At 39.3% G+C, this 72,089-nt stretch overlaps 3 protein-coding genes across 13 annotated transcripts in view; 2 read left to right on the top strand and 1 right to left on the bottom strand.

The window, feature by feature from the left end:
- LOC131256041 (transcription initiation factor TFIID subunit 4b-like) overlaps positions 1-8,480 on the top strand; it is a 16,324-nt gene extending 7,844 nt beyond the window's left edge. For 5 of the 8 annotated variants that reach the window (XM_058257041.1, XM_058257039.1, XM_058257040.1 and 2 more), the window contains 10 exons: positions 186-1,190; positions 2,649-2,779; positions 3,417-3,504; positions 3,686-3,821; positions 4,193-4,248; positions 4,324-4,380; positions 4,468-4,611; positions 5,516-5,581; positions 5,680-5,944; positions 7,386-8,480. In XM_058257041.1, the coding sequence (XP_058113024.1) occupies positions 186-1,190; positions 2,649-2,779; positions 3,417-3,504; positions 3,686-3,821; positions 4,193-4,248; positions 4,324-4,380; positions 4,468-4,611; positions 5,516-5,581; positions 5,680-5,944; positions 7,386-7,558 (2,121 nt within the window). In that variant the 3' untranslated portion in view covers positions 7,559-8,480. Of the gene's footprint in view, positions 1-185; positions 1,191-2,648; positions 2,780-3,416; positions 3,505-3,685; positions 3,822-4,192; positions 4,249-4,323; positions 4,381-4,467; positions 4,612-5,029; positions 5,446-5,515; positions 5,582-5,679; positions 6,159-7,385 lie in introns of those variants that run through there. The other 3 variants (XM_058257044.1, XM_058257042.1, XM_058257046.1) reach the window with 3 other exon arrangements.
- Positions 8,481-27,419: 18,939 nt separating this feature from the next.
- On the top strand, positions 27,420-40,186 carry LOC131256040 (KH domain-containing protein At5g56140-like). 4 transcript variants are annotated; one of them, XM_058257034.1, is made up of 7 exons: positions 27,420-27,646; positions 28,904-29,004; positions 33,584-33,735; positions 35,155-35,274; positions 35,368-35,484; positions 39,000-39,143; positions 39,567-40,186. In XM_058257034.1, the coding sequence occupies exons 1-7, from the start codon at positions 27,537-27,539 to the stop codon at positions 39,714-39,716; spliced, it is 894 nt and encodes a 297-aa protein (XP_058113017.1). In that variant the 5' UTR covers positions 27,420-27,536; the 3' UTR covers positions 39,717-40,186. The 4 variants fall into 4 exon arrangements, with proteins under 4 accessions (XP_058113017.1, XP_058113020.1, XP_058113019.1 ...); XM_058257037.1 differs by having other exon boundaries at positions 27,421-27,646; positions 28,919-29,004; XM_058257036.1 differs by having other exon boundaries at positions 27,421-27,646; positions 33,587-33,735.
- A 15,067-nt stretch (positions 40,187-55,253) lies between these two features.
- On the bottom strand, positions 55,254-65,198 carry LOC131256039 (shikimate O-hydroxycinnamoyltransferase-like). The gene is made up of 3 exons (XM_058257033.1): positions 65,104-65,198; positions 58,205-58,629; positions 55,254-56,307 (listed from the first exon to the last, which is right to left on the bottom strand). The coding sequence occupies exons 2-3, from the start codon at positions 58,619-58,621 to the stop codon at positions 55,531-55,533; spliced, it is 1,194 nt and encodes a 397-aa protein (XP_058113016.1). The 5' UTR covers positions 58,622-58,629; positions 65,104-65,198; the 3' UTR covers positions 55,254-55,530.
- Positions 65,199-72,089: the final 6,891 nt, after the last annotated feature.

Genomic DNA, 72,089 nt, shown 5'->3' with positions numbered 1-72,089 from the left:
TATGTTCTGTCCACATTGGGACGGTTTGGTTTAGAGAGTCTGGATTGTCTTGCATGTGTGATACTTGTACAGTGGAGTCTCCACTACTTAGAATATGACTGTGAATGCAGACTGTAGTCTAGATCGTGTAAGTATTTCAGTGAACTCAATACCCTTCTGAAGTCAGCAGTTTCCTTGCTCGGCAGGAGCATCAGGTTCGAGCTCAAGTTCAGGCTGCACGAAACTCGCAGACAAGTCCTGGTCAATATCCGCTACAGTCTCAAGCTTCATCCCAGCAGCTTACCATGCCATCTAATCCTGCTCAACAGTTAACTGAAGACAAAACAGTTTCACAACTTCATCCATCGATCCAACATCAGAAAGGATCCGGATCTCCTGCACATCTGTCTTATATTCCATCTTCGACAGTTGAAATGCAGAAGGATGCATGCATGCCAACCTCACAAAACAGTGCTCAGAAGCCCAGGGAGACGGAACATCAGTCTGATGTGCAGGTTAGCCACACTCCATCCTCTGCAAACACTATTGCAGGTAATCAAGAAACGGAACCTTCTATGGTCTCAGTTCAGACAGTTACCAAGCAACAACAGCTTCCTCGTCCAATGATTTCTTGGTATCGGGATCCAGCTAGTAATTATAGTACACATCCATATCCTGGGCCTTCCGTTAGTGTTGCTGCAGCTTCTACTAAATCCCAAACTCAAGGTCCACAAATAAGGCAAGTTCTGCATCCCCAAGGCATGGCTTCAATTCAACGCGCTGCATCTCAGCCCAAGAACCAAACCAATGTGCGCCGGTATGAGCTAAGAAGTGCAATGAATGAAGCCAAGAAGGTGCATGGTGGATCTCCTCCTAACCTGACAAGTAATTCATCACTAGATCCTAATGCATGTCAATCATCATCAAATAAAGACCAGACAAGTAGCAGTTCATCACCGACGACTTTTCCGAAACAGGAACTGGTTGATCAGATGGCTAAACAACAGCTCATGCCTCCATTATCAGCTCCACAGAGCTCCTCTTCTTTTGGGGCAATACACATTGGCCGAGGAAACCCAGCTCTTGGTCCTTTGAGGGATGATTCCATTGAGAAGCAATCAGCTAGAATGGGCTTTCCTACCCCTATGAACATGATGACCAGACATCAAAATTCAGGTCCTGTTTCAACACAACCAGAACATATGATGCAGGTCTGTTCTTAGTATCTATATTTGTTTGCTTTAATCAGATGAACTAAGTTAGCTACTTTAGGCTAGATATCTTGTTGAAGCATTTGTTGGTTGATGTTTTTTCTTTTGACAATCAGGGACCTGACTAATTCAAGATGTAAACAAATAGTGGGTTCAGTAGAATTGAAGTTTTGTTGATTCTACATGATGCAGTTTTTTTTAATTTTATTATTATTATTATTATTATTATTACGATGATGATCATCATCATCATAGTAAAGCCAGGATAGTTGCCTTATTCAATTAATAGAGATGTAAGTTGTGCTACACAGTACTTTCTTGTTCTGATAAATTGAATACATGACAACAGTCACAACATGATTCTTTACACGCGCGCACACACACACACACACAAGAGCTGGGTGCTTTACAAGATTAGATCTCCTGGGTGCACAATACTCTGCATTTGGACTTACTCTAATAGATTAAGCTTTTTCATATAGCCATTAGACAAAAGAAGTTTTGGAGTTTTAACTTAATATTAACTTAATATGATTTGCACTGCAATTCCTAGTTGGAGGTGGAAGCATGGGTTGAAGACTTGGCAACTTGGACTGACCTGTTTGGCCCTGAGTTGAGTCAGACTCAACCAAGTCTGGGGGTTGGCCCTGAGTTGAGTCGGACTCAACCAAGTCGGGGGGTTACTCATCTGACTTGACCTGAGCGAGGCATATTTTCCATGCTGACTTGTGTAACTGAACCAGATCAGACTTGTCCTAGTCTGAGTCGACTCAGATGAGTCCTGTCCAACTCAGGCTAGTTGGCAACCCATAGGTGGAATGGACTGCATTAAAAAGGAATGGCCATGAAGTGGGAAGAACCACCAATTGGCTCCCTCAAGCACATTTATTTAGAAGCTTGATTGGTAATATGAGAGAGGACTAGTATAGACTGACGTGGTGAAGTTACACTAGTTTTTTTTTTTTTTTTTTGAGACCTGTTGGAGTGAGATTAGAATGAAGCCATGACTAGAGCACAGTTTTGGAAGGGTTGAAGATTGCAGGGCATATTTATTTGGAGAACTGTTTTTCAATATGCTTGTTCTTGGTGAGGCTCGGATATGTCGAGTGGTTTAGAAATTGTCTTCTGCATATTTGTGAGACATTCTTACAAGAAGTTTCTAAAACATTCTTACATATCAGGCTAGCTCTTTCACTTTCTTACATCATTAATAAAATTTCCATCTATAAATGAAGTTGGCTGGTCCTCTTCAGAATCATTCATGTTTCAGGCTTATATGCAATCGTGGTTTTTTTTATTTTTTAATTATTTTTTAATTTTATAAAATCTTTGGTGCTGCTGGTTTCTTCTTTAAGTACATGTTAATGTATTTTCATTGCCATTGCTTTAGTTGATGGCACCCTTACATTTGTTGACTGCTATCAACTAATGTTATTTGTTCGATGCTGTGTAAATTAGATGAGGTCTCAAAACCCATCTGCAACCACACCAGTTGGGACTGGAACTAATGTGAGGACACCGTCTAAGAAACCATCTGTTGGTCAGAAGAAACCACTTGAAACACTTGGCACTCCCTCACCACAGTCCAGGTGAACTTCACTCTCCTTGCATTGCTCAGTTCGATGATATCTGTACCATGCGTTCTGCTAAGCCCACAAACACCTCTGACCACACATGCCCACCTTACACGTGCAAGAAGTGGTCCGTAAATCAGTTAGGCTTATAGTTCAGATGACATGACCCAAAATAGCCGGTCCACTCATCTGTCAATGTAGACCTGAACTTCAAATGTGGACATTGGCATTTTAAGCTGTCCAGCCTTTTTTTCCTGTGGTTCACCTAATTTGTTGATTGTCTTATTCTAAGCCAGGTCATATAAACAGTGGACCTGTGTGATGTACTGATGTTATGTCCATCACGTGCTTGGTCAATACATTTGTGGACATTGGCATTTTAAGCCATCCAGCTTTTTTTTCCTGTAGTTCACTTAATTTGTTGATTGTCTCATTCTGAGCCAGGTCATATAAACAGTGGACCTGTGTGATGTACTGATGTTATGTCCATCACGTGCTTGGTCAATACATTCAGTTGCATGTAGAGGTGTGTGGGATTAGTGAAGCTCTCCGTACTATTACTTTCAATATTAACTTTCCTCTTGTTTTGTCCTTAACACAATTTCTATTAATCTTTCGACGAATACTCAAAATATTTTATGCAATGCCACAGTAAAAAGCAAAAGGTATCAGGGGCGCCTGTAGATGAAAGCATTGAACATCTCAATGATGTTACTTCTGTCAGTGGAGTTAATATAAGAGTGAGTGATTTTGTTTTGATCTCCTTTTACGAGGTGTCTGTTTGTTGTAAACATCCACTATTATTAGGTCAAAGAAAAAAGAAGAAGAAGAAGAAGCAAGAGAAGCTCCCTATCATAATGGATGGATCAAGTATTTACTTCAAAGAGCTCACAGTGTGATGGTTCTTCTGTTTTGGAACAGGAAGAGGAAGAGCAGCTACTTTCTGCACTGAAGGAGGAAAGCCATGCTTCAGAAGCAAATCGAAGGGTTGTACAAGAGGAAGAAGAAAGGCTGATTCTGCAGAAGGTCCCTCTTCAGAAGAAAATATCAGAAATCAGTTAGAAACTCTTGTCCATGAGCACATTCATCTTTTTTATGTTGCATGAGAGACTATATATTAAACATTATGGTCCTTTTTAGACGTACCCCAAATTGAGAATGAAAAGGGAAGCGTGGCTCGGTCCATATGCATTTCGTAGATATCGAGCCATCCACCTGCAAAATGCCGATGGTGGAATCTGAAATCTCCCATCCAAAAAACCCATTGGAAATGAGAATGTGGTGATAATGGGTTAGCCTTGTTATCATCCTATTCTCAGTGAGGTGGTGGATACCCACTTCCATCCACATTTGGTGGGCTTTCAAACAGGGCTTAAAGGAGAAATCTCTGTTGTGCTTGAGTAGGCTGATTTCTGTTGTCTGTGACAGTGTCTAAATGTGGGATAAAGAATATGAGGAATGACGTGGAGCGTTGCCTCTCAATGGTGAGACATTAGCATCACATTTCCCCCTTTTATGGACATTCTGTCATATGCTTTCTTACACAACTGAATTTTCAGTGTGTTGAGGAACGAATGCGTGGGTTGATAAATAACCTTATAAGACTATCGAAACAGGTATTCTTCTTTTTTAATTCTAACTGCTTGATACTGTTTATCAATTATCATATATTATTTTCTGATTTTTATTGAAATTGTTTGTAGAGGGTTGACATTGAAAAGCCAAGGCACTCGATTTTTATAACTTCAGATGTTCGAAGCCAAATTTTAATGATGAACAGGAAGGCCAAGGAGGAGTGGGACAAAAAGCAAGCTGAGGAGGCTGAAAAGCTCCGGAAAAACAATGAAGTTAGTATCTTGAGGATTATGTTGTTCTTTAATTAGTGGTAAAAGTGGGATGGGCTAGATAAGACCCATGCTCTATGCCTGCCATGTGTTTTAAGGCTGGGTAACTAATGAAGCTGGGCGAGGGCCTGGGTATTTATCTAAATGGCCTGGCTTGGACAAGCCTCAACCTGGCCTGGCCCAGCCCACTTACACTCTTATCTTTAACAGTGTGCACTATTCTGTTGGATTGATGTTCAAATTGCTGTATTTAGTCTTATTTACAGGATGCATGCTTTGTGTTGTTTATTTCATTCACATGCATGAATGCTTCAGATCGGTTAAAGCTTTATCGATATGTTGTCTGGGTTACCGTGTTCTGCTAAAGCCAGTTGCTGGCGCAACTTTTTTTAATCCTTTTCTTGTTCATGTTGTGTTGAAGAGTCCTAATATCATAAGATACATTGCCACTTATTGGATTCTCATGACTGCTTATTGATGTTGAAGACTGTAAATTGTGAATCAAGGTAATTGATATCTACACCTACCCAGAATCATATGCATACCAATTTTCTGTTTGGGAATTATATAACACACTTTGCTATGTTAGTTCAATTCTGAATATGGAAATTGGGAATATGCAAATCAATCTGGGTTGGTGTAAATACTGGCTACCAACATTAAGAATACAGATGATGAATGCACTGTTCCTCCATCCCATGGGTGTAAATTTCACCATTAAACATCATCCAACTTTAGGACATTTAGCTAACTTTTTCCCCCTCCCAAAACTGCTTTTAGTTGAATTGAACCAAATGGAACCAATGTTCCAGCGAAGTGTCTTTGATTCTAAAAGCAATGATCATAGAGAAATTTGTATAAGAGTTCAACTTAAGATAGCTCTGGTTTCAAATATGGGTGTATGCAGACTGAGGGAAACACAGGAGCTGATGTGGACAAGGACAAGGATGAAGGTCGTGTAAAGGCTCCCAAGGTATTCCTTAATGAAGCTGATTTGATTTTAGTTGGACAAAGAAGAGTGTTTTTTAATTTTTCCCTCTCACCCACTTAAGCTTTATACTTCACATGAAGGCAAACAAGGAAGAAGATGATAAAATGCGAACAACGGCTGCAAACGTTGCTGCACGAGCTGCTGTTGGAGGGGATGACATGCTATCAAAATGGCAACTCATGGCTGAGCAAGCTCGGAAGAAGCGCGAAGGGGGGCAGGATGGGGCATCTGGTGCACCAGGGAAAGATACAAACCCCCGCAGGCCTTTGCAGATATATGGAAAAACCAGCAGGGACAACCAAGAAGCTGAACACAGAGTTCCCTCTTTGGCTGCTACTGCATGTGGCAAGTCTGATGCAACTCTTCTTTTAGCGATTGTTCTGGTATAAAAAACAGGAAAATGTTGAGAGGAATTTTATGATCCTTAACTAGAGGAGACATATTCCCAGTCTCCAATTGTACAGCATCAATTGGTTTGGTAGTCTTCTGATCTAATGCACCCTACTGTTGATGGACCATGCCCTCAAAATCTCCCTACGGGACAGTCATAACCTTTCAATGGGTTCCCTACAAATAGATGATTAAGAGAAAAATACTTTAATAGTTCCCCATTCAACTTAAAAGAGGCCAAAGATTGGATGGTCAGTATCTACCAATCTAGGATTTGGATATTTTTGAGGCATGGTTGGTCCAACAAAGGGTAGCGCACCCTGATAAACTCTGGATCACTGAGCCATGAGCTCCACATGTGGAAACTGGAGGACCTAGGATATATCGTACATATCTTCGAGCTAAGGATCATATTACTCCTTTAATTATAATGATTGGGTCTGTTATTCATCTATGCCAACAGTTGGGCTGTCAATGGATCAGGCTAGCCCAATAGGCTATTGGGCTTGTCCCACTTTGTGCAGGGCTTGGGCTCCCCTATCAAACCCGAGGGACGGGCCCAAACTTGAAAATTAAGCTGTTTTCTAATTGAGCCAGGCTTGGCCTATGTCTGGTGGCCTGGCTCGAATCTGGTCCGGCCTGAACCCATGGATATTCTCGTTGATCAATACTATAATGCGAATAGTGGGGAACATTTTTGCCCTGGCAATTAGTTTCCAATGGCGGATATCTTTGTGTATTTAACGGACATGAAACGGCAAATAATTCGAAAATGTGTGTGCTTAACAACGGGAATTAAGATTTCACCCGCAAATGCTCATTGTGCGGCAACTTTAACTTGTAGCTAGGTACCTAAGGGGGTTTCTTTCGGAAACCAAAAGCCATGTCAGTGGAACTTTGATGAGATCCACCCCGTCCATCAAGTACATTGCCCCATCTCAACCATCAAACATAAAAATCATGATCATCCAAAACTTAGGTAAGCCACACCACAGGAAGTGGTTTGGATGGAATGCCTACCATTAATTTTGTGTAGAGCCTACTGTATTGTTTGTATGCCATCCAATCCATTCATTTGAAATATCTCAACATGATGAAAAATTACACGAAATTCATGGCATTTTAAAACTTAGGCGGGGCATACCACTTAAGTTTAGATGTTTTGGGTATAATTGTATAGGGTGGCTCACCTGATAGTTGAATCAGCTTAGTTGGACTGCCTGTAATTGGTTGTAAAATTTTGGTAAATGGGAAAATGAATACACACATGGAAGTATGGAGTTTTCTTAGTAAGGCATTATGTAATTTGCATACATTGGGTTGAGGATTCTATAGTTCTCTCTTCCCTTTTAGTGTCGGTTTTATTTATTTTTATTTCTATGGAGTGGTGGTGCAGGGGCTACAAAAAAATTCGGGTGGAACCAACCAATCATGTCTCAGGCAAAAATCATGCGTACCATTTCAGTTAAGGACGTGATCGCAGTCTTAGAAAGGGAGCCACAGATGGCAAAGTCGACTTTAATCTATCGCTTGTATGAGAGAATGCATGCTGATGCTGCAGCAGAATAGTCAGGTAAATTGGCAGCGGTGCATGAGGTATGCAATTTTTCAGCCCATGGTCACCAATCTTACAACACTCATGGTCAGGCCGTTTCTTTCCTTTATTATAACTGGAGTGTCTGTAGGGCTGTGTCAATATCTATCCTTGTTAAATTCTCTGATCGCCATCTCTTACTACAATAATCAATTGTGTTCTCGCCATTCCGACAACAACGAACATCTCTTCCGGAAGGTGCTTGTTTGAATTCTTGAGCTTTGAGTGGCTATTCATTCACCTGAATACACATGCGTAGTATGCTTTGGAGATCACGTTTTATCTACGAGGCCCGTGGTTCGGTAATCCACTGACACCAAGGTGGATGGGCCATGTCCAAAATACCTCCTTGATGTGATCCTCATAGGCCTTTAATTACAGCAACAGCGCACATTTTCAACTATGGCATTTTTATTTTTTTTTGCTGGCATGGCCCATCCACACTGGATATTATTTCCTGGCATGTGTTTTATGCATCCAACTGGAAATAAATATACTGGGGTTTTCCGGGCTAAGATTTTCTGATGTAGCGGGTGAGGGGGGATTTTGGGACCCAAGACTGTCGATGATGGGGTGGGGCCAATTTGTCAAAAGATGCAAAGAGAGAGAACTTGATATTACTACCCAATAAAATTGCTACTTCCAAGTTCCAATCTCAAAGCCAGCATTGCTTCCACAAGATTCTGAGAAGCGCATTTTCTCCCTTGTTTCGTAATATCTCAACTTGTTGCCTGAGGCAAAGCCTTTCTTTGGCTTGTATGTTATGAGTCAGAATCCTTTTCTTCACTATTACTGAAAAAGATGATTGAAATTCATGGGCCTGTGATTAGCCAGACTCCTTGTTTGATGTGTTCTAATTTATCAGTGATAACCTGGATTGCAGTTGGTTTGTCTTAATTTCTATAGATGATTGCATGTTTAAATAAAAATAAAGATTTTTGGACGATCCTGACTATCCAATTGGTGGCCATCAAATGGACGGTTAATAATATTGAAAAGGCGATACAGTGGTGAAGATTGTATGATACGTATGCTCTCGATGATGAAGCCGAAGGGTGGGACATGGATTGCAGTACCTGCAGGAATGCCATGCAGCAAAGCTGTGGGACCCACAATGATGTATATATGTTATATCCAGGCCATTATAGGGCATGAGCCCAAACATGAAGCAGATCCAAATCTCAAGTGGACCACACAAAAATGTTGGTGTCCACCATTGAAACCTTCTAGGACCCATTGTGATATTTATTTGCCATACATCCTGTTTATAAGGTTACTCCCAACCTGGAAGAAGAGAAAAATATCAGCTTGATACTGTGGTGTGGTCCATTTGAGATTTGAATCTAAAATAGCCCAGTGAGATGGTTGGACGGTGACGTAGATTGCCTATTGCCTACTCTGGAAGGTGCTCTAAGCACCCCTCCATGATGTATATGTTTTATCAACACCATACATCTATTTTTCCAAATCATTTTAGGTCTTGAGCCCAAAAATGAGGCAGATCCAAATCACAAGTGGACCAGAGGAAAATAGTGGTGATTACCCATTGTAATGTTTATTTGCCATCCAACATAGTCACGAAAGGAAAATGCAAATATCAGCTTCATCCAAAACCCAAGAAGTTTCTAATTGTGGGCGATAATGATATGAAAAATGGAGGGACGGTGGATAAAATACACATCATGGTGGGCCCGTAGAACACTGTCCAATCTGCCGATTTTGCATGGTGACCAGCCACCACGAACCTCAGTGGTGGCAGGATTGTGATACCCTTTTGTCCATACTGGAGTTTTTGCCAGCTCATTTTAGCGCATGAGCCTGAAATTGAAGCATATCCAAAGCTTAAGTGGACCCCACCACAGGAAAAAAGGGGGATAGCGACGGAAACGGATTGGCTACTGGGCTGGTGGTCGGTGCTCTGTGGGCCCCACCATGATGTATGTGTTTCATCCATTCCGTTCATCCATTTTTTAAGATCATTTTAGGGCTTCACCTTGAAAATAAGAGGGATATAAATCTTAGGTGGACGACACCACAGGAAAATAATAGTGATTGGATATCCATCATTTAAATCCTCATAAGGCCCACTGTACTGTTTATCTGACATCCAATCTGTTGATTAGGTCGTAAAGACCCAGATGAAGGGAAAAAACAAAGATCAGCTTGATCCAATACTTTTATGGCCCCTAAAAAGTTTTTAATGGTCGACGTTCATTCAACACTGTTTTTTGTAATGTGGTCCACTTGAGATTGGGATATAGCTCTTTCTTTTGTGTAATATCATAAAATGATCTATAAAAATAGATGGACAGCATGAATGAAACACATACATCATGGTGGGGGCCACAGCACGGAACACCAGCCATTGGAGCCATTGGCTGGGGGGGAGAGTAGCCAATCCGTTTCCGATAGCGACATCCACCGACAAAATCTTCCTAGGTGTCCAACCTGTTCAATATCAGCTTGATAAAAAAAAGCTTTTGTGGCCATGAAGAAAGTTTCAACAATTTAAGTCATTATTCTGACCATCTTCTGTGGTGTGGTCCACTTGATTTTTAGATATGCTTCAATTTTAGATACATGCCTTAAAATGAGCTGGCAAAACAGATGAAGGGCATAGATAAAACACATACATCATGGTGGGCCCCACAGTCCGGCGGCAATGTCACGAGGCAACCCACGCCCTGTATGAGATCCACCCCAATCTTCAGACGTTGAATGCTTGATGAGATTTTTTTACAGCTCGCACGCACGCACCGACCCCGGAAACGGAAGGGCTACTCCCCCTGCCACCAGCCCCGCGGCTGGTGGTCGGTGATCTGTGGGCCCCACCATGATGTATGTGTTTCATCCATGCCGTTCATCCATTTTTACAGATCATTTTATGACTTTATTCCAAAAAATATAGGGATATAAATCTCAGGTGGACCACGCCACAGGAATACAATAGTGATAGGATATCTACCATTAAAATCCTCCTAAAGCACACTGTACTGTTTATTTGACATCCAATCCGTTGATTAGGTCACACAGACCTGGATGAAAGGAAAAAACAAAGATCAGCTTAATCCAAAACTTTTATGGCCCACAAAAAGTTTTAATGGTCAACGCTCATTCAACACTGTTTCCTGTAATGTGGTCCACTTGAGATTGAGATATACCTTATTTTTGGTCTCATAGCCTAAAATTATCTAGAAAAATAAATGGATGGCATGAATGAAATACATACATCATGGTAAGGCCCACATAACACCCACCACCAGCCATTGGCGGGTGGCAGGGGTAGTAGCCATTCCGTTTCCACCCACCCCATCCTTACCTGCAGCATTTGGCACGAGCGTGAAATATTAGAGCAGTGAATAAGGTGGGGGCCATCATAATGGCCGTCCATTTGTATCATTAAATGTGCCACAATTAAAGTGGGCTGTGTTAGGGGAAGGACATGTAGGCAATTGGTGGTTGATCTTCACCCCACGTGTCATATGATCTTATCACCCACATACTCCATGTACAGGGTGCCTCCTATGGACATGAATGCTACTTGCTTTCAAGTATCCAACTGTATCAATTTCATAGCATTTGTTAAAACAAGTATCATATAACATGTTTTTCAAAACCCAAATACAGATATAAGAGAAGAAGTAAAAGACCTTATAATCATGAGATCAGAGGAGACTTGCAAAGGGGAGGTTGGGCTGACTTGACATGAAAGTGATATGCCAGCCTAGGCTGTGCCGGCCTAGGTCATAGGGACTTGGATCACGCTGACCTTACCGGCTTGTTTCTTTAGCCGAGAAGAAGGACGAGATGTTCCTGATTAACTGTATAGATCTTGGAATCACCAAAGAACGTGCTTTCCTGATTAACTGTATATGCTCGGCCAAACAAGGTTTCTCATCTTCGCTCCGAGCGAACAGTTCAAAGGAGATCCAAGTTACATGGGTCTCACAGTGATATATTTATTATATCTACACTGTTTTATCTATTTTTTGAGATCATTTCAGAGCATTATCCAAAAAAATGAATCATGTCTAAAGATCATATGGACCACACCACAATAGCACAGGGGAGATAATGATTTTCATTGTTGAAAAAAACTTAGGGCCACCATAACGTTTATTTTCCATTTAATCTGTTCATAATGTCACAAAGACCTGAATGAAGAGGGAAATTTTTTTTTATATTGATCCAAAACTTCGCTGACACCAAAAAAAGGTTTCAATGATAGACGTTCAATCTCCCACTGCTTTTTTCTAAGTGTGATTTACTTGATATTTAGATCTGTCTTATTTTTCGTCTCAAGCCTTAAGACGAGCTCGAAAAATGGATGGACGGTTTGGATATAACACATACCTCATCATAGGACCCAGCAGTTATTATATATCTGGTGTTAAGTACACCAGCCAATCCGCTTCCGACGTGAGGTACCCTTGTGGAATCACGACTCGCAATCCTTTTAGCACGTGCAACACGTGAGCTCTTTGATGTTTACTGCATCTTCAACTACCTCATTGTTACCCTACATAAAAAGTAAAAAGGATTAGCTCAATTCAAAACTCGTGTACGGCCGGACCACACGGACATGAACTCCCTGTGCCCTTGCGGGAACTATTTAGGACCCATCAAGATGCCCGTGTGAAATCCATTCCGTTCATCAGTTACTCAAGCTCACAATAATACATGATTTTAAAATTGAGGAAAATCAAAAACTCAAGTGGGCCACATGAAAGGAAACGGTGAGAATGAAAACACCAACCTTTGAAACTTTTCAAAAGCCCACTGTCATTTTTTATATGCCATCATCCAAAGCTTCCAGTGGCGGAAACGGATTGGCTACTCCCCCCCCGCCATCAGCCAATGGCTGATGGTCGGTTCTCTATGGGCCCCACCATGATGTATGTGTTTCATCCATGCCGTCCGTATATTTTTCTAGATCATTTTATTGAACGAGACCAAAAATGAGGTATATCCAAATATCAAGTGGCCCACATTACAGGAAACAGTGTTCAATGAATGTCGACCATTAAAAACTTTTTGGGGGTAATAAAAGTTTTGGATTAAGATGATCTTTGTTTTTTCCCTTCATCTGGGTCTGTATGATCTAATCAACAGATTGGATGTCAAATAAACAGTACAATGGGCCTTAGGAGAATTTTAATGGTGGATATCCAATCACTATTGTTTTCTGTGGTGTGGTCCACCTAAGATTTATATCCCTCTAATGCTTATATTAAGCCCTAAAATGATCTTTAAAAATGGATGAATGGAATGGATGAAACATATACATCATGGTGGCTCCCACAGAGCACTGACCATCAGCCACGGGGCTGTTGGCAGCGGGAGTAGCAAATCCATTTCCAATCCTTGCTGTTTCGTACAGCATGGTCCACCTGAGTTTTGGATCTACTTAGAGCTTCCAAAACTGATGGACGGAGTGGATTTCTCTGGTCATCTATGTAGGCCCTGTATAGCTTCTGCCTACAAGAATTTCCCATTGGTGGGCCCAGGAACTTCGCCTTCACTAGGAAACGGATTGGCTACTCCCCCTGCCACCAGCCAATGGCTGGTGGTCTGTGCTCTGTGGGCCCCACCATGATGTATGTGTTTCATCCATGCTGTTCATCTATTTTTCTAGATTATCTTATGGTATGAGACTATAAATGAGATATATCCCAATCTCAAGTAGACCACATTACGGGAAACAATGTTGAATGAACTCAGACCATTAAAAACATTTTGGGGGCCATAAAACTCTTAGATCAAGCTGATCTTTGTTTTTTCCCTTCATCTGGGTCTATATGACCTAATCAAGAGATTGGATGTCAAATAAACAGTACATTGGGCCTTAGGAGGATTTAAATGGTGGATATCCAATCACTATTGTTTTCCTGTGGTGTGGTCCACCTGAAATTTATATCCCTATCATTTATGGCATAAATCCCTAAAATCATCTGTAAAAATGGATGAACGGAATGGATGAAATACATACATCATGATGGGGCCCACAGAGCACCGACCATCGGCCGATGGCAGGGGGAGTAGCCAATCCGTTTCCCTTCACTAAAACTTTTAAATTTAATCGGTACGGCCATCTTAATTTTATATCATGCATGTCTCAGATGACTGACGGTCGACTCTTGGGATTTTTATATGGTGGGTGTCCCATCCCCGGCCCACCTAAAAGTTGGATGGTCTTGATTATTTGGCCTTAGGTCCTAACACGAGGTTTGACAACTGATTTACAAAATGGTGTCACAGACCAAGGAAAAAATGGGGAGTGGATTAGGTGTTACCCGGGTAACATCTTAGTGGGTGCTACCCTTAACATTTGGGGTCCAACTTTATGAGTATTTGTATATCCACACCGTTCATCCGTTTTCTCATGTCATTTTAGGATATAATCCCAAAAATTAAGCAGATCCAAATCTCAGGTGGACCACACAACTGAAACAGTGGTGAATGACTATTAAAAGCTTTTTGTGGGCCACAAAAGCTTTGGATCAATCTGATCTTTATATTTTCCCTTAATTCAATTCTGGCTGAACTTATAAATAGGTTGGATGGAAAGGAAACGTTACAGTGGGAATTACTTGTGCCCTGGGAAGTTTTTAATGGTGGACATTCAATCAACACTGATTCCTGTGGTATGGTCCACCTGAGATTAGGATCTACTTAATTTTTGGGAATACATCCTAAAGTGGGATGTAGAATCAGATGGACGGTGTGGATATACAACAAATTGTTAAGGTGGGCCCTTCGATATGAGTAGCATCCACTGAGGTGTTACTTGGGTAACACCTAATCCTCTCCTAGGAAAAGTTTAACCTCTTATTATTTTGATTTATGACACTTTATTAATGAAATGGGTCAATCCTTTTATTGATAAACTAAGTAAAAGCAACCTACCCACTTTTTAATTAAAAATGGCTTCACCTTTGATTGTTTGCACTTTTTGTTGACATGGGTCAATATCTTTTTCATGGGTATGTTCACCCGACTTGTTTATTTTAATATAAGTAATTCTTAATGAATTGGAAGTCTATTTTACACCTCTCAAAAGCAACAACAAACAGTACTAATGAAGTAATCGTTTGAATGTAACCATACTAGGGGCCCATTTGGATACCATCAAATAAGTTATTTTTTTTATTTACAGTAATAGATAGGTAACTTATTTTGTATAAGTAAGTTTGGTTTATAATTAGTTATAAGTAAATTTTTTTATAAAAAAAATTAAAGCACTCTCAAGTGAAATGATCGTGTGACTGAGGTGAGGCCGCGCCTCGTGACATTTAGCATGATCGACTATCTAATTGTACTTAGCGGTACGATACTTCTTGTAAGAACAGATCGAATTATTCGTCTTTCGGATGTTACTATCATCCATCTTTTATCGTCTTGCTATGCTGTTGGTGAAAAAAACACTATTCTGGACATCACCTGGCATTGTTTATCTTTGATCGTAACTGATTCAACTTTTTTTAGTACTTTCTGTAGTAGTAATCCCATATTGTTGATATAATTTATTGTGAATCCATTGAAAGTGAAGTAAACAATCGCATTAGTGGGGAGAAAAGTCATTGCGGTTGTGTAAGGATGAAATATCTGCTCTTCAAAATATAGTACCATTTATTTTAATTAAATAATATTATACTTTGTTTTAGAAATGAAGGGGAGGATGTCCCGTTGAGAGTTACCGTTAGACGCCGAACATGGATGAAAATCCTCTAAATATTTTCTAAGTTATCATTGAATAATATCAATCCCCCAATGGATTTGCCATTTTGTTTCGATAAGAAACAAAAGTAAAAGAGTGAGAGGCATAAGAGAGACAAAATAGAGGAGTAGCTAATTAGGAGGTTGTTTAACAAACGTACTTATCTTCTTAACGAGTAGGAACAAAGATAAGTTACTTGTGGCATAAGTAACTAATCTTAAGCAACTTACTATCTAAACGGGCCCTAAAAGACCCGTTTGTATTAAAAGTATAAAGGGAGTAAAAGGAAAGGAAAGAATGTATTATAAGTAAGAGGTAAACTAATTTCAATATGAGGGAAAGTTAATTTTTTATAATTGTTTGTTTTGTTAAAGGAAATTCTTAAAAAATATTGTTCCTTTGCTTTTATAAGTGTTTGGATTGCATTCTTATAAACGAAAACCCTATTCTTTCCAATATTATAATTTAATATACTATATTATAGCAATTTTTTTTCTATATTTAATTTTAAGTTGTATCCTCTTGTTGAAGAAGGAAAAACAAATGGAAACACTTTAGTATATCATCCATTTTATCTCAACCAAATGCAAAAGTTTTAAATTACCTGTCCAAATGGATTGCAATCTCCTATTCATGTCCTATCTTAAGCAAATAACAGTTTTTAAAATGGGCAAAATTCCTACGACGATCATCAATTTAAGGTTTTTTTTTTTTTTTTTTTTTCGGGTTAGCCAAAGCATGAGAATAAAGGAGGGATAGTTGGATGAGACATTGGTAGGCCCACATGACGGAGGGTCTAAATTAATGATCATCAAACAATTTATGAATATAACAAACCAAAACCCATCTAATTTCTTGGCCATGAATTCGATGGTTAGGATTGTCTGATAGTAATTATTTGGAAACAAAGCTATTTAGAAGTTGATGATCTGAATCAGTGATCAGACTATTTTTATTGATAGTAAAATGCACACGTAAATGCATACAGAAGTACATCTATTGCAATGGGGTATGGCATAAAACTTTCTGGATCGGGTGATTCTATCCATCCAACCATTGTTGTATTATCTTCCTAACCATCCATCAACTGATCCAATGCCTAAGATCACTTCCTTTGGGAGTTGTTTTATGTAGTACTTGAGCATTGTGAGCTTCGAACCATGTTGGACATGGGCTCGTGGGGCCTATTTTTCTCCTTTCCTCCTTTGTTTTCTCTCAAAGGTTTAAAGTTGAATTTCAAATTCATCTAACTTAGATCAGATAAATGTGAGATTGGATGAAACCCGATAACAGGGATAACTTCTCTTATGAAAAGCATCCTGTAATTTTGAGAGTCCATAGAGAAAATAGAGAGAGTGAATACCATATCCTATGTCCATTTGGCCTATCTTTATATGAATCAAATTGTAGATTGTAATCCGGAGCCATCTTAACTGTAGAATTAAATCGGTGATCTGACCTCTTTGCTATCGTAGTAGTTAGATGAACCAGTAGACGTGTATTGTACAACTTTGACTTTTGCAAAGGTCTTATATCGTGTAGATCATCGAATCCTGTCTTCCAAGCCGACTTACAAAACATGGACCCTTTATTACAAACTGGTTGATCATGACACAAATCAAATTTGCACCATATAATTCCTCTTTGACCGATTCTTTCAACCATCCATTTATTTTGCAGCCATATAGCCCATCTGATTGGTAGATTGCCCTTTTTTTTTTGGGCAGAGACATCTACGCGGTGTGGATTGCCGGATAAGTTGTTTGGATCTTGCACAAGTGTTAAATTGACACGTCTCATTGGAAATTATATATATATAAAAAAGGTCCACACCCATATCTATACTACCACCATGGTGATTTTTTTTTTTTTTTTTAATATACAACATGCCCTATGGTATAATTGGATTGGATCTAGGTACAAGGTTCAGTACCTTCATCATGCATGGCCCAGTAAATGACTTTGGGGCCAAAATTAAGATGGTCCATTCATAAGGTAGGCATGAAGAGATAGATGGTTCACAAACTAATGGTCAATATTCAACGTTCATGTGTGGCCAGATAATGAGTCTAGTAGAGTCAAACAAATGGGAAGTCTTTAAATAAGGCTGGTATACTCACATGCAGAAATAATCAATGCATGCTTGACAATGATCAAAATGGTCTTGATGGATCTCCAATGGGGTCCACCTAGATCACCTTTTCAAAGGTTGATTTTCTTGGGAGACCAATAGCAACTTTAGTGAGTAGCATTACAAAAAGCTGTGATTGAGTTGATCTCATGTGCCTTTATTCCTGCAACATATTTCATGTACTATAGAGATTAGAGTATTCCTAATATAGTTGAATCTGCAATTATGGTAGATGTTATTAATTTGATCTTGTCAATAGATGCCTCTTGATTTTGTTACAACACAGCCTAACAATGCCAAGAGAAAAGGGAAAATATTGCTGTTTTCTTCCTCTACAAGTATCATTGAATCCGCAAAGAGAGGAAATCCTTTGAAACAAAAATTAAAGTAGATAAATTTTATTGAATACAATTCTTTTACAAAACACATATGATGTTTTCAAAATAAAAAAATTGCTGAAAATAATAAAATCTGCAGACTTCTTTGTCAATAAAAATTCCCAAGATTAATATACTAACCCTAATAATGACTTAAAAATCCCTAAAACATGCAAAGAGAGGACAACTGTAAAGCTTACTAAAAATACCAAGTTCTAATTTCATATGCAAATTTGACCTACTAAATGGAATTTTTGGCAAAATTGGTTAAGGAAATCAACATATGGTAATTTTTATCCTGTAAAGTTTGTAACATATTGCAATAGGATATGTTGGAGCTAGGGGTGTACATCGAGCTGGCCTCTGCTCGACTCGGCTCGGCCATTGGTTGACCTCAGCTCGAACTCGGCTTAGCTTGGTCCTTGAGCCTGATTGGCCAGCTTGGCTTGGTTCAGTTAGCAGCTCGGGCCAGCTCGAGCTGAGTTCGCCATTAAGGCATTTCTACAAACATTTGGACTGCACCTTCAAAACCCATCTCTATGTGAAACAGAAGCAATAGTTTTACAGGTATTTTATCAAACACCTTCTAAACAACATAAAAACCAAGAAAAATCAAGAAAAAAATAGTATTTGTTTCATGAACATACCTTATCAAACACTTAGTGAGCAACATCAATGACAAAGTAACCGAGTCACCGAACTGGTTCGATTCGAGCTGGATTCAAGTTGGATTCGATCCGAGTCGAGTCGAGCTGGGGCTTGCTCGAACTCATTTTTGAGCTCAAAAAATCAGCTCAACTCGGCTTGAACTCATCTTCAAACCGAGTCGAATGGAGCTTTTTCGAGTCGAGTCGAGCGAGCTAACTGAGCTAGCTCGGTTCGTGTACACCCCTAGTTGGAGCCTTAGCAATTGAACTATAACCATATTCACCATTTTCAATAATCTAAATTGTTTATATAATGAGTAAGGATGAAGGGAGAGAGAAAAAGATAAAAAAATAAAATTGAAATGAAAATATTTTGAACTAATGATTTGCAATAAAAATCATAGAGTTCTTTGTTAATAAAAATCCAAAGATCATTACACTGACACCAGCAATGACTTGAAAAGCCTAAAAACAATTAAAGGGATGACAACTACAAAACTTACTAAAAATCCCAAATTCTAATTTCATATGTAATTTTGACTTAGTAAATGGATTTTTCATAATATCACTCAAAGCAAACTACTTGTGGTGGTTTTTATTCTATAAAGCTTGTTGAAACCTTTCCAACGATATATTATGAGTAAAAACTAGAGATTAGAGTAAAAAGTTACGGTTGTTGGAACTCGCATTAGGTTGTATTTACCCTGGATTCCTTTCGATCTACTGTTCATTAAGTCACCTGCTACTAATTTTACATTGTGGTTTATTAGAACATCTTTACATGTTTCAATGGGATGTGTTGGAGCCTTACCAACTGGGGCTTTTTTCAATAGTCTAAAGTATTTATATAATGAGCTTCTACATAGATGAAGGAGAAATAAAAAAACTCAAATGAAAATATTTCAAACCTATGATTATCAGGGGCCATTTGGATACGACTAAACAAGTTTATATATATATATATATATATTAACTTATAATAGTAGATAAGTAACTTATTTAAAATAAGTAAATTTGGCCTATGATTAATAATAAGTAGTTTTTTTAATTATTTATTATTTATTTTTAAGTTACTTAATCACTTCGGTTTAATAAGTAGAAATCAAGATATGCCACTTAAGGCATAAGTAGCTTATTTTAAGTAACTTACGATCCAGAGGCCCCTTGAAAGAATTCACAGTATCATTAATATTCATAAGAAAAGATTTAAATGATCAAAGCATTTAATTATTCAAATTTAAGAGATTATTTTTTAAATTTTCTTCTAATGCAATGGATTAAATAGTAAAATTTAAGGCATGTTTGGTTTTTTAATTTCCCATGAAATGCAAGTAAATGAGTATTACATGTGTAAAAGAAATAAAAAAGTAAATTGTAATCATTACATTTTCACATAATAAAATTATCTTTTTACCAAATAATCATCATCCGTTTATATTTATTTACCGCTGTAATTTGGAAAACCAAAGTCTATTTATAAAAATAAGGTTTTTATTTTTATTTTTTGAAAGTTGCAATTTAAATACTAAATAAAAATAAAAATGAAAAGCAAAAGTATTTTCTTTTATGTTTCTCTAGCTTTGTGCCTATGTCAACTTTATACATGCTTATGTCATCAATTGTTTTAGTTTTCTTAGCTTTTGTTTCTCCCAATATTTCATTAAAAAATGGAAAAAATTATAAAGAAAAGGAGGAAAATATAAAGACTTTATTGCTGTTAAAGAGAGCATGGTCTATACTCATGCAATGGAAAATTGCTTCACGTGGCACAATCTGGGCCTCACTTTAGATGGGTTAGAAAAAAGTGGAAGTGGATTGATTGGCCGGTGTCCACACACCACTGACCTTAGTGGTGTATGTGCGTGGTGGCTTCGAAATGTACCAATGGTTGAAAGGAGATCAAAGTTAGGTGGGCCCCACAATGATGTATTTATTATATCCACACCGTCCATCCCAAAAATGAGTCATATCCAAAACTTAAGTAGACTACACCACAAATAGCAGTAGTGCAATGATTCTATCGTGAAAACATTTGTTGGGTACACCATGATGCTTATTTTCAATCTAATTTGATCACGAGGTCACACAAACCTGGATGAAGAGAAAAAACAAGTATCATTTTGGTCTAAAACTTTTGTGGCCCAAGAAGGTTTCAATAGCCGATGTTCAATCTCCCATGGCCTTTTTGTAGTATCGGCCACTTGATCTTTCGAATCTATCATATTTTTGGTCTCAAGCCTTACAACTAACTCACCAAGTGCATGGACACTTTGGATATAACACATACCTCATAGTGAGGCCCACATAACCTAGTGATGTCAACACACCACCAAGGTTGGTGGTGGTGGTGTGGTACACCAATCAACCGGAGAAAAAAGCAGGACTGAATAATGCTCGCACCAGCCCATTGTTGGACCTTTATCAAGGACGTGGATGGCGAAGCGTACGGCCTGGTGGCTTATTCAAGTCTTCAAGATCTGGTTATCCCACCATAATAAATGTAATATATCCACACTATCCATACATTCTGCCGGATCATTTTAAGACATGGGCCAAAACATGAAATATATTCAAAGCTCAAGTAGACCATACTAAAAGCAGTAGGATTAAGAATTTACCATTAAAAACTTTTTGGGGCCATGAAATTTTTAGATCAAGCTAATACTTATTTTTTCCTCCATCCAAGTCTGTGTTACTAAATGATAAGATTGGATGGAAAATAAATATCATAGTAAGTCGTAGGAAGGTTTCAACCGTGGGCATCATTGTCTTGCAATTTTCTGTGTTGTCTACTTAAGCTTCAAATCTGCCTCATTTTTTGTCCTAAAAAGATCTCTCAAAGGGGCACGGATTAGGTACTAGGCTATGTGATTTATGAGTTTTATTCACACCGTCCCTCCATATTTCCATATCATTTTAGATTATGAAGCAAAAAATAATGAATATCCAATGCCCAAATGGACCACACAGCAGCAATTAAATTCCTACCATTGAAAATTTCTTAGGGACCACAAAAGTTTTGGATCAAGACAATATTTGTTTTTTCGCTTCATCCAATTGTATATGACCATATCAATAGGTTTAATGGAAAATAATTGACACAGTGGACCCTAAGAAGGTTTCAATGGTAAGAGTCCTTAGTACCACTGCTTCTTGTGGTGTGGTCCACTCGAGCCTTATATCTGCCTTATTTTGGGTTTAGTCATCTAAACTGATATGGAAATATGGATGAACGGTGTTGATAAAACTCATAAATCACGGTGGCCCCTCATTGGCCCTCGGAGCCTCTGCCTGTCCTGAGCACAGAACAGGCAGGGATAGTACCTAATCCACGCCGCTCCCAAAGTAGCTGGACAACATGAATATAACACATACATCATGATAGGGCCTACAGAACTTGGTGTACTCTTCCATCTATCAATAGTTACCATGAAAAGTAGTAGTAAACAAACAAATCATCTCTATTAATCTTAATTTGGAATTATGACCAATCTACGGTGGGGCCCGTATTTGGATGGTTCAGTTTGAACTACTTAGAACGCATGTGCTTGACCCATAACATCCACTGTCTACGCAATTACTCACAGAGAAAAAGGCAAAAAGCTGACTTCCATTGCAGGGAAAAGTCATGTCCTTGATTCAAAGGAGCACCTGTGGAACAGGTAGACACGATGAGGAATGACAGACCTGTCTGGTAGGGCTGTCACCGGGCCGGGCATTGGGCAGGTCTTGGGCCAGATTTTTAACTGTCTCAGGCCAGGCCGTGGGGCTGACCCTATTTAAAATTCTAACTTCTCGAGCCTGAGCCCGACCCTTTAGCACCCGTGCTGGTGAGAGGGGAAGCGGACTGGCTGGAAAACGGATTGGCTACTCCCCCTGCCACCAGCCAATGGCTGATGGTCGGTGCTCTGTGGGCCCCACCACGATGTATGTGTTTCATCCATGCCGTCTATATATTTTTCCAGATAATTTTATGATAGAAGACCAAAAATGAGAATATTCCAATCTAAAGTGGATCACATTACAGGAAATAGCGTTGAATGAGCAAGGACCATTAAAAACCTTCTGGAGGCCATAAAAGTTTTGGATCAAGCTGATCTTTGGTTTTTCCCTTCATCTGGTCCTGTGTGACCTAATCAATAGATTGGATGTCAAATAAACAGTACAATGGGCCTTAAGAGGATTTTAATGGTGGATATCCAATCACCATTGTTTTCCCGTGGTGTGGTCCTCCTGAGATTTACTTCCCTCTCATTTAATTATAAAACTCTAAAATAATCAGTAAAAATGAATGAACAGAATGGATGAAACACATATATCATAGTGGGGCCCACAGAGTACCGACTAATCCGTTTCAGATTGGCTGGGGTACCACACAATAGCTATATAGGTGCTGTAGGCACGTGTCATGCCAAGACGAGCACTGACACTGCTCGAGCTCTAAGTTGCACGAACAATTCAAATTCAAAAGGAGATCAAAGTTACATGGCCCTACGGTGATGTATTTATTATATATATCTACACCCTTTATCATAATTCCGAAGCATTACCCAAAAAATAAATCATATCCAAGTATCATATGTACCTACCTCAAATAGCATTGGAGATAATGATTTTAACTGTTAAACAATTTGTAAGGCCAATTATAATGTTTATTTTCCATCCAATTTATTCATATAATCACAAAGACATGAATTAAGGAGAAAAACAAATTTCATATTGATCCAAAACTTCTGTGACCCAAAAAAAGTTTCACTGGTAGACGTTCAATCCCCCATTGTTTTTTGCAGTGTGGTCCAATTGATAACTAGATCTGTCTTATTTTTCATCTCAAGCTTTAAGACAAGCTTGCCAAATGGATAGACAGTTTGGATATAACACATACCTCATAATTAGACCCACAAAACTTACCGACATCAATACAACTCTATAGCTGGTGTGAGGTACACCAACCAATCCGCTTCCAGTGAGAGGGGTGTGTGCGCGTGTGTGTGTATTTATTGTACATCCATGCCGGCTACCCATAATAAAATAGATCTAATTCTTAGATGGACTACACCATAGGAAATAGAGATAATTGACCATTAGAAACTCCCCGTGACATAGAAAAGTTTTGGATCAAGCCGATATTTGGTTTATCATTTTGTCCAGGTTTGCTTGGCCTTATCAACAAGCTAGATGGCAAGTAAACATTATGGTAGCCTTTAAAAATTTTAATAGTGGGCTTTCAATCACCATTGTTTCTTATGACGTAGTTTACCTAAAATTTTGAATTGCTTCATTTTATCTTGTGTTGTATAAAAATGAGCGGGCAATATATATATATATATATATATATATATATATATATATATATAGAGAGAGAGAGAGAGAGAGAGAGAGAGAGAGAGAGAGAGAGAGAGAGAGAGATTGCGTCCTATCCCGCTTGAATGGTAATCCATTTGGGCAGGGCTTTGTGGGGCCCATCGTAATGTAATTGTTTTATTTAAGCTATTAATCACTTTTCTCATATCATTTTAAGGTATAAACCAAACACTGAGAAAGGTACAGGGCTTAAGTGGACCACAAAGTGAAGATCTAATTTCCACCATTAAAAATTTCTTGGGAGTTGGAGAAGTTTCGAATCAAGTTAATATTTGTTTTTTCACTTCATCCATGTCTACATGACCTTATTAATAGGTTGGATGATAAAAACAAATCACAGTGGCTCTTAGAAAGGTTTCAACGGTGGGTATCATTATTACTGCAGCTTCCTTCGGTGTGGTCCACTAGAGCTGTGCACCTACTTCAATTTTATATACATACATTAAAATGATACGAGAAAAGCGTTAAACTGTGTGGATAAAACACTTACATCATTGGAGGCCCCACATAACCCTACTCAGACGGATTACTGTCCGGGTGGGGCTAAGATGCAATTCGTGTCCTATATATATATAAAAGGAAAACAGATTAGCTACTCTGCAATTCGTGTCCTCTATATATATATATATATATATATATATATATATATATATATATATAAGGGAAACAGATTAGCTACTCCCCCTCCCACTAGCCCCGTGGTTGGTGTTTGGTGCTATGTGGGCCCCACCATGATGTATGTGTTTCATCCATTTCTTTCATTCATTTTAAAAGATCAGTTTAGTGCTTGTTCCCAAAAATGAGAGGGATATAAATCCAAGGTGGACCACACTACAGGAAAACAATAATGATTGGATATTCACCATTAAAATCCTCCTAAGGCCCACTGTACTGTTTATTTGACATCCAATTTGTTGATTATGTCATACAGACCCAAATGAAGGTAAAAAACAAAGATCAGCTTGATCTAAAACTTTTATAGCCCTCTAAAATTTTTTAATGGTCAACATTCATTCAACACTGTTTCCTGTAATGTGGTCCAGTTGAGAGTGGGATATACCTCATTTTTGGTCCAATACCATAAAATGATCTATATAAATAGATGGACAGCATGGATGAAACACTTACATCATGGTGGGGCCCACAGAGTACTGACCACCAGCCATTGGCGGGTGGCAGGCGGAGTAGCCGATCCGTTAGTTCTTACTCGGGCACCAGTGGCAGACCCACGAGAGTTTCCACAAGAGGTCGTGGGTTTGAATGTCGATTGTGGTGAAATTCTACTGTGGTGCAGGGGATGTGACGATGGCTGTAAAAAAAAAAAAGTGGGCCCCATAGTCAAGGCCACGCCATGTTAGTTAAGGTGGGCCACACCTAACCACTCCCTCAACAGGCTAGGCTAGGTTTAGGCAAGACCTCAACTTCAGCTCCGTGTTCAACACAACTCAAACCCTAATGGGCCAGGAGATTTCGAGTTGAGCTGATGGTCTGTTTTACATGGTCTAAATTTAACCCAATCTGGACCGTCGGTCCTGACACTCAATCCAAGCCTAATCTAAGAGTTCGACGGTCCACTTTGTCAATTGACAGTGCAGCTTGCTTATCAACAAAGCTGCTATTTGACGGATAGGATTGAAGGGGGTCATGTTCTCATGCCGTTAATGGAAGAGACTAAAAAAAAAAATTGATGTGTGCTGTGTATTACAACCTTAGATTGAGAGCCCAAGGGGCACAAAGTTCTATGGAGTTTATTGCAATGTCCACGTGACATCCACTCCGTCCATCAGTTTCTTCAGCTCCTGTTAGGACGTGATTCCAAAAATGGGGTAGATCCAAAACTTCCTTGGGCCACACCACAAGAAACAGTGAGATCTTATGATGAGGTGATGTGTGGCTGTGGTTTGTTAACACGATGGGATCCCTTTGAATGGGGGTTTGAATTCAATATCTTTGAAGCTAGGTGATCTTAACAGCGTCATCAGCCGTCCATAACGTTAAAGACACCTCAACGGTTCATATTCAACGGAAAATAGTTCAAAGATTTCCCTGTTGTGAGGCTTTATTCTGTTGGAGAATGGGGCCCATCTCCAATAATAGTGGGCCTCATTCAATCAATGGTCCTGATCACAAAATAAAGGGGCTGGATATATGTAATCTTGCGGTCATTAACTTATAGTGTGATGACCGTTAAATAGTATAGTTGGCAGACACACAACTCAAATCAAACCGTCCATGTTATGGGACCCACTGTAGATAGGCCACAAAATCAAAATGAAATTTATTGGAAGATCCTATAAGCTGATTCTTGAACTTTTGAAATTTTTTCGTTTTAACCGTCCATCAGAGCCAACCAATCAACCAGAGATCACTCCAACGGTAGATTTAGCTCACGACTCACTTAAAGAAAGTGGGTCCCACAATTTCAAGGTTTTTATAGGTTCGTTCTTGTGCCACGTGTACAAATTTTGAGTGCATAACTACCGCACACTGCAGGGGTAATCAAGGAAGAAAAATAAGAGCTGTCGACAGCCATTCCGTGCCGGGACTCGGACTTAGTAGCGACCGCTCTAGTACCGACGTGGGTGCTGATCAGTCCTCTGTGGGCCCCACCATAATGTCTGTGTTTTATCCACGCCATCCATCTGTTTTTTAAGATCATTTAGGAATGAGATGAAAAATGAGCCAGATCCAAATCTTAGGTGGACTACACCATAGGAAACTGTGATGATTGAACATCCACCGTTAAAAACTTCCCAGGGCCCACTATGATTTTTTTCCGACTGTTTCCTGTGGTGTGGTCCACATGAGATTTGGATCTGCCTCATTTTTTGGATTTGTCTAAAAGGAGATGGGAAAACGGATGGACGGCGTGGATGAAACATATACATCATGGTGGGTCCCACAGAGCTTTCCAGCACACTACCGAATGGAGTCCGTGGCCAGGGTTTTACTGTTCGTTTGATGGGATGGCCCTTCTACTGCACGGTGTGGATGCCTTGGAAATCTCCTTGTTTGAAGGGTTCCTCAGATGTCGTGGACCTTTCGTGAACGGATGGGATCTTGAGAGGAAAATTCACAAATAACGAAGATGAGGATCTTCTAAATGGAGAGCTCCAAGCCGTTCAGATTTTTTTAGCAGGTTGCCTGGGCCCCACTTGCGGAGAATCTTGTATCATAATGAGCGGGACCCGACACCCGCTCCTTGAGGACTGCCAACTGCTCCTTCTTTGCACGTAGTGACACGCGGCAACGCAGCATGTAAATACGAGATCCAAGCCGTTCATCAGATGGGTCCCACTGTTTAGAGGCCTGTCATGAAATTCAGGGTTGTGGGAACATCAGATAGGTAATTAGATTGCATGTGAACGTTACTAACCGTCCATTTCTTTTCTTATATAAGCACTGAACTCCTGATTACCAGATTGTCTGAATTTTGACTAAAGGTTATCTATACAGTGGGTCCCATCTGATAAACGGATTAAGATTTTCACACGGTCACATATTGCTACACGTGTGAGAGACCAGTACCGAAAAAAGTGCACTCGAATGTACCTTATCGTACTCTTCGGACAGTAAATCAGCCTCTCCTCTCTCTCTGTCTATAAAATTTACTCCAGCCTTAGGCCGCTTCACCGACTCTTCCACCCCTTGTCGCCGGAATTCGCCGCCATCTCACCTGAATCTGGCCGGAATCTGACATACATCCCGCCGGAAAAGATGTCATCCGGCAGGTATATGGCCTACTCGCCCTCTCCCTCCACCGCTCCTCAGTCTCCCCACATCTCGGGCATTCGCTCCGCCTCCTCGGCTCTCGTTGAGCAAGAAAAGTAATCTTCTACCCTCCAAAGCCTCTTTATTTACGTAAAATACCCTTCCTCTGTACTCGCTTTTCCTTTTTCTGGAATCTGATCTGATATAATCTAAATCTCGATTGTGTACGGTGCTCGGCCCGAACAAAATGGCGTTTTTGTTCGGCCCAGCAGCCGTTCATTTGGGATCTTCTTTCCTTCGATCTAAGCCGTCTATCCGACTGGTTTCATCGCGGATGGGCCTTTCCATGAGATTATCCTCTCCTGAATGATTTCACTATACTTGATTGGCAACCTGGAATTGAACGGTTCAGATAATGCCCTAATTCGACAGGGAGAACTCTCTACCGTTCATGGTGTTATGGTGTCCTGTCCTGGAGATTATTGCTGTATGGCCCGTTCGTAGTGGGACCCATCATGTGAACGGTCTGGATCATTGCTAGGCAGGCCTCAGTGTTCAGTTGCTGGGTGGGCCATTCCATGTAGTTATCCTCTCCTAGACGAGCTGAACTCAATGGCCTATGTTCATCAGGTTGAAATCTCTACCGGTCATCGTGCTATGATTTTCTGTCAGTGAGATTACTGCAGTATGGCCCAATCGTAGCGGGCCCCATCATGTGAACGGTCTGGATCAATGTTAGACGGGTCCCACCTGTTCAGTTGCTTGATGGGACACTCCATGAGGTTATCCTCTCATGATGGATCTTAAAGCCAATGGCCTACGTTCGACAGGAAGAAATCTCTACCAGCCATGGTGTTTTGGTTGCCCATTGGGGAGATTACTGCAGAATGGCTCATTCATGGTGGGGCCTATCAGGTAAATGGTCTGGATCAATGTAAGGCGGGCACCACCTGTTCAGTTACAGAATGGGCCATTCCATGAAGTTATTCTCTTGTGAATGATATTAACTGTACTTGATAGGTTACCTGCAAATGAACAGTTCAGCCCACGGCCTATATTCGATATAGAGAAATCCTACCAGTCGTGATGTTATGATTTTCCATCAGGAAGGGATGGCCCATTCCTAGTGGGGTCCATCATGTGAACTGTCTTGATCAATGTAAGGCAGCCCATCCAGTTGAGTTGCTGGTATGAGCATGAGGAAAAAGAGAAGAAAAAGAGAGGCTGTTGTGCTTGAACTTGCATTGTATATATTATTCACTACCCTTTTTTAGGTATCTGACTTATTTCGTGTGGTGGGAATTAATGATAATTCTGGGTTGATATGATGTATGGATGTCTTTTGTGAATGAGTTTGAATGATGAGAATGCAGTGATTTATTTGGTAGGTATCTCTCTGAGTTGCTGGCAGAGCGGCACAAGATCGGTCCATTTACGGCAGTGCTTCCTCACTGCTATCGATTGCTGAATCACGGTGAGGTCCCTAGCTGCAGGTTAATCGCCTTTCCGCTTTGAAATTCTATGTTTAGATATTAAAAATGCTACTGTACAATGGTGTCTCATTTTTAGGCATTTTCCACTCAGATGCATTACTGAATTCTCTCTATGATGTTCTTTGGTTTCAGCAATTGGATGGTTCCTTCTGATAGATACATGGAAATGGAATTTTGAATTCCATTGTGGGAATGCTTGTCTGTTTGATCTTAGTTGTCGACAACTGCCTGTACCATTGTTGTGGTATGTGATGGATTTTAATGAACTTATATCATTGGATGGCCAGATGGGGATGCGCTATTCGAGTCATTCGGACAGTTGGAGGGGGTTTATTTTTTAGTTGCAGGATCCTTTTAACTAGGTGCTCCTCCTACATGAAATCCCCACTTTGGAATCTTGTTCCCACTCCCACCTCCTACTTATTTACATTTTGAAAGAGATGCTTCCTGTTCCTGTACCTGATTTTGTTACCGCACTTCATGCTTTCATGAAACTATATTTCATTTATTGGGTCTCCTTGAAGCAAGCTGTTTAGATTATTGCGATTGCGATTGCTATCCTTCTGATTTGTTATTGACCTATTTTATCACATGTTGATTCACAGGAATCTATCTGCTGGCTGGTAAACGAGAATGTGCAATTGTTCACGAGTGTTCCTAAGCCTTGGGGCTTGGGTATATGTGAAAGGAAAAAAATAAAAATAAAAAAATGGACCAGATAGAGCCAATGAAGAGAAAACGGTTTACTCTTATATAAAAGTGCAACTTGTACAGGTTGGGTCGGTTTGAAGGTCAACACGAGCCCGACCCAACCTCAAGCGGACCCAACTCACAACCTGATCCAACCTGAATTCCAACCTGAGGTGCACTAACTGAACCATACCTGAATTCCTCTATACTCAACTTTAAAGCAACCCTACCTAACCTGACCTGAATGCATGTGGTTATTCCCAACCGGACCTTACCCAACCCAAATTTGCTCAATCCAAGCCGAACCCAATTTCAAATCAGTTTGGAGTTTTCCAACCCTAACCCCCCAGGGACCCTGACAACCCAACCTAACCCGACCGGAACTTGGGCAAGTTGCAGCCATACTTTTATATCATTGATTGAGTGAGTCAATCCTCTGTAGGAAATTTTGCAGTTGATTGCAGTGCAATGTCAAATGTTGTTGAGCAGTTGTGTTGTGACTGTCCACTTTACCTGTTTAATTGAAAAATAGTTGACACTGAGTTAATAGATGGTCTTGACAAAAGGTACTGCACTGGTTAATTTCTTGTCAATCATGCAGTTAATTGGTGTTATAATGGATGCCTTAGCTGAGGGAAAGTCATTCAGTGTGATTTGCAGGGTCTCTGTCTGGAGATAGTTCGATCTTCATTCCATCTTCCCAGATGCATCTCCAGTCCAATCACTGCCATCTGATTATGATTATGATTATTTAGCATTAAAATAATAAAAGTGAAAGATCGTCAATTTTGTGGTTTCATAAATATTTAATAGTTGCTGATCTGTAAGATTGGTGCACCTAGTAAATTCATTGGAATCCCTATTCCTTCTTATCAGTTGTCACTCCTGTGTCAAATCGCACTTCACACTTGTGTTCCTGCTTCCTAGCTGTTTATACTAGATAACTTTTTCAAACAGACGCTTCCCCACTTCTGTAGCCGAATCCGTTGCTGCTTCACTCCATGTTTCTTGCAACTATGGGTTGGATGGTACTAGTTATGTTGAAATAATACTGCTATGCTACTTGGGGCATGTAGAGAATTGACTTTCGATGATGATGTGGCAGTCTTTGGGAATGGATGTATAGGGTTCTAAAATTTCCAATATGCAACGGGATTGAAATTATTGAGTTGTTCATTTATGCTGTTTGTGGGTACTAGACAGACTTGATTAAAACCATGCAACACAAGTGTAACATCCATTGAGGTTTAGAAAATCTTCTTATAGTATCCTAAAAGACTGTTCAAAGGGGTTCACAAATCATAAGTACCTTCGAACCGTTGCAATTTGTAAGTTCTGGAAATTTATTAATATCTAGTTAAAATGCTAGTCAGAAAGACATTTGTTTTATTTCCTAGAAGACAGGGAAGTTCTTTCTGAAGAAAAATTAGCTAGAAAAAAGAAAGTATGTGGTTCTTTAAAAATGCCTATTTAAAGAATAATGGAATGCATTAATGTACTCATTATTCTTTAATAGCCTGTGAAGTTTAGGTTTCTATGTCTTGGGATTTGAATTGAGGTGCTGTCATGGTTTTAAATATTGGTATGCTATGGCCATATCAGCCAACCCCATTACGATATGGGGTGAACTGGTTAGATAAGAAAAAAATAGGCTTTATCGGCTAATGCCAGTATCAATGATGCCACAGGCTTATTATGGTTGATGTGACCCCAGTGCAATCACAAGGGTCCTGTTATGAAATTTTTATTTTTCAAAATATCTTGCTTATCAACTTTTTTCTTCATTTCAACCATTAATAGAGTAGATCTTGGCCTATTTTGAGGATGAAAGCACAAGATTTGAGTGGGATTCAATGAATCAGAGTAGAATGGACCATTTTTGGTAATATCCTAAGAAAGGTAAACCATCAATTTTTTTCTTCGTTTCTTTCATCATCCTTTTGTCGTATTCATATGGAATGGGCCCTAAATAATATACCAAATCATGCTTGATTTTTGTTCGATTAGGACTTATTTGTTGAGTTTCAGCAGGTCAAGTTGACAACTGACATTCTTATCAAAGAATGGTTTGATACATCATTGAGTACAAGTTGAAAACCACAAAAGAAAAGAAGAAGAAGATAGTTTTGATGTTGACATTCCTATTCTTCCATTTTTTTTTTTCAAGACTTATTTTTTTTTGAAAAAAAGAAAGAAAAATGTCCAGTATGGGCCTATATTGTCCAACATGGGTCCTGTACAATCCTATACGCCCTTGTTAGAGAATATATTTGTATTTTTCCAAGCTCACTTGGGACACCATTTTTTTTGGTAGTGTTATCTTGATAAAATTGGGTTAGAGCACTATATTTTTGATCACTAATTTTTACCAAATCTCTCTCTCTCTCTCTCAACATGGTATCAGAGATAGGGTTTCATTGACCTAGTTCTTTCTACCTTCCCTCCTCCTTTCCTTCCCTTCCCTTTCCTTCTCCTCTTCCTTTCTCTTTCGATTTTTTTTTTTCTCCTTTTTTCCTTTGTCCTTATCTAACAGCCCTATATTATATCGCTTTTTGGCCCAGCTGATAAGCCCATCAATCCCATTATTCAAAACCCTGCATGCAATGCTTCATTTATGAAGGAAGAGAATTATAACATTATGAATCAATCATTACATTTGCCCCTAGCATGTTGCAATGGTGATACTACTACAGTTCATCTGCCAAAGTAACCAAATTGTTAATTCTTGCCCAAAACTGAAGCTGTTTTATATCTGTAAGGTCAGCAAGGAGTAGGTTCTTATTAGGTCATTAAATTTGGCTTTACTGACCGGGTGAGGGAGTGGCTACATGAGAACCTTGACTTGTTGCTTCCAAAAATGAAAACCTACTAAATTATTAATAAAAGCCTTTCTTGAACTTATCCCGTTGACAATTTGCACTGCCTAATCCATATTTCTTTAAGAAATCATTTATACTGAACTGCAGAAATATCATTGCATTCCTGATAATATGTTAGGTTCTAACAGCGACCTTCGTTGGGATTGTGGATGTACATACCTGTGCATGTGCATTTTATGGAGTTTTGATTGCAGTAGTGTTAGTGAAAAAAGAGCTACTGCTAAAGCTATTTTTAGCAGTAGCTTAGAACAAAGGAGTCGTTACTGACGATGGTTCTCCTATTTCTCGCTGTTAATCGTGACATAATATGGTCAACACTATTTTATTTATGAACAACTAGGTCTGGTAAATACATATGTCTATAGTAGTTATCCAATTAGTAATACTTTATTTTGAATGATAATACTAGCATTTTATTAAATCAAGCAAGAAGGAAATGCACACCTTGAGTGTGTCTTGGAGGAAAGGGTGGTGAGAGATGATCTTTCCCCTGACAGTCCAGGGACATCACCCCAAGATGCCACCAAATCGTCTCTATTACATCCCGAGAAAGCTGTTACCCCCATTGCCCAAGAAATCGTTACTTACTGTAGCTTGAATTGTATATCCTCTAGTTTGGCCACCTTATCATTCTGCATTAACTGAAATAGCCTGACGTATATCTATACATATGCGTGTATGTATGTATTTATATACTCGATTGCCCTAGATATTGATAATTACTGTAAGCTTGAATTGTATATTCTCTAGTTTAGCCACATTCATTCTGCATTAACTGAAATAATGCTGTAGATGCCCTTATATATGTATGTATGTATGTGTGTGTGGGTGTTGGGTGTCCAAGGAAGTAACCTGTTTTTCTAGGCTATTTATTGTAAAAGAATTACTTACATTGACAGAGTGCTAACTTTGATATATGAAACCGTTTAATCAACCATGTTGACTTCAACTAACTGGTACACATCTTACTCTTGAAATTGAAATTGTGAAGCAGAAATATTGCGTGTAACCACACTGTTGGGGAATGCATCTCTTAGAGATCAAAGTGGGCTGGAACATGCTAGCCCTCTGACTTCTGGAGGGTTATTTTCAAATGGAGGAGGAGCTGACATGAATGGATGGGCGTCAGCATTTCAATCGGAAGTATGGATACTAATCATTAACATAACTCCTTTTTCCATCCAATATTTCTACTATTGACAAGCATTACTGACATTGTTTCTTACAGCTGGTGCTAACTTGAATTAAATTTCCTGTTTTAGTGATTGAGTTATGAATTTCGACTGTTACTAGGATTGGAATACTGACATTATTACAAAAGAATGGCAAAGAAATAAACTTGGTTTCTTGGGGGCTTTCAAATTAGCTTTTACATCAGGAGTTGTTAAGCAATGCAAAATCTGGCCGCCTCTTTGTTGGGAAAATTTTGTCATTGTCGCATAGATACTAACATGGAAGGCTGTTTGAACCAAAGCCTCAAATGCCAAAAGTTAGAAACTGGCAAGTGTGAATGCGCAGCAAGATATAGTCAGTGATGTTGAACAGATAAGAATGCTTTTCTGCATTGCACAACTGAATAAGGGTGCACTTGGAAGTACCTTGGGAATTGAGGGTGGACAAGGTCCATTTCTGGCAGTGGTTCATTTCAAGTGGTACTTGAAGTGAACAAAATATTATTCAGGGTAGGAAAACTGATGACTTGACCGTTCAGGTTTTGTGTATTGGACTAAAAAAACGGTCCTTTTTTAGGTACTAACATATGCTACCTAAACACATACTAACATATGCTACCTAAACACATGGTGCCAATATTCAATCATAAATAGATATGGTAGGCAATTATTTGCTTCCCGATGACATTTGTCGACTGCTTAATCATGTTTCTACAATATTTATTTCAGTGCTTCACTGATCCTAGTTGAGTTTGATTTTGTATATCGTCATGTGATCACTGCCTTGTTCTTCTGTAGCTTTAATAATTATTTACCTAAAATGCCCAGCTAGAACATTAAGAATCATCTGAAACTTAAATTGTGTCAGTGCATTCTAGAGCTGAAGCTATTGAATTGTAGAAGTTAGGCCTTCAAGTTCGGAAAACCTTATAGCTGGGGCAAAGCTATGGTGATGATAAAGGTTGTGGAAACCTTGATATAAATGTCCATGATGCTTTGGCTGTGTTATTTTTTTGTTACGTCTCTTCAATTTCAGCTTCTATTGCTTGAGAGCATGACTATTTCGTATTTCTGTTCAATCATTATATTTTTGTTTAAGATTTTCTTTAGACTGCGATTGGTTGCACCAATATCATGAAATTTCATGATTAATCGGTCTAATTTTTGCAAAATATCATGATATTTGGTGCAACCAAACACATCCTTAATCTTTTCATCTTGTTCTAATTTCACTTCTATGGAGAGTTAAAAGCTGCTTTCAATAAAATATTATTCTTCATTGAAAAAGGTGACACCCTCAAATACTGTTCTGTTCGTCTTCCCTAGTGATTCTCCTGGCATTTTTCTTTTCCTTTTGCCTATTTGATAGGAAATTGGGTTGTATGTGCAGAGGTTGGGATTGTTACAGCCATCATCAGCACATGGCTGGCTTGGATCACAGGGAAGCTCCTCAGGTCTCATTGTCAAGAAAACAATCAGGGTTGATATTCCTGTTGACAAATACCCTACTGTATGCCACAACGTTTTGCTCCATTCTGGTATTTTCAAATCATTTATCTCATTCTCTAGGCTAATAAATTTTCTATGAAATTCCCTTTTGTAGTACAACTTTGTAGGTCGCCTTCTAGGTCCTAGAGGGAACTCCCTTAAGCGAGTGGAGGCAAGTACTGAATGCCGTGTCTTGATCAGAGGCCGTGGCAGCATCAAGGATCCAACTCAGGTGATAATAATGATTTTTGTCATTCTTCCTAACAAGTGTGTAAGGACCTGAAAACTCTACTTGAAAGTTACTCAAACCTTGTTAATCAAACTCAAAACTTGGTTGCATCAAAGACTCAGTTGACTCTAGCAAAGTCTAGACCAGTGTTTTAAATAGCGGTAGTGTGTTGGGTAGCGTTCAACCCTCTGTAGCGTGTAGCGTAAGCTACGCGATACTTCTATTTTTTAATTTAAAAATAGGAAAAATATGATAAATAGTAAGAAAAAGCAATTAAAAAAAAATGCCTAAAAGGATTTTCATTTTTTTTTTTTTAAGTATAAGCATGTTTAAACAAGTTATTAATTATCATTTATCAAAAGCCAATCTACATATATAAAATTATAAACCAAATTAAATAATTCTCACATCAACAGCTTTCTAAGCAAACCACTATAGTTAATGTCTAATTGAAACCACAAGTCACAACTCATAAGTATGAAAAAGAAATAAAAATCCCACTGGTTAAGAGTATTAAGTACAATTCATATGTCATCAATATAAAGAGGCGTTTTCAAAAACCTTCTTTCAAAAATCCTTTTCCTTTTATTAGTCTTAAAGGTTTTTAATGTGTGAGTTTCACACCAACTTTAGCAAAGGATCACCACCATTGAAAGTGAAAGTAAACAAAGAAAGGTTTGATTTTAACTTTACATTTTATGCTTTTTAATAATATAAAATTTACACTATTTTTAACAAGCAAAACTTTTTAAAAAAATACACTGTAGCATACGCTACAAATGCTACATGCTATACATTGTGACCCTTGTAACGTACGCTATAGGGGATTTACACTATTTAGCTATGCTACATAGCGCTACGGCTATGCTATGCTACATTGCGTACGCTACTGCTGTGCCACAAGCGCAATTTGAAACACTGGTCAAGACTTGATAGTTCTGTTCTAGCTTTGTGTTTATCTCCTCCTTTGTCTCATTAATCAAAACTATGTCATCTACAAATGATAAACACCATGGGACCTCTTTTTGTAAATTAGCATGCTACTAGGTGCATGAGAATGTTCCATATACTTAGCCCACTTGATCATTTCTCTCTCTCTATATATGATCTCTCTGTTTGTGTGTGGACACACACACACACAGGTTTCGCTAATGTCCCCACCTTCATGGGGACATTAGCAATGCCCCCAAAGCTTCTAATTGGTGCTTGGGATGCCCAATCATCAATCTTGACAATTAGGGACAAGCCATGGTGCAAAAATAATGTCAATCAGATGATCCTAAGCATCCAATCAATAGCATGGAAAATGGACAATCAAGATGAAGTGGAGAAACAAAATAGGTCCAATCATCATTTGAACCATCTATCTAATAAAGCCCACTTTGTATTGCTTATTATTCCAAAGTAGCACTTTGAATTGATAATTCTAACCATGCGATCTATTGCTCATAAAAAAACAGACAGTTGGAACAAATTGGCCTCATTCGTAGGGTTAGATGATTGTTGTTATTCTTGCACCATGGCTTTCTCCCAACGGTACCATTGAATGAATGGTCCAGACTGACAATTGTGCATCCCATGTGTAAATTAAAAGCATTGGGGATGTTGCTAATGTCCCCATCAAAACCCTACACGCATTTATGTATGCATACAGCAATGAAGGCGTCCATGCAGGCAACCTCGTAAAAGCGCTTTAAAATGTGTCAAGATTGGGTAAGCCATTTGTGTTAGAGATCCAGGCCATTTACTAGGTAGTGTTCAATGTGAACATGCCATTGATCAAAGATAATGTTGGTTCCGCTGATTAGGCAGGTTGAATTTGTATCAGAAAAATGGGTGGTTACTGTTTAGGTAAAATGATGTCCAACAGTCCTAATTTAATGAATATGTGTGGCTCACTTGATGAAAGTACTGTCCTGATTTTTAGTATATGGCATGTTCATAATGCCCGCTGCCTGATGAACGGTCTGCCACTTTGCATCAAGGGCCATAAGTCTCATTGAGTCACTGTAATTCTGGAATTAATTGCGAGTCTTCTTCTACGTATGTTATTAAAAGTTTCTATGGGCTAGACTCCTAATTAATTTTGCAACAAAATGGTAGTGATTCGTCATCCTCACATATGCCACTGACGTTTGACCATCAGGACCATCCAAATTGTGGGTTCCTTTGTGGATGGAGCATATATTTAAAATGACACTCGTCAAGGAATCCCGACCATCTGATAATTGGCTGTGAAATGGAAGGTTAAAAGGAAAATAGTGGGTGGTCCGAATTCTTACTGAAGCTTAAATTGTTATTTATTTAATTATTTTTGAAAGATGAAGCTCAATTTGTTAATATTTTCTCAGATCAAATTTTCAATTATGCTCCTTCCACGGTTGGGTCAGTGATTAGGATGGTTTGGATTGCTGTATGTCTATGCTGTGTACAGTTGAAGAGTCACCACCATTTCTTAAAATGGTACAAAACTAACATGGGATTATATCCCAGCTCCCAAAATTCCCATCACTTCTGTAAATTAAAGAAGACAGGCGGTTGCATCATGCTTCATGGGACAACATGTCGGGCAGTTAAGGAACAACATGTCATATGATGAGTGTAGCTGAAATGAGTATGTTGAGATAGATGAGTGGCAAGACGATGAAGAATAGAATTATAAATGAATGCATTTGAGGGTACTTAGGAGTAGTACCAATAGTAATAGATGACTGAAAGTAGACAGATGGTTTGGTCATGTGCAATGGAGACCAAGAACCTCACCAGTTAGGAGTGAGTTGGTACAAGTTGAATGCTCTGAAAGGGCAAGAGGAAGGCCCAATAGGACATGGATAGAGGTAGTTAGCAAAGAAGGCTTCTGGTCCTAACTGAAGATATGGCCTTCAATAGAGTGGAATAGCGGAAAAGGATTCATGTAGCCAACCCCAATTACTTGTGATAAGGTTTAGATGATGATGACAAAAAGGTTGCATCATAAAAGGGCTGGGGCTCAGTCTGGGCTTGGCCTTGGTATAAACATATTGGGATGGGTTCGGGCCTTTCTTGTTGGCCCATCATGGGCCCAGGATGGGCTCCAGCCTAGGTTCATTGGCCTGTTGACAGCCCTATCTGTACCACTTGTATCACTTTCTCTGTTTCACAGATTGTTATTGTTGTAAAGTGTTAAAGACATGGGCTGATGTGGGATCATAGCATCGTTCTTTTCCTTTATTTATCTACCTGTATTTAATCGAGTACCTGTATATAATCAGTACTTGTCCAGTAGTTGAACTTCTAAACTAAATCAAGCATTAAGTTAATCTTGATTGACTTGATTCATTAATTTCAATATTTTTTTTATCAAAGATTTGAAGAGTAAAATAATCTCACTTGATTTTAGCATTTCCCTCCCTTCTAGCTTTACTGTGTACTTTTCTGAGTTTCAAGTTGAGTTGGATTTGGACACCTCTGTCTGAGTTGATTGTTGAGTTTTTAGTTATTGCCTGGCATAACTGTAGTTTTATTTTTGTTTGTAACAGGAAGAAATGATGAGAGGAAAGCCGGGGTATGAGCATCTAAATGAGCCTCTTCACATACTTGTTGAGGCAGAATTACCAGTAGAAATAGTTGATTCCCGACTGATACAAGCACGTGAGATTCTTGAAGACTTGCTTAAACCTGTGGTAACTTTTTCTCCTCCCTGACCTTAAAATTCTTTTCATCGTTATTAACTATTCCATGTATTGGCCTCTCTCTCTCTCTCTCATGCAAAAACGGTTACGTAAGGGTACCAGTGGCCACAGTTACATATTACACGGCTATAATGGCCAAAAAAAAAAAAAAAAAAAAAAAAAAAAACTGTAATGGCCCATTACGGCCCTGCAACAGGCGAAATAGCCCTTATTACGGATCGCCACTGTGCTGATACAAGTTTTTTTTTAATTTTTATCAAAAGAAAAAGAAGAAGCCGTCACTGGCGAACCGCCTATATTGTAACGGTAACAGTGGTGGGTGGCCATTACGGCTGCTGTTGTCGTTATGGAATACCTCTCTCTCTCTCTCTCTCTCTCTCTCTCTCTCCATTTATTTTATTTATTATAATCCAGGACGAGTCACAAGATTTCTTCAAGAAGCAGCAGCTCAGAGAGCTTGCACTGCTCAACGGCACACTCCGTGAGGAAGGTCTGCACATGTCTGGCTCTGTATCTCCCTTCCATAACAGCCTTGGTATGAAGAGAGCCAAAACAAGGGGGTAGTAGCGTCAACATAAGTAGGCAGCAATGCCAATTCCCATGAGACACGTGGCCTAGACGGCCTGCTTTCCATCGGGGGACCCATCCCTGATGGGTGTTGGTTCTAACTTGTTTCCATATGAAGTGTGCTTGTATGCTATTTGAAGGGTTGATGATGCTAGTGTGATAGTGGGCCACTTCGTGTGGTCGTGGGGCTTCCAAGTTCCATCTGTGTTCAGCAAGTTTGATGGGCCAAAATCTTATTAGTGTTTCCTTCCGCTTGTATTGTTAAGGATATGGTTTTGCTGTCAGTTTTGATATTTATATTTTACAGTTGTGGGGGTATTGTATGGAAAGAAAATGCATATGGCTGTATACGAAATGTGAGCTGGAACAATAGCAGGTCTGTTTTTGGTAGGGAGGGTTATGTGCCAACTGTAGATTATAACTAAGTTGTGGTGATTTTATTATCAGTTTATTTGGATCTTCTGTTATGAATACTGTCGCATCTTTCATATCTATGTTTGCCGCCGCTTCTATTTGTTAAATTTATTGCTGCTAGGCTGTTTGGTGCCATACTCTGATATTCCATTTTTCAGCTTTTCTATTTCGAAGTGGCTCTTGTTATGGTCAAATTGGAGAGATTGAGAATCACAGGGCCCACCTGATGTGTGACACAGATCTTGCACCTTAACTGCTTGACGGTCAAGTTGGAGAGGTTGAGGACACAGATCTTGCGCCTTAACCGCTTGACAATCAAGTCGGAGAGATTGAGAATCACAGGGCCCACCTGATGTGTGACACAGATCTTGCACCTTAACCGCTTGATGGTTTGAAGCTGTTCCTTCTATTGCTTTGTCAAAGGATATGATGGTTTGTCAACATCAAAAGATGGAAATGCTACTGCTTTACAGAGAAGAAAATTCTAGTCTTTGAGTAGATTTCTATCACAGTTCATTGTATTGCATTTTCATCGGCTTGCAGTTACAGGTTTGATTTTTGGACTCTGTTGTGCAGATGCAGTGGTAGCACATAGGGTGCAACTTGGGTTGGTTGGGTTGGGTTGACCCTCAACCCCAGTGTAATCTGACCTCAAGAGGACTCAGCCCACAGCTCAATCCAACCTGAATTCCCACTAGAGGTGCCCAACTCTATCTGACCTAACCCGACCGAATTTGCTCAACCAGCATTAAATCAGGTTCGCCTTTTCAGCCCAAACCCAACCCAAGGACCTTGACAACCGGATTGCTAAAGCAAAAGATGAAATAACTTGGTGCCTTTTATTTTGTACGGAGCAATCTTCCTTGAAGGTAAGAGTTGCAGAAAGCCTTGTTTTGAACATATAGGCTTCTTAAGAAGAGGGAGGGAGCATATTTCCTTTGATGTTTTGTTCATCATACAAAAACTGAACTTAGGAAGCATATTTCCTAGTCGGAGTAGATGAGCAGGTTAGATCACTTCAAACCAAACTTTAGCAGATACATGCCTTCCTCAAGGATGTTGATGGGAAGTGCAAAGAGAATGAAAGAGTCAAGCTTTGGGTGGCCCAAATAAGAGTAGCTTATGATGCTGAGAATGTGAAAGAATAAAAGAGTTTTATATATATATATATATATATATATAAAAGAGTAGCTTATGATGCTGAGAATGTGAAAGAATAAAAGATTTTTATTTTTATTTTTGAAGGTGAAGCATATCACTGGTAACTTTGTTAATTAATAAAAGTCCGTACAAGGCTTTTGGCAATCACACAAAAAGAAAATGGGCCTTTTCTAACATATAATGATATAAAAGCAGCCTAAACTATCATTTACACCATGGCGCCAGGCCTGACGAAGGAGCTGGGCTTCTCCAGCAACCCTAGAGATAGAAAGTATATGAAACAGAAATCAACTGAAGCATAGCTAGGCAGCCCCGAACTAAGAACAGAAGGGGGCAACCAGGAAGCTTCGGATGGCCCAAATAAGAGAAATTGCCTATGATGCTGAGGATGTTATTGATGCCTTCATTTTTAAAATTGAAATTGGTCATTGGATAAAAGGAAAAGTAAAAAATAAAATATATAGGGACAATAACTTAATTCTTATCTTTTGACCATTGGAGAGGGCTTCTAGTTCCCTAAAAAAACCTCACTCAATCCTCACACATCGACACATATCAGACTACTTGTGGTAGACGCGTATCAAACCATTCGTTTGTTCCAATGTGCCACTATTGCTGCAGTTTGTTTCAAGCACTGCTGTGTTCCATCCAACCTTCAAATGCTTACAATTCAAAATTTTCCATCATCCCAATTTTAAACCATAAGCCCATTTTGGATCTTCTTCACAGGTGAAAGTAGGTACATCAAACGACGTATTTTGATGAGCACAAGACATCAATCATTCAACAATATCAGTTTTGCTTAATGCATTGGCGCCCAAGGTCGAGGGTGCTCGAAATCCACTCCGTCCATCAGGTCGTGATCCTTATGTTCACATCAGCCATTAAAAAAATAATAATAATAAATCATATGGGCCATACAACATATCTGATCCATATGAATTTTGGATTAGGCCGATTTTGGTATCTTTCCTACATGGTGAGTCACACATAGTATGGTTTATGAAAGACCAAAGAATAAGATGAAATCATTGTGTGACTTTTCTAGGTTTGGCTCCATTGGATCCTAGGGACCATTTGGCCGGTCGGATTGGAAGGGACTGGATGGTATTGGAAGGGATTGGAAGTTAAATCCCGGGATTGGCCGGGCGTGCCAAACAGAGTCGGTGATCTGATCCCAATCCCATGGATCTTAAGACAATCCACTGACAACACCATCATTACCTTTAAATCCCATCCAATCTACCCTAATCCGTTCAAATTTGCCTGGGACGTGTTTGGTTTGAGGGATTGGAAGGGATGGGAAGGTTTAATCCCGGGATTGGCCGGGCATGCCAAACAGACTGGATATAGCAATCCCATGGATCTCAAGACAATCCACTGACAACACCATCATTACCTAGAAATCCATGCCATCCACCCTAATACCATTCTATCCCTTCCAATCCACCAGGCCAAACGGGCCCCTACGATCCACCGTGGGTGGGATCCCTAACTGTGGGGCCTGCCGTGGATGTATGTTCCTTTCATCTATGCTATCCATCTGTATTGAAAAAACATTTTAAGGCATGATCCCAAGAACGAAGCAAAGATCCAAGTCTTTGTGATATTTTAAGGCATGATCCCAAAAATGAAGCAGAGTTCCCAAAAACATTTTAAGGCATGATCCCCAAAGATGATATTTGTGTGGTCGTTTTATCCTGGTTGACCTTAACAAGGGGTTGGATGGCAGATAAACATTAAGATGGGCCGATGGTCTAACCCAAATGGCTATTCCTTGTAAGCGGCTCAAGCCTTATACAAATCACATCTCTTATATACATGAGATTTCTTTGATTTTTTCCGATGTTGGATAAGAGAGCTACACTAAAAACAAAAAACTTTCACAAAAAAAAACATGGAGGAGACACTTAAATTTTGAAACAAAATTATTTTAAAAAACTTTTTAAAAATACAATAATTGACTCCTACATCTTTAAGATTGAAAAACGATGAAGAGAGAGAATTGTTGGATTGATGAGTTTCCTGCCAGGTTTTGTTGTGGCATTAGAGATGTGCCAACCATCTACGATATTAGAAAGAAGAATGTGCCAACCATCTACGATATGAGAAAGAAGAATGTGCCAACCATCTACGATATGAGAAAGAAGAACAGAAAGAAGAACCGCGACATTGAAAGAAAGCTCAAAAAAATAATAATCCAAGAGGTACGACATCAATATACCGGCATGTGGAGAAGCTTCAAGTTCTTCAAATCAAAGCCAAACGAATAGGGAGAAGAGGGCTCCCATCGTTGAGGAAGTCGATGTGGTTGGCATTGAAGAAGAGATAAAGACACTTTGTGGGGCGGCTGTGCTGTCATTTTGATCACTGGTATGGGTGGAATAAGTAAGACTACTCTCGCTAAGAAAGTTTAAGACTACTCTCGCTAAGAAAGTTTACAATAACAGTTTCGATTGCCATTCTTGGGTGTATGTGTCTCAAGAATATGAGCACCAGAGCTTTTAATAAGCATCATAAATTGCATTAAAAGGCTCTTACGATACAAAATGGAGAGGATTCTTGAGGAAGACTTGCGGAGGAAACTCTCCAGGTACTTGAAAGGAAAGAGATATCCGGTGGTAATCAATGATATATGGGCTATAGAAGCTTGGGTTGCCTTGATTATTGCAATGACAGATAGGGAAAAGGCTAGTAGAGTGTAATGGGGTTTTCTCCCCAGGCTTGACCGGTCGAGAGCCTCACTCAATCGGTCGAGGGTGCTGGTTGACTAGTCGAGGATTGGCTTGACTCAAACTCTAGCGAGCTTGGTCGGAATTTTTCTATGGTGCTTCACTAGTCGAGGGAGGTGCTTGACCGATCGAGTGGGCCGCTCGACCAGTCGAGGATCCTGCTCGACTAGTCGAGGTTAGTCAGGTGATCCGACTTCGAAGAGATATTAAAGGGTTTTGTAAAGCTTTACAAGGGTTTCCTAAAGGGTTTAGGGCTATCAAAGGTGTGTGTGTGTGTGTGTGTGTGAGAGAGAGAGAGAGAGAGAGAGAGAGAGAGAGAGAAGTGGTGAGGTGGAGTGATGGGATGAGATGGCATGGTGCTTGTTGACTTAGGGTATACGTCCTCCTAATTGGCGAGATCTTTCTGTTTTTCTTTGTTCTCTTGTTGTTTATCCAATCCTGCGTGAGTAAAGAAGGTTTGATCCAAGCGGTGTGTGCTTGTGATCGGTTGTAAGGTTTTACTTCATAGTGGATTGTTGATCTGGACAAGGTCCCATGGTTTTTACCTCATTGAGGATTTTCCACGTAAAAATCTCTTGTGTCGTGCGGTTTATGCTTTGATTTATTTCATTGCTTTATTATCCCATAATTTTGGTGTTTTTTGGGAGGCTAGATCCTAAGGTTTTATGCAAGGCTGTCAACAAAGTGCCGCTCATGACTCGCAATGAAGAGGTAGCTAAGCATGCGGATGCACAAAGCACACTCCATAGAATACGTTTACTTAATGAAAACGAAAGCTGGACATTGTTTTGTAAGAAAGCACTTCTCGGAAATCCTGCTTTGAAATTTGGAGTTGGGGGAGAAAGCTAGTTGCAAAATGTGGAGGTTTACCTCTAGCAATCCTAGTGTTAGGAGGAGTCCTATAAAGGAAAGAGAAATCAGTGAATGAGTGGGATAAAGTGCTTCAAAGTGTTATATGGTGGCTACATGAAAGCAAAGAAGATATCAGGCATATTGGCCCTGAGCTACCATGACTTGCCCTATTACTCGAGGCCCTACTTTCTTTATTTAGGAGCATTTCCTTAAAGACTCCTGAAATCTGTGTGGACGAATTGATTTGGATGTGGATAGCGGAAGGATTATTGGTAAGAAATGAAGGATGTTGCATAAGATTATTTAGAAGAGGTCATCAGTAGAATCTTGATTCAGGCGGCAAAAAGGAAGAGAAATGGGAATAGATGAAAAGTGCTGTATCCATGATCTTCTACCTAACCTTGCAATTTCAAAATCCAGGGACGAGAGATTCCTGGACGTGTATGGGAACATAGTGCCTACATCACTGACTTTGGCACGCCGACTTGCAATTACCTCTGGTGATGTTAGTGAGTCTTTCTTTGCTGCTCTGCTCCAATCTACATCTCCGCTCTTTCTTGTACTGGTGTAAAGAGATCGAGAAACTGAAGTCTCCCGGATGAAAGTGGGTATCTAATCCACTTGAGGTACCTATGTCTCAAAAGCACAGGTTAGAAAGTGATGTAGGAGGTGGTTCCAAGCAACTTCCCAATATACATGGACCCAAAGTAGTTCAAGGAGAAATCGATAAAATTCAGCATAATTCGACCGGTGGATAGATCTGGTCAATGGGTTGACATTTCATCTGAAATTCTAGATTGCTTATTGGCTGTCTGATTTTAAGCCAATTTAGACTGGTCGACACACATCAGGTTGATGGGTCAAAATTCACAGAATTTTAAGTTTTTGTCGTCAATAGACAGAGAAAAATCTTACGTTTCCCGAAATGTGTTTCCTTATTTAATTAACACTTTTTTAATTATATTTTAGAATTTGTTTAGAGTTATTTAAAGATGCTAAACTCGTTTATTTGAGAATCAATCTATCAATTAAGTTTCTTAGAAAAATTTATCTCTTCCTATGGATTCAAGATTTTCTCTTGTGGATTCAAGAGTACCTTGTGGATTCGATGTGTTTATCACTTGAGGAAGAAATGCTCAACCTCATCACATCCTCCCTGCATCAGAAAGGCTACCATCCACCATAATCAGTTTGCACAATTTACAGACATTCGATCTAGGGTGTACAGGGATCTATATGCAACCATATGATATTTGGAAGATAGAGCAACTACGACACCTACTACTCACATACAAATATGATGGAACAAATCTGTGTCCAGTCAGTGAGTGCACCCATCTCCATGACTTAAGCAATCTCGATGCTCTAAAATATGTAAAGATGGGTTGGAGATGTTCGAAATTGTGAAAACACCCATAGATGAATCCAGCAAAGTACACGCAATCGCACAACTTAGTCCAAACAAGAACAGTCTGAATTTTACATGAAAAATTATTTTGAAAAAAAACTACGGCACGAAGCGACGAGTTTGAAAGCAAAAATTACAAAAGATAGAGTTTTACCGATTCGAATAAGCCTCGGAATTATTTCCCAAGCCCTAGATATGCCCTTGAACCCTTATGGACAAATTAGAAAGCCTTAGAACACCTCTCTCGCACCTTAATTAAATCCCGATTACACCTGATGTATAAAATATCACAACTGGAATAGTAAACAAATCCCACACTTACGTAACTTCGCGCGCGCTCGTTGGGACCTTCAATGGCATTGACAACCCATGAAGGATCTGTCAATAACATTGAACTCCTTCAATGCCATCGATTAGCAAAACCAGCTAAAACGTTCAAGCAACCAACATGAATTTCTCTGATGGGATATAGAGCACCTGTCGATGGCATCTGCTAGACATTAACGGCTCGGGACTAGCCACAAATATCAGCACGGTTGTAAAACTCGGACTAGTCTAATACAACTGATTCGATAGCATATTGGAGCTACGTGTCACCCCGTATGAGTAGAACCGTTTGTCCCAAGTTATGCTGTATTATCCCAAACCAGTACATATAACTTGATGCCGACTGTCCGTGTGTCTCATGATTGATGCGGCTGTATTGGCCTTGATGTGGCTATATTGTCCCCATATCAACCTAAAATATAAAACATATCCATAAGGTTAATATTGGGTGATGGGGAACAAATGTATTCAATAATGATAAGGGTGGCCATAATAACTATAAAACAAATTGTTACAGCCATTAAAAGAAATTTTATCACTATGACAATTATTACGGGTCATTTTTTTCACAACCACCGTAACTTGTAGTGGGCCATTACAAGTCATTTTTTTTTATTTTTATTTTTGTAACCACTGTAGTGATCCCATAACATGCATAATGGTTATAATGACCGTTACGGGTTATTTTTTTGCAGCCACCATAGTGACCCAATAATGTGTGATGGTTTTTATGAGTCATTTTTTCGCAGCCACTGCAGTGACCCTATATTGTATAATGGCTATTGCGGGTTATTTTTTCACAACCATTATAACAACCCCGTAATAATTGTAATGGGCTATTTTTTTTAGGGTTTAGAGTTTAGGGTTTATTTTTGTCGCAACCATTATAGCAACCCCATTATTTTTTTCGCAACCACCATAATGATCTCATAATGCGTAGCGGTTGTTATAGGTCATTTTTTCACAACCAACATATCAACCATATCCGCACCCACCTGTGCATAGATAGCAAACTAAAGCTTCACCAGTAACTGTTCATAGCTGAAGCTGTAAAAAAATAAAAATAAAATCCAAATCCTGGTTTTTGTTTGTTCTCCATTCTGCAAAATATAATGTTGTAGCCTAGAATCTCCTTTTAAGGGTTTGCGTAGCAGATCTCTCAGTTTTCATCCCATACATGTACATAGGACCCTTGTAATTCATGAAGAAAAGAGCACAACATGATTGGACAGGGATCGGCCATCAGCAGCATTTTGGGGGATGGTATGGATGGAGTGAGGTCAATCACCATTGTTGCTTTTATGTTTTATGTTGTCTTTTGCAATTTTGCATGGGATGCTTGGAGAGAAGCCATCATTCCCTTTGATAAAGGGATTTGGAGAGGGATCCTTGGCCTTTGATATTTGTAGTGGTGGGGTGTGGCCCACCACCTCTAGATTCTGTTCCTGTAGAGGGTGGAGATAAATGAAGAAATTTCATTCATATAAGGGCTAGGCTCCAATGTTACGGATGGACAAGGGACAATTTCTTACGGTCCCTGTAGAGGGTGGGCGACCTCATAAAAAACAGTGTGCACCACCCAAAACATTGGGTATCATGTGTGGCCCATCTGATGATTGGATGGGCCTGATTTTAAGTTCATCTGGTCATTAACATGGGGTGCATCTGCTGGATCAGTTGGGTTTCACACATGCACACACGCACGCACGTGCGCACACACTACATGGGGCCCACAATTCTTCACTTGTCACTTGTCACTTGTCTAGGACATAGGATCCGTGTAAACTGTGGGCCCCACTATGAAGTCCACCTGGAACGGATCCACTCATCAGGCAGGAAACCATTAGGTCAATGCATGTCTCATAGTATGGCTTAGTGTAAAGGTGTGGTCCACCTAATGAGTGGATGTGCATGATTTTCAAGAAAGTTGAACTTGATGGTCCCACCATTTACATGGGTCGGATGTTCTGCAGCCGAAATACTTCGACGAGACGAGGTTGCAGGTAGAGCTGGGCATTGAGTCGAGTCAGACCGAGTTAGGGCTGACCTGACTGGATCCGGTTTTGAAATAAGTGTGACTCAAACTCGACTCAACTCAGTACCAAGTCCACTTGAACCGATCCGAATTTGGGTCTGGCCTGGACTAATCCAGACCGAGTCCGACCTGGTTAAAAGTACCGAGTTAGTTTGAGTTGGCACTATGGGTGTACATCGAGTCGAGCTGACCTCAGCTCGACCACTAGCTGACCCTAGCTTAAACTCGACTTGGCTCGGTCCTCGAGCTTGATTGGCTAGCTCGGCTCGGTTCGGTCAACAACTTGGCTCGGTTTGAGCCAAGTTTGCCTACGCAACATTTTCACAAACACGTGTAATACACCTTTAAAATCTTATTGTATGTAAAACAACAACAGTGGTTTTACATGTATTTTATCAAACACCTTCTAAGCAACATAAAAATCAAGAAAAAAGGGTATTTGTTTCATATACATACCTTCCTTGCCACCTGTGGCACTTTGTTGAGTCATTTCATCAAACACTTGGTGAGCAACATCAATATCAAAGTAACCGAGTCACTGAACTAGTTCGATCTGAGTTCGATTTGAGTTGGGTTCGATCCAAGTTGAGTTGAGTCAAGCTGGGGCAGCTCGAACTTGGCTCGAAAAGTTCGAGCTCAAAGAATCAGCCCAACTCGGCTCGAACTCAACTTTGAACCAAGTTGAATCGAGCTTTTTCAAGACGAATCGGGCGAGCTAATTGAGCTAGCTCGGTTTGTGTACACCCCTAGTTGGCACCGATTCAAATCAAGAGATGAGGGAGGGAGTAGAGAGGGGAGAGAGAGAGAGAGAGAGGAGGAGGGTGGTGATGGTGGTGGGTGGTTGTTAGGCTTGGAAGATGAGGGAGGGAATGGAGTGGAGTGGAGAGGAGAGAGAGGAGGATGGTGGTGATGGTAGTAAGTAGTTGCCTTGGAAGAGGAGGATGAGGGACGGAGAGAGAGAGAGTTTGGGATCAGGTTGAGGTCAGGGTTAGGTGCGGCATATAGGGTTAGAAATACTTAAAAATTAGGATTTTTTAAAAAAAAATTATATATCTACCCGAATCTGAGTCGACTCGAGTTTGACCAAATCGATTTTCGAGTCAAGTCGGGTGGAGTTACTAGTAACTCAAACTCGAATTTGGCTTGAGTTTAGATTGGACGAAGCCTACCAAGTTCAGACTGACTCATCCATTCGGTTTGGATCAAGTTGGGTCTGAACGAGTTGTACGAGTCGAGTCAGGCTAGTCGAGTCCTCCTGTGCCCAGCTCTAGCTGCATGTGAACAGCTGGCTGTTCGGGATCAGTTTAGAAACGGGAAAGCTACATCAGTGGGAAAGAGGCGACTGATCAAGTACCATATAACAAGACCCAATCATCTTGACCGTTAGAACGACACAGGTTTATAACAAAGAGGAATTATAAGGTCCTAATCCACAGTTACGTAAAAATAGCTGTCTAATTTTGATAATCCAGACCGTCCATCTTTTTCTCTGTGGTGTGGATCAGTGATTTCTATATAAAAAAAATTGTTTGGATGTTCCTAGCCCTTTGTGGCCCACTAAAATACGGTTAGTAATAAATGTAGCAACGGCCCAGAAAAGAGGCCAGATATTTAATGGTTACGATGTTCCAACCTGAAACAGTATTGAATCATCACCAATTTTCCGTGGTTCCCATAAGATCCAACGGTCTGAATTAGTAAAATGAAGGATTACAGGACACGTGGCCCACCATCTTTGCACGATATACCCATATTTTTTTTATTCTGACAAGTGAGGCCATGGTCCAATAATCTAAACCATTGGTCTGTTGTGTCCCACAGATAAACCAATAACCGCGGGCCCCACTTGTCAGATCTGAAAACACGTGTATACTGTTCATGTATCCACATCGTGTAATTCTTTATAGAATGGGAATTTGACCGAAAACATGTGTATGCTGTTTACATATTTTTTTTTAGACGGGAAATTTTACAAAAAAACTACTTACATATTATAGAATTTACAAATCAGTACGTTTTTCAAAAACGTTTTAAAAAAGCTTTTAATTTATTTTATTTTATTTATTTATTTTTATAACACACGAACACACACTCAGTGGGATTAGAGTTTACCAAGGATCCAACGTTTTAGAAAAAAGCTAGATAAAGTAGCTTCAACGGATTGGCTACTCCTCCTGCCACCAGCCAATGGCTGATGGTCGGTGCTCTGTGGGCCCCGCTATGATGTATGTGTTTTATCCATGCCATCCATCTATATTTTTAGATCATTTTATGGTATGAGACGAAAAATGAGGTATATAAAAGTCTCAAGTGGACCACATTACAGGAAACAATGTTGAATGAACGTTGGCCATTAAAAAAATTTTGGAGCCATAAAAGTTTTGGATCAAGCTGGTCTTTGTTTTTACATTCATCTGTGTCTGTATGACCTAATCAACAGATTGGATGTGAAATAAACAGTACAATGGGCCTTAGGGGATTTTAATGGTGGATATACAATCACTATTGTTTTCCTTTGGTGTGGTCCACTTTATATTTATATCCCTCTCATTTTTGGATTCGAGCCTTAAAACGATCTATACAAATGGATGAACGGAATGGATGAAACACATACATCATGGTGGGGCCCACAGAGCACCGACCATCAGCCACCGGGCTGGTGGCTGGGGGCGTAGCCAATCCGGTCTTTGGGTCCGCGGCTTTGGTGTGTATCTCCCATAGTAGGTCCATGGCCCAAAAGAAGAAGTTTCCCATAATCATATGGTGGCCCTGTACAAATCAAGAGTGATGTATCTCTCCAAGTGTTTTATTTTGGTGTGGCCCACCTTAATCACAGGCCAGTCTGATTTAGACATAACATAGTATCATACATCTAATGTTTGAAGTGGATTTCATATACACATCAAGGGGGCCCAAAAAATTAATACGGGTGGATAGAGACCTGAAAGGAAATTTCAAGAGACACCCGTCCTTGATTTTTGCTAGGTCCACCTTGATGTATATATGAGATCCGATGTAAAATCCCACCTAAAAATTTCAGGTTGGCCTGGGCAGTACTAAAAGAAATATTTAAGAAAGTGACGTTCACTTTGGATTTTTATATGGTGGTGATATATGAAATCCATTCCAACCATTAAATGTCACATCAAACTTTAGGTTTTATTGCTCAAATATCAGACCGATACGTGGTTCAGACGGAATATACTAAGAAAAACAGTTTGGAGGGTGAATGTTGCTCTTTACACCGTTTCAAATTGTGTGCTCGACCTTAATTAGGAAGAGGACTGATTTTTGGCTGTTGAGCCTAACATGGTGTGACAAACCTAGTTGTCGGGGTGGATTTCACATAAACATCATGGTGGGGCCATCTGACCCACTAACTCCTTTGCTGCAATTGGACCCGATTGGTTAAGAAATCTAAGCGGGAAGTGCTCCACACAGGTGCCAACATGGAACACAGGTAGGAGATCCAATCCATCCACAAGAAGGACATCATTATATTGATGTCATACTCCAAGAATCAGGTCGATCCAACGGTTAGGTGGCCACAATTTTCAAAACTAAACGTAGGACTGTGAAAAAACTTGGCTAATATTGTTGGATCAACCTGATGGCTGGATTAGATCTTGCACCTATGTGTCATGCCAGCACATGACCGGCTGAATCGCAACAGACCGGCCCGAGTCTTTAAGCCATTATACTAATCCTGCGGCCACCTTTAAATATCACACGTGCCCATGTGCGTCTACAAGCACGCGAACCGTCCATTTGTACACGTGCCGGTGGGCCATGACATGTTAGGGAGTTTAAATGAGACTTTCATTTGTATTTTTTTAGTGTTAGGTAGTTAATTGGCTTAGAATAATCTTCCTAAGAACTGAAGTCTTTTTCATTATAATAACCACCTAACCCAAACTAATATTTAATTAATCGTTTATATGCCATATTGTTTTTTAAAGGATTTTTTAATCATTTGTATTGGTGGTGTGCCATTCAATTTTAAATGAATATGTGAGTCCTGAATCCACTCGGGATTTGTTTGGGTTGAATCAATGTTTAAAATCAGTGTGTGAGGTATTAGATTATTCGCCACTGATACAATTCCATACAAGATGTTCAAAAACGGTCATGTGATGACTATAGTACTATACTGTTTTGCATTACGGGGTTATTAGGGTAGTTGCAACATCTCTTCGATTGCATCGACCGACCTTGTTATTGACATATTTAAGACATCAATAACAATATTCGCCATGTCTTTAATCTTTATTCTTCATAGCTGCTTATCAATCACTGTATTTAATTTCGCCTTTCATCATAACTCCACCATTCATTCTCCTGCACACTCCATCTTCTATTTACGCCTTCGCCAAGTTCAAAGAAGTTACACAAAATTTGAACTTCTTTGTAGGAACCACCTTCGTAAGTATGTTAGCCGGATTCATGCCTGTGTGAATCTTTTTTAGAATCATGCTTTATTCCTCAAGAACTTTCATGCCCTACTCGCTCATTTGGCCGAAGTGTGCATGTCACATACGTGCAGATGTGGAATTCGCTATAGATGTTATAGCTCCACTCGATGAAATACTCTCGATCAACCTGTAAATGTTTTCATTCCTCTGCGCCTTCATAACTATGAGTGCCCCATTTGAAACTTGATACGATCAAAACTAGTGAATTTGTACACAAGTACTCCCAGAGATATTGGACTCTTCTTCAAATTAGGAACACATCTCAATTTAGTCAAGATATGCTCCATGCTAACAAATATCTTAATGCGCATTGATTCAATGCCTACTACTTTACATGCATTATCATTGCTCATAAACATCTCACCACTATCGCACTCACCGTAATTGGTGAACTAATTCCGATGAGGGGTCATGTGGTAAGAAGCTCTCGTATCCAAAATCCATTCTTCGTTGAATTATCGATCCGGATTTTGACGCAGTCAGCACATCACTACCATTCATTTCCTTATTGGATTCCAGTGTTGGTTTCCTTGGAGGAACTATTTGAATTCTCATTTCTTGACTTAAGAATCTGACAATCCTTCTTCATGTGCTTGACATGTCACAATTCCAATATTTTAACTTGCTTTTGCCATTGCCTTTGGATTTGAATCTTGATTACGAAGATCCACTGTCCCATTTAGAATTTCTCCCCCTTGTAACTAATGCATCTGTAGAAGTACTCACGTCACCAATTTTCTTTCTTATCGCCATCATAAGAGAGAATGGTGTTGAATCAAGAGTAGAGGAAAATCGCTACGGAGTGAAAGCTTCCTCCAAGACATGCGTGGTCAAGAAGACTTACGAGGCAGCTCTCAAACTTAATGCTTAATATTATTTGTGGAACCTAAGCTAATGTCATGTAATAGTTTGATGTAGTTTTGAAAACTTTATATAGATGGTCAATTGTTTTGTTAGTATTGTATTTTTATGATTGTTTTTAAACAAACATTTAAAAAGATTAAAAGTTGTTAGCCATAGTTTGTAATTGAGGCTAAATCTAAAATTTAGCCTCAGTTTTGCCTTAGCTATTTAATCCGAAACTGCATTCTCCATGACTAAAAACTTTAGCATCAGTTGTTTAGAATCAAGGTTAAAAATAGATTTAACTTCGGTTGAATGCAAATGAAGTTAAAATTTAGATTTAGCCTCTCAAGGCAACCGAAGCTAAAAAGGCTCTTTTAGCTTCAGTCGAAGAACTGAGGCTATAAATCCTTTTTAGCATTGCCTACTATAATTGAGGTTAAAGCCTTTTTATAGAAGTATGTTGATATTATGTGATATTTGTGTACTCGTGTTGTGAATGTTTAAGTCATAACATGGGATCCAGGATTTAAGGTCTGGCCAATGCGGGTGTGAGATTTTGAGGTGTGACAAAAAATATTGCGTTGATGTATCCAATGTGGAGGTGTCCTAATCTATCTCTCACCTCTCCTATGGGAAATGCTCTCTCCTTCTCTTGTATAGTGAAGTTGTTACTCTCTCTCTCTAGGGTATGTGATTTATATAAAGGGAATCATAAGTAGAGAGAGGTATTCATTCTTCAAGAGTAATATTCCTTGATGTAAGAATTCTAGTACAGAAGAAGAGTGGGAGAGAGATACGCCTTATATTTCTATTATCTTATTTTCGTAATGAAAAAAATTCTCTACTACATTGTCAAACTATGTAAATATTTGTATCTTTTATCTTTCTTTTTCCTTTCCCTTCAAGATTTGGTTAGTCAATTTCTCTTCTATTATTTGCATTGCTTACATCAATCATACGCGGGTCTTTCTCCACAACATATAGTGCAAACAAAGTAAGCAATAATCGTAACCGTTTAATAAATTAATTTTCAACATCAGATGGAATATACAGGAGACTTACCCCATAAATTATAACAATGTAAACACATGGTGCAAAGCTCATGCATAAAATATAGAAATGTGACAAACAACACTTTTTTTTTATCAAACATCCCTCTAAAAAAGGTCAGCCACACAACAAAGATCACCTGAAGAGAAAAAAAATAAAAAATAAAAGAGGATGGTCCACTCATCAGACAAGCTACATGGTCAGAGACTCGATTTGATTTTCTTCCCAGGCGAAATATTTGCGATGTGAAGTACCTTCCACACGACTCCAATGTTACACTAGAGAATCTTGTAACTCACCATATCAAAACACAAACAAACGAACGTGAATTACCAACACCCCTCATATATATCATTTGTAGAAACATTTTTATTTGTGGGTCCCACAAAAAACCCTCTATTTCTCAAACTCCCAGAAATACTTCTGGAAGGATTCCATGAATTCCGGTCTCACAGAGACAGCCAGCACAACGCTCCTACGATTGGTAGAATCTGGAAGCACGAATGCCTGACCTTCAAAGAAAATTGCAACTGGACCCATATACATAGGCGCCCCACCCAAAATCCGCATCATAGACAGGTAGCTGCACCCAACTCACTATAGAAACGCTTGGATGGCCCAACGGGACAGACCCACGAATGAACGGTGTCAGATCAGGTTGGACTTCCAAGTAATCCAATGCCGATTTAAGGTACTCATCATCCATCCGTACTAACGAATCACGAATTCTAGCTACCGTATTTGGTAGTTGCTCTGAAGCGATATCGCCTGCGGCTGCAGATGATGTGGTTGTAAAAATGGCATTGCCGAAAAAGCCCAATGGAAGTTCTGGACGGAGACGTGCTCGTCCATTTACAGGGATGAAGATTCTAGTCTGTTGGTCTTTGGGGATTTCTATAGCTTTGCACATGCACTGCCATACATGACTGGTTAGAGCTTCGAAGGAGCTGTATCTAACATTGTCGTTTGTTTCATCTTTGCATTTGGATTTGAGGAGGTTTAGCTGGTCGGAAGAGATTTTTAAGAGGGCGACGGCAGGTCTGTTTTCCATGGGGGATTTTGGGGGGTTGTCCATGAGAAGTGGTGGTTGGAATTCGATGTGTTTGAAGGATGGTGTGGGTGGGTCCCGAGCTCGTACTATACTTCGGTCGACGAATGGTTGGATGGTGGGTTCGATCCCGCGAGCTACTTCTGCCCAGTGTTTGATGAAATTGAACTGTGAAGGACCGTCTGCAACTACGTGGGTGGAGGCCGCACCTAGTGAGACGCCTCCACATTTGAAGTAAGTCACCTGCAGGTTGTTAGAAAATGTAGAATTGTTTAGAAAACTTAAAACTCAACTCATTTTGAAATCTTGGAGTTGTGAACCGTTCAAACCAGAGTTACTACAAAATCAATGGTCTAAAAGAGAAGTTACTATATGTAGGACATAGGCCAATGAGGTCACTTATGGGCAATTACAAGTGGGTGGGACGCATTATCTTTCTTTCTTTCTTTTGATATTTGTCTATCTAGCTTGTCTTTTGAACAATCTAAGCCATAGATCTTAATTGGAGGGGTGATCAAATCATCTGCTCTATTAGTGGTTACGTAGACTGCTAGATCTGGACCGTTCATCCTTGGCTTTGTAGAGGTCCCATATTGTGTAGACAGTTAGATCATGAGGGCTACTCTTCGGTAGGGGTGCACATGGGTCGGTTGGGTCTGGTTCTGGGGTGAAACCAGAACTGAACCGTTCCTAACGGTTCTACCATTTTTGGAACCGGAACCGAACTGTTGGTACCCTGAAACCGAATCGGAACCAGACTATGTAAAACTGTTTGGTTCTGGATCAGTTCCACGGTTCTGGCCAGCAATGTGGAGACTATAACGTAGTGGGCCACCTCAAGTTGCAGTATGGACAACAATCGGCCTAAAACATTCAGCAAATCATGCAAATACGGGCTACAACACAATTGCCCATGTTGATCACAATGGTGGGCCACAGGGATAGTGATCAAAGGCCCATAATTAACAATCAAACAACAATGCTCAATCAATGGATGATTAGAGCCCCACCTGTAGCAGTGATCAAGGGCCCAACATGTTCGACTAGGCAACAACAACAAACACATTATGGAAGGGCGATGCAACGTGGGCCAGCAACAACAGTGGGCCACAAAAGATGTGATTTGGATAGATTAGGGTTTTTTTTTTTTTTTTTGTTTTGTTTTGTTTTGTTTTAAAGTCATATCTAGATCAAAGGTTCAGATCCAATGTTCGGATCCACTGTTCGGATCAACGGTTTGGATCAACAGTTCGGTTCACAGTTCGATTCGGTTCTACAGGGTCCTAAACCGAAACCGATCTGTATCCAATGGTTCTTGAAATTTTGGAATCAGAACTGGAACCGGACCAAACTGAACCAATCCAACGGTTTCAGTCCGGTTCCACGGTTCTACCGGTTCAATGTGCACCCCTACTCTTCCGCACACACCTTTATCATCATCATTTTTTTTTTAAAATATCTACATAGTGGCTATAATCTTCAAATTTCAAATATGTTCTTGTAATAGGACAAGACCCACATTTTAGGTGATTCGTTCGTAGAAAATCTTAAATTAGTGTGTTTTACAGTGCAGTTTAGGAGGATATACCCAATGCACCAAGGACCGTGGATCCCTGTTGGGCCCACTATGATGTATGTGGCTTACATCCACGCCGTCCATCCATTTTGATATCTCATTTTAGGTATTATCCCAAAATTGAAGCAGACCCAAATCTTAGGCTGACCATACCACTGGAAATAATCTTGATTGAATCCCTACCATTAAAAACATCCTGGGGGTCACTGGAAGGTTTATTTGCCATTCAACTTGTTGATCAAATCACAAAGACCTAGATGAAGAGACCGTACAAATATCAGCGTACCCCACTATAAGTTTTTAACGATCAATTACCACTATTTCCTGTATTATGGTCCTCCTGAGATTTATATAATCTTCATTTTCAAAATAATACACTAAAATGAGTTTTCAAAACGGATGGACCGCATGGATATAAGATATAAGTACAGTGGGCCCCACATTCAATGATCCGGCCCACAGGGACACATCATGGTGGGCCCCACATATGAAGTTGTAGGTTAATCATAACCTGCAACGTTTTGTACTGGAAACAGCCTACGAAAGAAGATTAAGACATTTCACCTGCACTACGAGGATAGGGTTAGAAGACATGTCCTTGTTGTAGTCAACCCTTGGAACGAGACATTTAAGTTCTGACGTTGGTGTTGGCGTGAAGTCTCCCAACTCATCGATAACTGAATCTGTGTACGCCTCGACGAACAGAGCACCTTCTCCATTGCAGTCGATCTCCAGCCGTCCATCCTCGTCTTTCCTCAGCCTTCCGGCCATAGGGTAGTATGGGACTAGGGATTCGCTCAGTGCAGACTTGAGCACTTCAGGATCGAAGAAGTTGGAAGATCCATTGGTGGGCCTGTAGAAATAGATGGTTGGGATGTGCATTCTCAACATCACCTGATCCAGGGTACAGAGTCGTAGGATAGGTATTGGAGCATCTTGTGCTGGTTGCACCATGGACGACTCTGTGATATTGATGATCATCTTCTCACCTGTTTAAGTGGCCCATTTCATATTATTAGATGGGTGGAGTGGTATCATTAATCTCTCTCTCTCTTTCTCACTCTTACATGGTTTATTTCAAACGTGACTATCTGATTGGTGGGCATATTTGGACGGTTAGAAATGAAAAATATCCGAGGGTCCTATTTACTATAACAAGTGTGCACCAATTCAAAGGTTAGGATCTGCCGCAGAGATGGACGTGATGAGGTCGATCAACGTCTTCAGCGGAGAATAATTATTCTAGATTCATGGAGATCTTCGCAAAGAATATAAATAATTTCTAAGAAATTTAAAAATAAATTAGTTGATGATAAAAACAAAATTACAATCCTTTAAATAATGAGCTCAAACTTAGTAAGAAATTTTAGATTTTAAACTCAAATTCTAACTCAAACACATTAAAAAAATGACTTACTATAAATAGTAAACATTTTATTTATAAATATTGGTCATCATTCGTACTAGACTTTATTGTTTTCAACCAAAAGTAATAAGTGTTTATAGTAAAAACAAAAAGAAAATGAACTTTTGATTACCGATCTCATAGAGTCTCGCAAATTTGGTGTGGCAACCTAGTGGGTTGGTTGGCTAAAATATCTTTTTCCACCCAAAATCATATATGATATGCTCAAAAACTTATTTTAATTTGCGAGATACAATTGTTTTAAAGTTATTAGAGATCGGATCATTTTTACCTTCAACTGAGGCTTCTTTGGTCTAACTTCGACAAGAAAGTGTCTGCAACCCACTTCACATTAGGATCAATCAACCAATCTAAATATAGGCATTGTGATTTGGAGATACTGTTTTCAACAATATAGTACATTTTATTTGAATTGATATAAGCCACGTGTACAATTTTTGAGTACATGTGTGTAAAATCATTACCCATGAGTAGTCCATGGGATAAAATAGAAATTATTTCTAAGAAATTTAAAAATAAATTGATGGATGAAATTACAACCCTTGAAATAATGAGCTGATGGAATTTTAGACTCAAAATCCAACTCAAACTCCTTAAAAACTGTGATTTGGTAAACTTATTATTTATAGATGGTCACCATTTCTACTAGACTTTATTGTTTTCAGCCAAATAAAATAAAATAAGTGTCCAAATTGGACAAACCAAATCATTCTCTTATTTATTTTTAGTAAAAAATAATAAAATGAAAATAATAAGTGTCCGAATCATTATTTGTAGTAAATATGAAAATAAAATGAACTTTTAACCGGTAATCCAATGGGATCCTTCACATCTGGCATCAGCAACCCAGTCCAGCAAGTTGGTGCAAAATCATATTTGATATGTGCAAAATCTTATTTTGACTTGCGAGATACACTACTGTATTAAGGTTTGAACGGTCCAAATCGAATCATTTTGACGTCCAATCAGCCTTCTCTAGTCCATCTTTATCATGAAAGTGTCAGCAACACCGCTCTACGTTAAGATCGAACAACCAATCTTATGTAGGCACTATGATCTGGAGACACTGTTTTCAACAATCTAATACAATTTATATGAATCGATATATGCCACATGTATGGTTACTGAGTACCTGTGTATCAAGTGTCATAGGCAACATGAGTATTATATACTTTTCCTCGTTGTTTACGTGTTTGCAATGTTTTCTAATTCTACATGTGTGTAAAATCATTACCCATGCACATGCAAGTGCATGTTTCATCATGTGTCACGTGTGAGATATGAGCTTTCCATCAGCTGAGTACATTACTTAGATATTCTGGGATAAAAAATTGGAGGGCCTCGAGTGGGCCAACATATCAAAATAATTCAACGGCTAGTATTTTCCTTAGAAACAACAGTGCTTGACCATTGAAAACTTCTTGTGGGCCACGAAAGTTTTTTGGATCACGCTGTACTTTTGGGTCCCTTCATCTAGGTCTTTGTAACCTTATCAACGGATTGGATGACAGATAAACATTCCGGTGGCCCCAAGAAATTTTTAATGGTGGATATTCAATCACCACGGTTTCTTGTGGTGTGGTCCACTTAAGATTTGGATCTGCTTCATTTTTGGAATCATGGCCTAAAATGATCTGTAAAAATGAATGGACCGCATAGATGTAAGTCACATAAATCAAGGTGGGCCCCACAGTCACGGATCCATTGAAGATCTCCATGTCTTTGTAACCTTATCAACGGTTGGGATCATTATCTCCAAACGTGCGAAAAAGGTGAAATGTACTGATATTCTGGTAAGAAGATATAATCATTATCTCCAAACGTGTGAAAAAGAACAGACTTCACGGTGAATACGCACGTGTGTCACATGTGTACGTGTACAACTCTATTGTGGAAGGAAGCGGATTGGCTACTGTACCATACGGTCCATACCCCACCGATCTGGCTGGTGTGTGTACGTGTGGTGCGAAGACAAGCGCTTACGCTCATCCAGCTACGAGCTTTATGAACGGTTCAAAGTAGATCAAAGTAATATGGGTCCAAAAATGATGTATTTACTATATCCAAACTGTTCATTTATTTGGATAGATCATTTTAGAGCATGATCCAAAAAAATTATTCATATAAAAAGCTCAAGTGGACAACACCACAAATAGTAGTCGGCGAATAATTCTCACCGTTAAAACATTCACAGCCTCACTATAATGTTTATTTTCCATCCAATCCGTTTATAAGGCCACACAGATCTGTACGAAGAGGAAAAACAAATATCATATTGGTCCAAAACTTCTGTGACCCCAAATGGTTTCAATGCTAGACATTCAATCCCCCGCTTCTTTTAGCAGTGTGGTCCACATAATCTCTGGATCTGTCTTAGTTTTTGCCTCATGTCTTAAAACGAGCTTGTGAAATGGACGAACGGTTTGGATATGACACATACCTCATGGTGGGACCCACATAATTGTTGACGTAAACACACTATCAGGTTCGGTGGGGTGTGGTACACCAGCCAATTCGCTTCGGGCATTCTGGTGTTAGTTTTCCTCTATATAATATAATAATTATGTTCCTTCAACCGTACACGTGGGTTGTAATAATTGGTCAACGTGAGTTTAAATAAAAGATCCATCCACATGGAAGCCACAGTTTGAACTGTCTGAATGGAAACGGATTGGCTACTGCCCCTGACACCAGCCCGGGGCTGGTGGTTGGTGCTCTTTGGGCCCTACCATGATGTATTTATTTCATCCATTATGTTCATCCATTTTTAAAGATCATTTTAGGTATTTACTCCAAAAATAAGTGGTATATAAATCTCAGGTGGACCACACCACATGAAAACAATACTGATTGGATATCCATCGTTAAAATCCTCCTAAGGCCCACTGTACTGTTTATTTGACATCCAATCTGTTTATTAGTTCATACAGGCCTAGATGAAGGGGAAAAACAAAAATCATCTCAATCCAAAACTCTTATGGCCCCCAAAATGTTTTTAATGGTTGAAGCTCATTCAACAATGTTTCCTGTAATGTGGTCCATTTCAGATTGGGATATACTCATTTTTGATATCATGTCATAAGATGATCTTTAAAAATAGATGGATGGCGTGGATGAAACACATACATTATGACGGGCCCACGGAGCACCGACCACCAACCATCGGCTGGTGTCAGGGGAGTTGCCAATCCGTTCTTCAAATAACGGCAGACGACAATAAGCCGCCACCACATGCGAATAGTATAAAAGTAATTCTTCATCTTTTCATTATTTTATTATTTTAATTTTAAAATAGTAATGATGTGATGATATATTATTATTAAATTATCTTGACTTTATATGGTAGTGAGGTCTGGGTGATCCTTGGATCACCGAGGTCGGTGGATACCTAACTGTGGGGCCCACTTTGAGGTATTCACATGGTGCATCGATTTTGATGGCTCATTTTAGGGCATGGTCCTAAAAATGAAGGAGATTAAAATTTTAGGAGCCCATGCCACTTTAAACCGTTTGATTGAATCTTCACCGTTAAAATCTTTGCAAGGTCACCAGAATGTTTATTAAATATTTATTTGCGTCATAAAAATCTAAATGAAGTAACCACACAAATATCAGCTTGATCCAAAACTCCTGTAACTTAAGATAAGTTCTTAACAGTTGATTACCACTATTTTCTTTACTATGGTCCGCATGAGATTTATATCTCTTTCATTTTTATAATCAAACTCTAAAATGAATTTTTAAAACGCATGGATGGCCCGATATAAAAAACATACATTAACGTGGACTCACTTTCTGGCATGCGGATTGCATCCTACCCGCCCATCTCTAGCCTGGAACGAGGAATTCCGTGGGTGGGCTCACCATTATGTATCCATATGCAGTTCATCTATTTTCTCGTATCAATTTAAGGCATGAACACAAAAATGAGGTAGGTCTTACGGCAAATGTACCACCCCACCTACTTGAACACTAGATCTGCCTCATTGTTGTCTTTGTGCCATAAAATGATATAAGAAAAGAGATAGACTGCATGTATAAATAGATACATAATGGTGTGCCTGATCATAGAATTGCCCAATTGGGTTAGAGAAGCGACGTGGATTTCTTGGGAAAGCCTTTCATGGGAAGTTTCTATGCTGGAAACTAAGTGGGGGCATAGGTGATATTTGTGAAAAATGCACCCCGTTTGTCAATTTTGTGAGCTCATTTTAGAACTTGGACCAAAAGTGAGAAGGATATAAGGCTAAGGGCGTGTTTGGCCATGTAGATTGGAAGGGATTGAATGGTATTAGGGTGGATGGTATGGATTTCAAGGTAATGATGGTGTTGTCAATGGATTGTCTTAAGATTCATGGGATTGTTATATCCGGGAATCAGATCAGCTAATCTGTTTTGCACGCTTGGCCAATTTTGGTATTTAACTTTCAATCCCTTCCAATACCATCCAATCTGCCCGGCCAAACAGGCCCTAAGTGGACCGTACTAAAGGAAAATGGGTATAGAAATTCTTACAGTTGAACCTTCTCTAAGTTTACAATGATGTTTACATGACATCCATACCATTCGCAACGTCATTCTTAATGGGATGAACTTAAAACACAAATATTAGCGTGATTCAAAACTTTTATGGCCCCAAGAATATTTCAACTGTAGATGTTCAATTCTCACGTTTTCAGCTTTACTTTAATATTGAATCCTTCTCCTTTTTTTTTACTTATGCCTTAAAAGGGGCTCACAGAATGTATGAACGAGTGGATTTCTAACAAACATCACAGTGGGCCCCACCTAAGTTCCCTACGCAGGCTTTAGGGGGTAGGACGCAATCCGCGTCCCACTTTCTGGCACCCAAACACGATAACGACCGTTCATTTCTTAAGGAACGTATTTCCCAGAAGTACTTTAATTTTTTTTCTGCTGGGGAATTTCACGGGAGATTTTCATATTGCAGGGGAATATTGTCAGAAATAGATAATTTAAAATATTTATTATAAATTAATAAGTAATTTTTAAATTATAAATGTATAGTTATTTATAAATTATAACTTCTAATTGGTTTTTATGCTAAAAAATTAATAAACTTAAAATAAATTTGCGAGAAATTAAAAACTTTTGATATTTTGAGAACATCATGATATTACCCGTGTCACCTCGGAAGCTGCACTGAGATGCTAGGTGAGGCCCACCGTGATGTTTGTGATAAATCCACACCGTTCATCGGCTTTTAGATATTATTTTATTACACACTACCAAAAATAAGGTGTATCAAAAACTCAAGTGGGCCGCACGAGAGGAAACAGTAGGGATTCGGTGACCACCGTTTGAAACATTCGTATGACCACAGAGTTTCATATCAGGCATTTTTTTCGATGTTTTCAGTTCATCCCAGTCGGAATGAAGTTATAAACGGTTTTGATTGCATATAAACATCAAGGTAGAGACCAGGAAAGTTTCAACGGTAGAGAATTCTTTCCCAGGTTTTTCCTCTCGTGCGGCCCACTTTAGTTTTCGATCCACCTCATTTTTGGTCACATGCCCTAAAATGAGCTCTCAAAACGGATGGACCGTGTAGATTTCTCACAGACATCACGGTGGGTCCCACCTAGCATCCCACTGGAGGAACTTCCAATCCAAACCCTTGATCTGATGGGTCATAAGTAAACAGGGTATTACCCAAAGTGCTCTTGTTTTGAGTGTTCATAGCTTTAAAAAAATGCTTGAGAGAAGAGTAAAGCGGTCTAAAAAAAAGCCAGTGATCGTAGATATAGTATTCTGCAATCTATAAGAGCTTTGGTTCATGAGATCAACGGCCAGGATTAATGAACCATGGGAACGACGTGTACGGCTGTGTGAATCAGGACACCTGTGATACACACCATGTTGCAGGAATCTATAATCCTCGGCCTATAATCAAGAAAAAAACAAACAAACAAAAACAAAGAAAGTGTGAATATGGTTGCACCGCATATCAGTATATCACGATATTGTGATATTTGGTGCAGCCAAACGCGCCATGAAACAAAAGGAAGAGAAATACCTTTGAAGGAGGAGACTGATGAGAGAGAGACAGAGAGAGAGAGAGATGAAAGCGGCTATCTTAGAGAGATACGACTATTGGTATTTATCGAGGTGGATCTAGATAGGTGCAATGAAAATAAAACATATAAAATTCGTGAGCGGGTTAGGTGCATCGTGTGGTTCTGATCGTGGGCCCACCTTGATGTGTGTTTTTTATATCTACGCTGTCCGTCCATTTTCCAGCTCATTTTGGGAGGAACCCAAAAAAGGAAAGAGATCCAGATGCAATGTGGACCGTACCTTAGTAAACAGTGGTGATCGAACGGCCACCAATAAAAACTTCCCGGGCCCACCCTAATGTTTATTTTTCATGCATCCTGTTGATAAGCTAACAATAACATATATGAAGGAAAAAAAAACAAATATCAACTTCAATCCAAATACTTGTGTGGCCCATAAAAAGTTTTTAACGGTCAATATCCACTGTTCGTACGGTATTGTCCACCTGAGATTTGGGTCTGCTTCATTTTTTGGTTAATGCTCTAAAATGAGCTTAAAAAACGGATGGACGGTGTGGATGTAAAATACATTCATCAAAGTGAGCCCCGCGGTCAGGACTGCACCGTGTTGGGTGGGGCTGGGTCGCATCTAATCCAGTCCCACAAGACGCACGTGGATTACAGCCTGTGAGCTCAAAAGGAGAGTAACCTCTCGCTCTCTTTCTTTCATTTTCCCGCCTGGGAGATTTTTTTTTTTTTTTTTGAACAAACATCAGTCCGTTGTTTTTGTTCGTGGCCCACCATCAGGGATTGGATGAATGATCCGAACCGTCCATCTCGTGGAACACTAGATTCTGACCTAAAACCGTACTTCACACACTTGAGTTCACTCGTGTGTACACTTAGATTTGAAACAGTTTCTTCGTTTGAGATTAGTTTTGACAGCAAAGGGAATTTGATCAAACTGCGATTAATGTGGTCCACCGTCGAATAATCCAAACCGTTCATCTTGTGGATAAAGAAATTCTGAATAGAACTCTGATGTCCCCACATGTTGATGGCTACGTACGTGAGTACAATATCGAACATAGTATCAATGGTGTAGTTGAAAAATTCCAAAACGGAAATCAGTTTCGGTTTGCCTTGCTGGCAATTCGTGTGTGTGGCTCTCTAAGTGATCTCAACCGTTCGTTTAGAATGATCTCGACCATTCAAGGTCGCGTGCGTTTAGTTAGAATAAAAAACAGAAAAGATTCTCGATGAATGGGTTTCAAACAGAAAGTATTTTCCATTTTCGTCTCGAATCATCTGCTCCTTCTACGAGTTCATGTGAAGAGCTCTCCCTTCATCCTAACCGCTCATCCGCTTCTAGAATCAATCCAGAGCATTCAAATTGGGATATAATATCCCAGATACATAATCCCAGAACCCTAACTACGGGGAAAGAATCCGCAGCCGCAACTAGTTCTTCCCAGTTTTTCCGAAAACGACTCGACTCCTTCTTCATTCAACCCCACCAAGAAAACTTGTCTGGAACTCCGAGTTTTTGCATCCACAAGCTTCGGTGCGATGATTCAGACTACCGGGAAACTCCGTTTTGAAGAAATACTCACCTAGTCGAGATCCGCCATTGAAGACGGTTTTTTTCTTTGTCGTTTTTGCACCACCACATATTCTGGTTGGAGCTTTTATCTGAGATCCAATCCATGATCCAGAAGGAGGCCTATATGTTATGCACACTTCTAAGGTGAGGATTCACCCTTCGAGCTTATTTGAATTATAATAATTAATTTAGTACTCTTTTGAATTAATTGCCTAATAATGTTTGTGATTAGTTTACATGTATGATCGAGTTATGATTGTTGATCTTCATTTTAAGATGACTCACATTTGTATGTGAACATTCCTTGATTTGTTTTGTATGTGCATGTAAGTACATTTCTTGATTTGTAAAGATTAATGATTTAAATCCTATAGAGTTATAATTTATTTGAATTATTTTCTCTAGTTTAGTTTCGATGAATACTTACATGTATATGTGACTAATAATGTGTATTAAATTAATTGTGATTTAGTTTGACATTTGTTTGGTGTTAATGGATTGTATTGAAAATCTAATACCATATATTGATGAATATTTATATTAGGGATTCCTCTAACTAGTGGTTGATTGTGAATAAAATAGAAATGTTATGTGGTCATATACTTATTATCTTGTGGAGTATTTGTAGCAATGTGGTTTATGGATTATATTATTTTGTTATGTCCTTAAAGGGCTTGGTGTCAATGTGGCTTATTAGAAGGACTCTTATTGTTGGAAGTATATCTACACTTATGATGATAATGTCTACGTGTCGAATCATAAGTGACCACTAGTTATAGAGATTCTTGTAAATGAAATGTCTTGGATTCTTTATTTTGAAAATATCATTTATAATCATATGTGTATGTTAGAATCTTGTTTAAGTCTCATGAACTGGGGATGGTGAAATGAGATAATATGCCCGAGCTGTCGGCCTATGCTGGGTTGCACGCGCCTCCCATAGTTACTTTTGAGCTTTTTCGATATTTTGTTTGTAAATTAGACTAATAACGGTTAGGTTAATCATATATACATGGCACATGGGCGTTATTGAGTGCCTAGTCGACTGCTTGAAAGACTAGTATACTGTTCGAACGACCCTTTTTGCATTTTAAAAGGGTCGACTGTTTGAAAGACCCAATATCTTGTATGAATGGGCCGACTGTTTGAAATGTTCATTCATTTGTTCAGCTATATGTGCATATCCCCAGGCTGATTGCATTCATGCATTAACCAAGAATAAGTTGGCGATTGAATATTGTGCGCGAAGTGGATTGTATCTCCTTATATATGTTATACATTAAATTATAATTTGGATATTATAACCGTTTGTGTTATATTTGTGGGGAATGAATTGTATTACTTCATGTCATACTTTGAATTTTGGGTAAATATGTAATTGGTGTTGCACTTGTGAGTATTGAATTGTAAATTAGACATTATGTTTTCTTAAATTTGTACTTGAAAATGTGAGTTGTATCTTCTTCTAAATTACAGGTGGTAACATCCTATATATCACTTATGAAACATAAATTGGATATTTTTGTATGTAAACTTGTGAAGTTTACATTGGATATTGTATTTTCCTGAGTTATTTGAATTTCATTCCTGACTATTGTGATGCTTAGTAATCTTAGAGGGTATACCTCACTGGGATAGCCATCGACGCTATCAAGCCGTATTCAGTTGCTGCAGATTACGTAGATGATGTGTATGTCAACATTAACGTGGAGTATGAAGAGTTGGATGATCTTGCAATTCTTACATTTTACATTTCCTACGTTTGTTGAGATATTCCATTTGATCTTTTTGAGTCATTTGTCTGTATAAGATCTATGGACAACCATTTGTATAAGTTGAGATATATTTTAGATATTTCTTTCATGTGTGGTTTGTTTTGCTTCCGTTGCGATTGCTCATTTATACTTATAAAAGGAAAAAAAAATTATTACTGTGAAATGTGGGCTATCCTTATAGGTTAACTCTCGGAATTTCGAAAAATGAGTACAATACTAGGGTTACGAAATCCGAGGCATTACACTTTTATAGTTCAATGGTCAATATGGCACGATCTATATGATTGTGCGAATCAGGACACCATTGACGTAGATTATGTTGCAGGATTCTATAATCCTCGGACGTGACTGTGCTGTAACTTGGAAGCAACGATGAGGGTGGGACCCTGACCGTGGGCCCACCTAGACGTATGGATTGTATATCTACGTGGTCCATCCAATTTGCATGGTCCCAAAAATAAAGCAGATACAAATTTCAGTTAGACCACATCAAGGAAACAGTCGTCTGTTTTGGGGTGTTACAGATGATAGGCTGGGGATCCATGGAGAATGTGATAAGGCCCACGCGATGGACGGATTTGATATCGTGCATACATTGGTGTTCGCACCCACAAGGAGGCCGACTATGCGCCATGTGGGTGGGACCTTAACAGTAGGGCCCACTTACATGTATGAATTATATATCTACATCGTCTATCTATTTTTTCAGATTATTTTAAGTCATTCTTCTAAAATTGAAGCAAATAAAAATTTTAGGTAGATCACAAAACAAAAACAAAAACAGTGGTCATTGAATGCTCACTATTAATAAAAACTTCATAGGGTCCACCTTAATGTTCATTGACAACCTTCCGGTAAGGTCGCACAAACATTTATAAAAGGAAAAAAAACAACAAATATTAGCTTGATCTAAAACTTTTGTGGCCTATGGGTGATTTTAATAGTCGATAACCACTGTTTCTGCTATTGTGGTCCACCTAAATCTTGTATCTACTTATTTTTTGAATCATGGCCTAATATAATCTGAAAAAATAAATGAGCGGCCTTTATATAGAAATGCATACATATAGGTGGGCCCTACCGTCAATGTCCCACACCCACACAGCTGAGAGCGGATTGGCTAGTGACCCTTCCACTAGCCAATGGCTAGTGGTCGGTGCTCTGTGGGCCTCACCATAATGTATGTGTTTCATTCAGGCCACAGGAAACAACGTTGATTGAACGTCCACCATTAAAAACTTATTAGGGGCTATAAACGTTTTGGATCAAGCTAATCTTTGTTTTTTCCCTTCATCTAGGTCTTCAATACCTAATCAATAGACTTGATGTCAAATAAACAGTACAGTGGGCCCTAGGAGGATTGTAACGGTGGACATTCAATCACTATTGTTTTCCTATGGTGTGGTCCAGCTAAAATTTCTAATCAAGCCTTAACATGATCTATAAAAATGGATGGACAACATGAATAAAACACATACATGATAGTGGGTCCCACAGGGCACCGACCACTAGCCACTAGTGGCAACGACACGAGCCACACGGAAGCGGATTGGCTGCTGTACCACACCAAATATATAGCTGGTGTATTTTTGTCAGCAAATTCTGTGGGTCCCATCATGAGGTATGTGTTATATTTAAAGTGCCCATCCATTTTGAGGGCTCGTGGTAAGGCTTGAGACGAAAAATAAGACATATCTAGCGATCAAGTGGACCACGCTACAAAAAGAAGTGGGGGATTGAACATTTACCATTAAAACCCTTTTGGGGGTCACAGAAGTTTTGGATCAATATGAAATTTGTATTTACTCTTCGTCCCGGTCTCTGTGACCTTATGAACAGATTGGATGGAAAATAAACGTTGGGCCCTACGAAATTTTTGATGGTGAAAATCATTATCTTAGCTGTTATTTGTGGTGTGGTCCAGTTGATCTTTGGATATGATTATTTTTTGGATAATTCTCTAAAATGATCTTGAAAAATGTACGAACGGTGTGGATATAATAAACACATCATTGTTGGGCCCTTGTAACTTTGATATCCTTTGAGCCGTTCATACAACTTGGAGTTCGAGTAGCGTCAGCGCTCGTCTTCTTAGCACACGTACCTACACCAGCTAAATAGCTGGTGTGTGTGGTACACCAGCCAATCCGCTTTCGAGACCAACCGGTTCTAAAGCTGGTTCGGAAAATTGCTAACCTGGCCGAGCGTTTCTGCTGATAGGCTGCCGCTTAACGTTACTCCCCCACCCCCCATCCAAAAAAAAAAAAAAAAAGTAAAAATGCGGGCCCCTTAATGGCCTGTCTGATTTTTCAAATTGCATCCTATGCAATGGGAAATAGTAAATTATTACTACTTTTCACTTGTTTGAATGCACCTGTATTTCTGTTTTGAAAACTGAGTTAAAAAGGATTGATTTAAATTTCTGAGCCCCACCATGATATATCTGAGCCGTCCATCAATTTTATGTAACACTTTAAGGCATGAGCCAAAAAATGAGCCGGATCCAACATCAAGTTGCCCACACTAATGGAAACAGTGGCACGGATACGTTTTTAACAGTAGATGTTCAATTCCTTAAATCTTATGGTGTGACCCACTTGAACTTTGTATCAGCGGCATTTTTTTTTTGTTTTGTTAAGACCTAAATTCAACTGACATAATAGATGGACGATGTGGATAAGCCATAGACATCATGGTGGGTCCCACGTATATTTCAGAGTCTCCTAAGGTTTGGAGCTCAGAAAAGTAAGTGTCAAATCAAACATTGATAATAACATTGTCATTACCCAGTGAAGTAATTATTACTCACTCACAATGTATTTATAGTCAGCTTGGAAAATCAAACAGGTCCTAAAGTTATTTTACCCCGAAACAAGAATTAAAAGCGGGTGTTAGCTATCATAACCCACACGACAGCCAGGGAGCGGATTGCCTGCGAGTTGTGTGGGACCCATAGAGATGTTCTTAATAAATCCATTCGATCCGTCTGTTTTGAAGACCACAATGGAACAGGATTCTAAAAATCAAGCAGATCCAAAATTCTTATAGCCATACCACACGAAATAGTAGGGATTGAACGCCTGCCAATGACAGAAGTTTTCTTCGGCATGGTATATATTTTCTCCCTGCACTTTAACTGAGTAGTAGGCAATGACAGAAGTTTTCTTCGGCATGGTATTTTTTCCCTGCACTTTAACTGAGTAGTAATAATTATATGAACGGTTTGGATGGAATGTAAACATCATTATCATCTCCAGGAAGGTTTCAATGTTGGAGTTTTTTTTTTTTTTTTTTGGGTTAGCTTGTTAGTACACACCCTTGTCAGTACACACACTCCATGTTAGCCGTCTACTGTTTTGTTGGTGTGGCTCATGGGAGTTTTGGATCATTCTAACTATAGAATGATGTCTTACTGTGGTATTTCAAAACAGGTGAAGTTGCTGTTCAGGCTGTTTTGTTGGTGTGGCTCATGTGAGTTTTGTATCATTCTAATTTTAAAATCATGTCCTGCTGTGGTCTCTCTCTCTAAACAAATGAACCGAGTGGATTTGCCACGAACATCATTATAGACCCTTTACAAAGCCCCGGGCCTGTAATATGGTCACAATCAATCCGCTCCTAGCCGTAT

The sequence above is a fragment of the Magnolia sinica genome, chromosome 9 (assembly GCF_029962835.1).
Source record: "Magnolia sinica isolate HGM2019 chromosome 9, MsV1, whole genome shotgun sequence".
NCBI lineage: Eukaryota > Viridiplantae > Streptophyta > Magnoliopsida > Magnoliales > Magnoliaceae > Magnolia > Magnolia sinica.
Note: the sequence above shows the minus strand (reverse complement) of the source record. Positions and strands in the feature narration are given on the sequence as shown.

Bases quoted from the DNA above. Each gene is read 5' to 3' on its own strand.
- LOC131256040 (XM_058257034.1), top strand. From the start codon at position 27,537: ATGTCATCCGGCAGGTATATGGCCTACTCGCCCTCTCCCTCCACCGCT. The intron at 35,275-35,367 runs GTATGCCACAAC...TCCCTTTTGTAG, and splicing joins CTGTTGACAAATACCCTACT to TACAACTTTGTAGGTCGCCT. The intron at 35,485-38,999 runs GTGATAATAATG...TGTTTGTAACAG, and splicing joins GCATCAAGGATCCAACTCAG to GAAGAAATGATGAGAGGAAA.
- LOC131256039 (XM_058257033.1), bottom strand. From the start codon at position 58,621: ATGATCATCAATATCACAGAGTCGTCCATGGTGCAACCAGCACAAGAT. The intron at 56,308-58,204 runs GTGAAATGTCTT...AACAACCTGCAG, and splicing joins ACCCTATCCTCGTAGTGCAG to GTGACTTACTTCAAATGTGG.